General features: G+C 41.6%; 1 pseudogene; it reads left to right on the top strand.

The window, feature by feature from the left end:
- Positions 1-35,937: 35,937 nt before the first annotated feature.
- LOC122127591 lies at positions 35,938-36,940 on the top strand (annotated as a pseudogene).
- The last annotated feature ends 35,149 nt before the right edge of the window (positions 36,941-72,089 follow it).

The raw sequence follows: 72,089 nt of genomic DNA, 5'->3' as shown, positions 1-72,089 counted from the left end.
TTTTGAAGAACCTCCATACTGCCTTCCAGAGTGAACCAGCTTACATTCCTACCATCAGTGTAGTAGTGTTCCTATTTAGCCACATCTACCCTAGCATCTATTATTATTTGTTCTCTTGATAATAGCCATTCTAACTGGGGTGAGTGGAATCTAAATGTGATTTTGCTTTTGATTTGCATTTCTTTTATGACCAGTGATGCAGAGCATCCCCCTTCTCTTTCCGAGAGGCCACACTATTACAGGTTTCTAGTGTCTCAACAGAGGCAGAGAAACTTGTAATATTGTGTGCTTTTTCTTGTACATTCACTTCACTTGGAGCTTCCAATGACTCCTATAACTTACACTAAAGGCTTATACTACTTCCCTTACTGAAAAAAAAACACTGATTTTCAAAAAGCATAGAAAAAAACCTTTGTCAGGGGTCCCAGTGAATACTAAGGAAGATTCTTTACTGGGAAATTTTATTTGGTTGCTTGTTCATTTTAACACATGTTGAATTTGGGGCTCCCCACCAACTCTTCAAGAGACTAGAAACTATGTTGCCTCATTGGATTTTGCCTCAAAAGTTACAAAATATTTTGACATATTTTTGGTTTGATGTTTTGGGCTTTTGGAGTGTTAGTGGGCCAGTACTCAGGCTTGAACTGAGGGACTGGAGCTCTTGCTTATGTTATTTTACTCAATGCGGTCACTGTGACACTTCTGGCTTTTTGCTACTTAATTGAAGATAAGAATCTTGAGGACTTATTAGCTTGGGTTGGCATCAAACTGTAATCCTCAGATTCCACCCTCGTGAGCAGCTAAGATTACAAGAATGAGCCTGGATATATTGTGCTCCCTATGAAACCTAAACAAGGGCACATCATTCTGAAGCATGTGTGTATGGTTATATATTTCAAAATTAATTAGAAAAATGTAGCCCTTTATGTGTGTGTGTGCGTGTGTGTGTGTGTGTGTGTGTATACACACACATAATATAAATATACACACAATATAAATGTGCAGAGGGAAATGAGGGTATAGCTGCTGGTTTTGAGAAAAGATTTCACCTAGGGCTTTTCACACACTGAGCTATGCTGCACAGAATGCTTGAGATTAAAGGTGAGGTAAATGATGTCATCATCCCATTCATCTATATCCCTTGCTAACATATGCATATACTGTGGTGTTGACATGATTATTTTGTGTATGAGAGCCAGTACTGGGGCTTGAATTCAGGACCTACATACTGTCCCTTAGCTTTTGTATGTGATGCTAGCACTCTACCATTTGAAGCACAGCTCAGCTTTCTTTTAATTTAATCTTACAGGAGGTAAGAGTCTTTTTTGCTCAGTTGTCTTTGAACTGAGTTCCTCATATCTCAGCGTTCTGAGTAGCTAGTTTTACAGGCCTGAACTTCCAGTGCCTAGCTTTTCATGACTACTTTCACAAGCTACATTCTCACACACATTTCATTCAAAAATCTCACTGTTTAACCCCTGCTTTCACTATATTTGATGTCGGTATAATTTTTGGAGGAGATGGGGAAAAACAAGTCATTTAAGAATACAGGTGGGCCTGTTGCTACAATGAGAAGTACAAATTGTCATGTCGAAAACGAACTTTACAACTTTGGTGTGTGTGGGGGGGATTGGGGGGGTGGGGGAAGACTGGGAAGGGATGTGAAGGGTAAACAAAGGAGGAGGCTACAATGCTTGATAAGAAATGTACTCATTATCTTGCCCATGTAATTGTAACCCCTCTGTACAGTATGTTCACAAAAAATAAAAACAAAAAACCAAAAATCTCACTGTTCAGGCTGACTGACAAATTGTGAGGAAAGATGGTTGAATGAATTAGTTACCAAATAGGCCTCTAGCCCTATTAACATCATTCTAGTCAGTGACTTAGCTTTCAGTGAGTGAGTACATATTTCCACTTTCACTCTGCCTTTTTTAACTGGAACTCAGTGAAATGTTTTTGATGCATCTTTTAAATGTTATCTCCCAAACAGAAGATATTATTTGAATGTATTTGATAATATTTTAGATGCGGGTGGTCTTGTGTGTCTGGATGTCTGTGGGCAGAGGCCATCCAGCTGGGCTTCAGGCCCAGAGCTGATGCTTCCTGTCTGCTGGTTGCAGAGAGGAAGGTTTTCTTCCTGGCCAGTCTTTGAATTGAGATCCATTCATTTTAGATTTCTAAGTATCTAGGATAAAAAGCATGAACCACCACCAACTGGCTTGTTTTAGAAGCATTGCTTTTCATTCATCCTTTTTTTCCTGGAAGTTTGATCTAGACAGGCTGCTTGTGCCTCATGATAAGGTGATTTGAATAATACCCTTTGCCTCTGGCATTTCTGAAACTCATTTCCTCAGTTCCAGGCTAATGAATTTGTTCTAAAGTCAATAGCATTTTCCTTCTGAGATGTTAGGTAGCTTAATTAAATCTCTTATCCTTTGCTTTGGCAATGCAATCAGGATGTTTCTGTAAAACCCTACTTCTTGAGAGTATTTTAGTTAGAAGGTATCATGTGTACACTTTCATATACTCTCTAGTTTTATAAACTTATGTTACAAGATTGGGTGGAAGAATGATGACTGTTGAATTAATTTGATAACCACTCTAGAGTTTTTAAGCCTTAATGGTAATTAACTCAAAGGGGGATTAAAAATATTCAGAGTAGTGGAATGTGGCTACTATTCATTTCATGTATGTGGATAGATGATAAGAATTCTTGTGATTAATAAAATAAATCTTCAAATTTCCAGTGGTAGACTGCTATGTTAACTGGGAGGAGACAGTGGTGATGCCAGGACTTTGAAAGCTGGTAATGAAGCAAAATATCCGGGAGAGCATTTGCTAAGGATATAATTCCAAGGCTCATACCAAAGATATTGAACTAGAATGCTAAATGATGAATGACAGCACCAAAATTTATTTGTTGGCTTCTTTGTTTTGTGAAGTCCTTGGATTTGGACCTGGGGCCTGGGTGCTGTCCCTTAGTTTTTTCCTCAAGGCCAGCGCTCTACCAGTTGAATCACAGCTTCATGTCCATATTTTTGGTGGTTAATTGGAGATCAGTCTTACCAAATTTCCTTTGGGCTTGCTTCAGTACAGCCCAAATATCTCAGACATCAGCCTCCTGAGTAACTAGGATTCCAGTTATGGGACACCAGAGACCCATATGTTTGACTACTGTTTTAGCACTTTGGTTCCAGTGGGTCACGTCAGATTTAAACTAAAATCATAACTTTTCTTCTTGTAACCCGCAGCATTCAATATATATCTAATTTATTCCTATCTTCATTTCTGATCTCTCTTTTCCTCATTGTACCCTTCCATTCTTATTTCACAAGCAAGCATGTCAGTGCTGTTTTCCTTTTCTGAAGCAAGTCAGGTCCATTCCCATCAATGGGGGATGTACTTACTGTTCTTTCTGCCTGGAAAACCTGCTCCTAGGGCTGGGAAGGTGGCTCAGTGGTAGAGCGCTTGCCTTGCATGCATGAGGCCCTGGGTTCGATTCCTCAGCACCACATGAGCAAAAAGAAAAAAGCTGGAAGTGGCACTGTGGCTCAAGTGGTAGAGCCTTGAGCTGAAGAGCTGAGGGACAGCGCCCAGGCTCAGAGTTCAGGCCCCATGACCGGACCCAAAAAAAGAAAGAAAGAAAGAAAACCTGCTCCTAGATAATTGCCTGGATGATGGCTCTCATATCAACTATCTCCTCTTTAGGGATGTCTCTCCCCATCCCCAATGTGAAGTTGTTGCCACAAAACCACCAATTTCATGTCTCTGATTTATAGAAAGTATCATTATGATTTCTGGTTTTCTTTTCAGCATGAAATTGTTGAGGAGAGAGCCACATTCACTTCTGTTTCTCCAATACCTGTAATAGTGCCTAGTCCTTAGTGCTCAGGAGCCTTACATGGAGATTAGCCTTCTCCAGCTCAATTTATCCTAGCTTCTGGTCAGGACAGCTTCTCAAGCTGAAGTCTGGTGGCTAGTAATCATTCCCTCTTATTCTTTGTGCCTTTTGGTGGTGTTGAGTCTACTTCAGGGAAAAATCAGTGTTTGACACTTATTTGCTGCTATGGCAAAGGTGACTGTGACATCATAGAAGTTATGGCTATTGTTTTGTAAAGCTGTGTGAGGACACCCAATCCCACACAATTTCCCCAATATATGTGACTCCTTTGCTCAGGAGTGCATTCAAAAATTCAGCAACCAAACTGTCACCCAGTTCCTGATACACTCAGAGTATGTTTCCATTTCCTTTAAAAAAGAAAAGAAAAGAAAAATTAAAGACATGCCTTTGACGATTTTCATTGAATTACTAAAACAGAGTATATAATATTATGTATTTGTAAATCTTTGCCCATCTCTCTTGAGCCCTTGCTATATTTCTATGTGTTTGCAGCTTGGGAAGGGAAATATGGTTTAATTCAGTATAGTCAGAGACTATAGTTCAGAAGGCTCTTTTTAGACCTTTTTTGAGGGAATGCCAACTTTCCATCTGATGTTCTACAGATGGCCATCTTGGTACAGGAACTGAGTAGACTGTCATAAGATAAGAGGCTTGTCCTGATTTCTACTGACTTTCCTCTGGGGTCAGGGAGTGTGATCCCACTGCATATGTGAGGAGGGCCCAGGCCTCCTCAGAAAATCTAAGGCCAAGGGGGTAAGAGAGATTAAAAGTCAGAACCCAGCTTCCCACATCACTGAGATTACAGGATTGAGTCTCATGGACTCAACACATAGCTGCTTTTTTATACATACTGTAGTCAGTTTCATTATATTCACCTCACAGACAGATATATACAAATATATGTATATAATTATTCATCTATTTATAATCAGTGTTATATCTAGAAATGCACAAATATATATTCATATAATTATAATCAAATTATATCCCTACTTTCCCCAATAATATTTTACATTAATGTTTTGTGATAAAAATACTAGACTAAAAATTTAAATGCCTTTGTAGTTTGAAAAATCATATTCAATCTTATATATTATATAATATACTATATATAATATAAAGAATATAACACATATTAACATATAACTAATTTAATTGTGTTTTTTTTCTTCCTGATTTTGTGTTTTTTCATCTATGTAAACTTTCTTTCTGGGGCTGGGAAGGTGGCTCAGTGGTAGAGTGCTTGCCTTGCATGCCTGAGGCCCTGGGTTCAATTCCTCAGCACCACATAAGCAAAAAGAAAAAAGCCAGAAGTGGTGCTGTGGCTCAAGTGGTAGAGTGCTAGCCTTGAGCTGAAGAGCTGAGGGACAACGCCCAGGCCCAGAGTTCAGGCCCCACAACAGGACCCCCCCCACCAAAAAAACAACTTTTTTTCTTCTACTGATGATGGCTTTTACTTTCCAGTATACATATTTTCTATATATTTTGTCAAATATTTTCAGCCCTAAGTAGGTTTTTTATATTACTTGAGTCAAATTTTTCTTCCATATTTACCCAAAGCACAATGAAGATGTATACAGATTTGAACTCACTGTTGGAAGAGCGTCCCACATACCACTATAAGTATTGTGGCATTTGTCCCAATTGACAGATTTCTAGGACATCTGATCTGCTGTCCTAGACCTTTTGCAGCCACCATATCACCCCATGCAGTCATGACCTGCTTCCTTGCCACTCCCCGTGCATTTAACAGTTCCCATTATATGCAGTAGGCTCTCTTGTACAGCCCCCTGTCACTCTGTTTCCCCCCCACACAGAACATGTATGCACGATGTTTCAGATTGTAGGTTTAAAAAGAAACATATTTAGGATTCATGAATTTTAGGATATATCAAAAATATTGACATTTTAAGCCGGGCGCTGGTGGCTCACACCTGTAATCCTAGCTACTCAGGAGGCTGAGATCTGAAGATCGTGGTTCAAAGCCAGCCCGGGCAGGAGATACCGTGAGACTCCTATCTCCAATAAACCACCAGAGAACTGGAAGTGGCACTGTAGCTCAAGTGGTAGAGCGCTCGCCTTGAGCTGAAGAGCTGAGGGACAGCGTTCAAGCCCCACAACCGACAAAAAAAAAATTGACATTTTAATAAAGTTAGAAAAATAAATAGAATGAACCTTTTACAACAATCAGGACAAAGAGAAAAATAAAGATTTTCCCAGGAAGGGGGAAAGGAATCTCTAAATCTAGATTGGCCTCTAAGTTGCCTTCAGGCAGAAATTCTGCCTCAGAGTCCTCAAAGTGATCTACTTCCTCATTAAAGACAGAATTTTCTTCCTGAGTCCAGGGAGGGACAGATTCTAATTTCTCAATTGGAAATTGGATCCCTTGCAGGAGGACAGATTGGTCTGGGTATTCTTTGAGGAAAGATTACTTTTCCTCAACTGAATCTAGATTTTGGACCTCACTTATTGGTTTCACTGAACATAGACTGGGGTAATTTTCCATTAGCACACATTTACCCTGCACACCAAGATGTGTTTTTTTGGCTGGTTTGGAGCTGATCTAGCTGGATTGTGAACATCAATGGAAGACATTCTGGATCATCTTCTTCCTTGGTGGTATGTGCAGGTATACCTGCATCACATGTGGAATTCAGAACCAGTGGGATGTCCATAGGACTCAAAACCTGCTTGGGCCTTTCTACAAATTGAAAAAAAAAACTCTATGTTCACATGCTTTCTGGAGATCAGTGATGGCTTCTGATCTCCATCAGTCCCCATAGACTACATCACTGAAGGGTTATTTATCTGTAGTTCTGCAGGAGCTGCTCTACGCTGATGCAAACCTGAGAATGGAAATAGGTACAGGATGCTTAGAGTAGACTCTAGAAGTTAAGGTGTGACTAAACTTCCATGAGGATCTAATGGGGGAAGTTGTAGAACTTGAGTTTGGACTGAACACTGATGGGAAGGTAGGGTGTTTCTGAGTGGATACTTCCAAGTTCTTTCAAAAAGAGAACATATTACCTGCAAAGAATATCCATAAAAGGACATTTTGCCAAGCTGGAGAGTACTAAGGGCTGTTGGCCAATCAGGCCCATCTCTAGAGACCCAGGTTCCATCCCTACTCACAAGCTCTGAAGCATTGAAACAAGGACTTCTTCCTCTTTTTCTGGGTCTCATGGGTCATGTGCTCCTCCAGATGGTCCAGAAGAATATATAAGCGGAAGAGCAGGTCTGAAGAGGGCATGTTGAGCTTGACATACTGTGTAAGTTCTTTTAGGGTGTCATGGTTCTTGGGTTCATAGAAGTCATCAGGGTAGAAGTCCATCCACATAAGGAGGATGGAATAAACGATGCTGTGGGCAGATTGGTGACAAGGAAAATGAGAGTCCACCCTCCCCATCCTGAGCCTTGTACTAGAGCTTCTTTCTGCAAGACTTGCAGGTTGGGAAATGGGAAGAGACTTCTGCAAGCAGGATGCTCCTCAAAACATACTTCTAGAAATTTCTTAAATATAATCCTCTAAAATTCTCCCTGTGATAGGAAGAGAAAGTTGTTTCCCCGCTGAATCTGACTTGCTATACACAGCCCTCCCTGTCTTCCATGAGAGTCCAAAACCACAACCACATCCACAACTGTGTAATCTGCTATGCACTGAAGTGCCAAGACTCAGCCCCCTGGTGAAAATCACAACTTCTGTGCAAAGAAGAAAGTTGGCTTTGATTCAGAAACCTCAAAGATACCCAGTTTTCAAGGACAGAATTTCTCTTTGTGCCAACATCCACTTACTTCTTCGCTTGTTCATCTTCCAGTTATCGTAGTAGGATCTGTACCAATGGGAGGAGAGAAGGAAGTTAGCTCTATGCTTCTCCTTTTCTGAACTAACAGGACACACATGGGACTGGCTAAGACCCACATGGTAATGTAAACATGACAGACAAAAAGTGGAGATATGTTTACACAATTTCATGCAAATTCTGTGAGCATGCTTATATGCATCTGTCCAAATAAATGCACAATGACTCATGCCTCTAATCCGACTAATCACAGTTTGAACGCAGTCTAGTTTGTAAAATTCCAAAGACACTAATCTTCAATTAATCAGCCAAAGGCCAGAACTGGACCTGGGGCTCAAATGGTAGAGTGTTACAAATGGGACAGCACTCAAGCCCCCTATTCAAGTTTAAGTTGCATCCTTTCTTCTGTCTATATTCCTTCAAAGGCCTCCAAGATAGTGATTTTCTAGGTGAGGGTGGACGTTGGATGCCACGGGCTCATTCCTTTAATGCTGGTCTCTCAGCAAGCAAATTGCTAAGGCTCCACTAGCTTCTGAGGCAAATGAAATGCTCTGGCAGCCCAGTCCTAAGGAATTAGCCAGAGAGTGTACTTCTTTGTCTCAAGCCAAGCTCCTTGATCAGACTCCAGTGAAACAGTCTCAGAAAGGTGCCAAGTATTCCAATACTCTGCTAGGGGGTCTCATCAACCCTGAGTTTGAAAGAGGAACACTCACTTTTTTTTTGTTGGTTGTGGGGCTTGAACTCTGACCTTGGGTGATATCCTTTAGCTCTTCAGTTAAAGACTATCACTCACCCACTTGAGCCACAGCACCACTTCCGGTTTTCTAGTGGTTTATTGGACATAAGAGTCTCATGGACTTTCCTGTCCAGGCTGGCTTTGAACTATGATCCTCAGATCTCAGCCTCCTGAGTAGCTAGGATTACAGGCATGAGCCACTGGCACCTGGCTTAAGAACATTCACTTTTTAAACAGACTATCCAGCAACTGCTCCATTGTCCTCCACTCTCGGTAGTGGTATAGGAAGTTTCCAACATAGAAGGGATCACCTTTCTGGTAGTCAGGGACCAGGTCCATTACCAGCATTTCCAGCAAGCCTGAGTCCAGGATCCATATGTTATAAGGCACATTCAGGGTTTGGGCTGATTCATTGTCACACTGAGGTGGTAAAAAGAATGGATCTTTGAAACGTGGAAGTGGGAGTACCCTTCAAATTGAGTAATGGTAATAGAGTGGATTGAAAAGTACACAGTAAATATTTTTTCAGTATACACATATAAAAGCACACAAGAAGAAGGTTCTAATATGGGCTGGATGAGATTAGATAGGTTTCCTGTCATAGTTATACTTGCCTGAGTTGCCTTGTGATTCCCTTGGTTTCTTCTTATAAAAAAGGCCTGAGACATTGGATTGGTGATTTGGCACTGATCCAAAGTCTGCAGCATTGAGTGAGGCACTCATACCTCTCATGCCTGAGAGCTGAGTCTCTTGAACTTTGAAAACAACACAAGAACATCTTTCTTGTTCCTGCACCACAGGCTAAGTGAGCTGGCTTGAGCTGAATGTCAGTTACAGTTGCTTGGCTCTCATAGTTCTATATTCTATTCTATTGTGAGGTAGGTAGTGTCATTTCTCAGAGCCCAATGATCTAAGCTGTTTGGTCACATAAGACCATCCCAAAGACAAACTGGAGACTGAAATCTCCCCTCTCACATCACTATATCCACATGTGGACATCGTCAATTCCCAACATCCTCAGCTAAGGCTAGATACAGGCATGATCTCAGCCTCAAGGAGCCCTTCCTAGGTCAGATCCAGGCCTTATTTGTCACTATTTCTCTCATAATGCACAAATCATTTTGCATCTCATGGCCCTCTCAGCCCGCCATGTGCTTCTTGCATCTATTTTTGATATCTACTTCCTAGGACACTGTAAGGTTTTTGTTTCCTAATCTTCTGTTTGCTCTTGATGCCCCTGTGTGCTGTCATCTGGAAAAAAGGCAAGTACTTAGAGGTGGGAAAATCAAACAAGTATTGAAAAACAAACATTACACATATAGTCAGACATTTTTACAAGTGTTCATTCTTGTAAGATAAAAGACTATTTTTGATAATTTTGTCATATTTTATGACAGAGGGGAAGGGGAGAAGGGAAGAGGTGCTGCATTGTATTCTCATAATTCAATGATTATTATTTTAAAATACTATAGTTAAAGGAATGTACTATTTAAAGATAAAAGCGGTGCTCCTGTTCTTTTTATAAGCTAGTCATTTATAAAGTATTCCTCACTAAAGTCTTGTCATCTGTGTCCCATGAACTATCCTCCTCCTTCAAAATAATCAAGGAAAACCTTCACAAATAAGTGGACTGCTGTCCAACCCCTGGATAAGAATTTAAGGTACAACATTGCCTGCAATTTTGTTCGTGTACATGTGAGAGTGTGTGTGTATGTGGGTGAATGTGTGTCTGTGCATATGTGTGTTTTAGGGCTTGTACTCAGGGGCTATATGACAATCCCGAGTGTTTTTCCCTTGAGTGTAGTGCCCTACCAATTGTGCTACAGTTTCACTGCAAGTTTTCTGTACTCAACTGGAGAGGAGAGACTCATAAAATTCCCTGTTCAGGCTGTCTGAAGTAAATCTCAGGTCTCAACCTCCTGTTAGCTAGAGTGATAAATTATGTGCTTCCAGATCCTAGTAAGAAAGCACTGTTATTGGAGGCAGTGGGGTTGCAAGTTTCAGTCCACCTTCACCACACTCTATATTATTAAACAGCAACAATAAAACCCTATATCAAAATACAATAATAAGAGGTAATTAGAATAAAATTTAGTGATATAGTCTGCTGGCATCACTTTCAGGAAACCTTGGTCTTAATGATTTAGCATTACAAAACCAAACAAAATGAGATAATTACAGTAGACTCAATGAATTTTAATTCCATCTTAAAATAATTTCAAAACATTATAAGAAACAAGAAAGCATTCATACTTATAAGAAGAATGTAAAAAAGATAAAAGATGGCAGATTATGAAATGGAAAATTCTACACTGCAAGAAAATTATTGTCATGGTGAATATATGGTGGTATTGTCACAGTGAATATATGATAATGTTCTTCAGAGCAGCAATGGATAAATATATATTTACTACACATAGTCTAGCTTGTCTCAATCTCTATAAACTTTCAATCTTCTAGTACACATTATCAATGTATTCATGTTTATGGTATATTCTAAAATAACTAGCACAGTCAGGAGGTTACCAAAATACATTAGCTTCAATGTTTTAGGAGATTAACCTGCTAATTGTATTGACTTCTATATATTAAACATGTAGTGTGTTATCATTGTACTCCCTAAGTATGTACAAACACTACTTCAAAGTGAAACAGAATACAACAAGGTTTTGAAGGCATATGCCTGTAAAGCTAGCTATTTGGGACATCAGTTCAAGACCAGTGTAGTTTTTCCTGCAATGCTCCCCAACCACTGGCTCTGCGTGATGGAATATATCTATCATCCCAGGTTCATTGGGAGCTGAGAGCTGGAGGATTTCAATTTCATGCCATAGGCAAGAACTTCCACATGGCTCCATCTCAACCAAAGAAGGTTCAACACTGGCTAGCACCTATCACCCCCACCTAGGTGAAAATAAAAATAAGAGCAATGTAGTATAAGAAACAAACAATATCAAAACATGTCAATATAAACCATCATGAACTACACACACCTAGTGTTTGTTTCTCATACCTGTAATCCTAACTATAGCTAGGATTATATATGTGAGCCAGAGGCACCAAGCAGTTCATCATTTTAAAAATGACTATTGAAGCCAGGTGCCAGTGGCTCATTCTTGTAATCCCATCTACTCAGGATGCTGAGATCTGAGGATCACAGTTCTAAGTCAGCTCAGGAAGAAAAAAACCCATAAGACTCTTACCTCCAATTAACAACTCAGAAGTCAGAAGTGGCTCTGTGGCTCAATTGGTAGAGTGCTAACTATGTTGAGCACAGAGTCTCACAGACAGTGCCCAGGCACTGAGTTCAAGCCCCACAACTGACAAAAAATAGATAAATAAACATTTAAATGTCTGAATTTTTGTGAATTAAAATGATGGCGTTCATACACAATTCTACAGACAACTACATATTTCATTATTTTTGTGGTTAGAAAAAGTAGCAGCACTTGAATAATGGATATTTTTTCATAAACTAGGGCATACTGATCTCTAATTAGAGGAAATTGCTGGACTCAGAGGTAGTATTTTTTGGTTGGTTTTTGTTTTGTTTATAGAACAGGATGAGAAACCTTATTTCTGCCAATGACCATTTGGATATGTATAACATCATCCACAGGCCATGCAGAATTAACAGTAAAGACATGACACAGTCAACTGGCAATAAACTTATTTGTCTTTATGCCATGTTCCCAATGATTTGTTTAGTTTATATGTCCCCATGGCCTACAGTTTCCTATTCCTGCCTTCCTCAAAATACAGCATGTTCCACCGATTCAGATTTGAGCCAAGCAATATGTAGTATTAGTGCCAAGAGTTAAGGAAAGTTGTAACACAAACAGGGAAGCATGAAGCCAACACTTGAGTAGCTGGACACTGGGGACTCAGGCCTAGAATCCTAGCTACTCAGGAGGCTGATGATCACAGTTCAAAGCCAGATGGAGTGAGAAAATCTCTGAGACTCTTCTCTCCAATTAACAACCAAAAAGCCATAAAAGGAGCTGGGGCTCCAGAGGTAGAGTAACCTTGATTACAAAAAACTCAGGGGCAACACCCAATCCTGAGTTCAAGCTGAAGGTCAGGAACAAAAACAAAAACAATCAACAACAACAAAAAAAAAACAGAAACTGGGAAAAAGCTCAGGAAAGGATGGCATTGTCTATAAGACAAATGTACACATTACATGAATTGTGAAATCACTGTACACACCTTAGTAACAATTACATTTTAAAAAGAGTGTGAGAAATCCCAAAGCCATGGGGCCTTATGATGTGCATCTGCTTTCCAGAATCTCAAAGTCCCATCATCTAAGCTGGTAGCACACAAGTTGTAGCTCAGGGTGATGAGAAAATAAGAAGCCAGAGATCCTTTCAGATCCTTTCTTCTATTACTTTAAGCAAAAAAACAAAAAGCAAAACAAATAAATTAGACTTTAAGGTTAAACTAAGCTGCTATTAAAGATTCCAGGCAGAATTATACGGTGCCTGCTTCAAGGCGAGAGTGAGGCCAAGCCCACAGCAGAGCTGGCCCTCACTCACTTCCAAGGGCCTCCAGAGAGGCATGACTACAACTTGTCCAACACTGCTGCCCTCCCCGCCCCCAGAGTTTACCTATAAGTCCCAAGTCCCTGCCTTTCTTCTTGAAATTCTTCAGCCAATGGTTGTCTCATTTCTCATTGTCTGTTTAGGTGGGATTTGAGACTCCTTCCTCTCCTCACCCAGCCACCAGACCCCAGGGGCCAAACTCCGCACCTCACAGACACTCCCCAGAACCCAGCTGCCTTTGCAGCTGCTGCTTCCTGAGCCACTGGGCTACTGCCTCCTTCCTCCCTTCACCAGCCTCTGCCAGGGCCTCCCATCCTCTTCCTACCACCACCACCCCCAATCCCAGCTTGGCCTCCCCCATGGCCACCCCTCCTCTCCACAAATCTCCCAGCCCCAACCCCAGCAGGATCACTGCTCTGGGGATACAACTGTGGGCTAGGCCCAGCAGAATCAAAGGTGCCACAGTGTGCAGCTGGCTGAGAACTGGAGACAGCATAAGTCTCTGATCAGTGTCTTTCACTTCACTTACACAATTATTAATTGTATTGATTTGGTATTTAAGTTTAGATTTCGTAACTTCTTATTAAGCCTTTGCAGAAGAGCTGGTAGAAATATAGTCCCCAAATTCAGATTGTCTCTAGTTTAATTCTTTCGAGATTCGGAGATGTTTAAGTAGTTATAACCATCATGAACTCTCATTTTCATAGCAGATGCTATTCAGAAAATAATTGCTTATGCATCTGTTATCAATTATTTACAAGACTTGAAACTTTTAAAGTTTCAAATATTACAGGAAGATCTTTGATTCATGTTGAATGGATGTGAGTAGGTTGAGCTGTTGCATACATTCTTGTGTGTGTGTGTGTGTGTGTGTGTGTGTGTGTGTGTGTGTGTGTGAGTGTTTCTGTGTGTGTGTAGGGGGGGTGTATGTGTATCATTGAAATCAAGGTTAAGGATGTTGAGCCCTGGTCTGAACTTGTTTCCTTTTTCTGAGATATACATTATGGTGTTTCTTTGTTGGTGGTAGGGTCTGATTGCTTGCCTTTGCCTGATGCGCACATTCCAGCTGAATTTTTCAATTAAAGCTTTTTATTTAGTATTGAGCATATAGGGCTCTGATATTGCTTTGTCTTTAGTCTGCCATCTAGGATCTTCTTTTCCTCTTTAAAAATTTACATTCAATATAAATTTTACCTCCTGACTGATTTTCCCTTTAATTTGCATTTTGAAAAAAGTATTATAAGAACTTTGATCTCTGTATTCATGAAGAAAAACCATTTTGAATTCTCTGTTTAATGTAACAACACCTGGACACATTTGTTAACACCAAGATCTTAAAATTTATTTTGTAGTTTTAGTTTAAAATGCCTCCTCCATGTTTACAGCATGAGGAGACAAACAATTCCTGGTAACAATGATAACAGTTTTATTCATTAAAATATCAGATAATTCATAATTTTGAATATGTATAGTGGCAAATGAATACATTTGGTAAATAGATTTGCTTGATAGATCCGTGCACAAAAATACCACTCCTAAGGGCTGAAAAGGTGGATCGGTGGTAGACAGCTTATCTTGAATGCATGAGACCCTGGGTTTGATTCTGCAGCATCACCTAAGCAGAAAAGCTAGAAGAGGTACTGTGGCTCAAGTGGTAGAGCACTAGTCTTGAGCTGAAGGTCTGAAGGACAGCGACCAGGCCCAGAGTTCACCACCAAAAACAAATTAAATAAATAAATAAAACTCATATCAAGTACATTAATTTCAAAGGTTGATTACCATTTTAGTTAGGGGCAGGGTGCCAAGATATAGCAGACCTCTGTTGCAAAGCTTTAAGAAGGATTTCAACACCTGACAAGTACTAAAGACAAGAAGGGAAAAAATTAGCTCTGCCAACAACATATAGAATCACCATTCAAAGAGAAACCAGTACTAAGAATGAAATGCTTTTCATAAAATTTCTTAAGAGAGTCTGGCTCTATATTAATTATCATATAAGTTAACCTTCAAAATCTCCATCGATGGGCCTTAAGGGCACCTACAAAAACTGGAGGAGAGAATCATCAACCCAGATTTTTAATTTTGTAAATCAGGTAATGAGTTCATTTCTGGTTTGACAATCTCATCCCTTCCTTTGCTCTCTGTCTCTGATTTTCCCTCCTGTCCCTGTCCACAGTGGTATAGTTCATTGTGCATAATATCTACAGAGTACAACTACTGCATTTGTTTCCCTGTTCTCCTTGAATATCTCTGGCTCCCTCAATGCCCATAAATGGATAAACTAGAACAGAAAAATCCCTCTTGTTTCCAATTCCTGGAATTCATTTCAATATAAACATCAATAGTTTTATGAGAGTGTCAGGCTCTGTACACACATCCTTAACACTTATACTTCCTGCACCCAGTCATAACTTCCACCAGATTCTAAGGTCCACAAAGTAATTCTCTTCACTTTCCACACATGAAGAAGCTGAGATTCAGAAAGATTAAGTAACTTACTGGAAATACTGGGCTGAGCATCATGGCTCACTCTTAAACCTTACCTACTCCAGAGAGTAAGATCTGAAGATCATAGTCTGAAACCAACCCAGGTTGACATATCCATTACATGTTTATCTGCAGTTAATCAGAAGAAATTGAGAATTGTGTGTTTCAACTGGTAGAGCTAGAACACCGGCAGACTTCAATTGGAAACCTAAAGGACAGCATCAATATTGTGATTTTTAAGAACCAATGCTGTCCCATACATAATCTCAGACACCACACACACACACACACACACACACACACACACATCTTAAAATAGATGTTAGTACTGAAATCCAAATAGTTTTTTTTTTATTTTTATGTTTTATTTTTAGCTTTAATGAGGTTTGACTTGATAGTTTCTACTGATGAGCCACAACTTAGAACTTCGTTATAATTTTACCCTGTCTGTATTCAGAGAAACATTCTCTGAATTTCTCCATTTCCAGCAATGATAAGTTTTCTCTTCTTGGTCCAGTTTCTTCTTTTGAGACTCAGTCTCTTAGACTTTTCTGTCTTGCATGGTCTGTAAGTTCATTGATCCAGTAGATCTCAGCCATCCTAACACCTGGACAGAACCTGCCTTGGGAAAAGTGTTCTAAGCTCACCATGCAGTGGAAGTTGTTAGTACTCACCCATAATCATTTTTTCTTCAGAAATGAGAAATTGTTAGGTCCAGGAATTCAGGGGACGCACTCACTGTGTGTTATTTCATACTTTTTTGGGGAAGGGCGTGGTCCGGTCGTGGGGCCTGAACTCTGGGCCTGGGCGCTGTCCCTCAGCTCTTCAGCTCAAGGCTAGCACTCTACCACTTGAGCCACAGCGCCACTTCCGGCTTTTTTCTTTTTGCTTATGTGGTGCTGAGGAATTGAACCCAGGGCCTCATGCATGCAAGGCAAGCACTCTACCACTGAGCCATCTTCCCAGCCTGATTTCTTACATTTTTTTATTTAATGACAGCTTCCACCTATTGTCTACTTTAAGCATTGTGTGAAGAGAAAGATTGCCCCTAAGAGACAGAAGTACTGTACTAACTGTTGCTCTCAAAACACAGGAGGAGGGAAAGAATTTCTGAAGGAGCCATGTAGCCTAGAAACTGAGTTCTTAGAAACTCAAACTGCCTTTTATCTTACCTTCAACATAGAAAGTCAGAGATTGCAGTGGCTTGTAAGCTCCATTTATATTCCTGTGCAGGGGCTCCCTTCCCCTTTGCCCTTCTGACTGTTTACATCAGCAGCAGGTGTGAAGACGTAACAAGAACACCTAAAGTTTGGGCCTGGGATTAAAAACTCCATTTTGTGATTATAAACATTGCACCACTTCCTGAATTGAATCTGAGGGGCAGAAGAAAGTTAGGTTAGGAATTCATATAATTACTTCTAAGTTTGCTATCTAAAATCATCCCTTCCCACCCCTCAGAATCCTATTTCCCAACTGTGTAGACACCCTTATACTCTGTTCTCCTGGAGCATTTGAGTGTGGGCCATCATCTGCTTCTTATGTGTACTGCTTTTCAAATGGAGAGTTTTTCCTAGGCTCAAAATGATTTCATTGATGAGGACACTGTGCAGTAAGCTAAACTGGGTTTGTTCATGTGCTCATACCCGAGGGAGAACTAGTAAGGGCTAAGTAGTAGTCAGGGCTCACTTGCTGCCAGTGGTATTGCTCTGAGGAATTACTGTCAATGTTGCCCACAGTACCTAGTCCAAGGCCTCTCAGAAAGGCTACAGACACAAACTTCTTGAGTCTCTGTGTGAGCTAATCATCATTGGCCAACTATGTTCCATGGTTTGTGAGACATTCACTTCTGTGAGCATATGCATATAAGGGCCCAAGAATAGACTTACTAAGAAGGAAGATCCTAGAATGCAAAACTTCTACTAGGACAATGGAAACCCATGGTTTGGCATGCTTAATGTTTTAACCTGTGCACTGAACTAACAGGAGAAAGTGGAACACTAAGAAACTTGCCAATTATGCCAAATAAAGAACTATGGTGAAAGTCAGAGAAAGGACATTGATTTCATGGTAGTCATGACAAGACAACACCTTAGCACACCTTCAGAATACTAATCCATACTCACCTACTGTTTTATTTACCCATGTCATTAAGTCTGAGTTGTATGTAGGAGTCCTCAGGGCCTTCAGAACAGGAAGATCTAGGCAAGAGCCTAAGATTGGTCTGCCATTTTGGACATAACATAACTAGTCAGATGAAAGCCCTTAGTAGTGTCCTATAAATATGTGCATTCATCCTACTACATTTGATATGTATCCCCTCACAAAATTATCTTTGGTTGGGTCACTTTCTTACATAGCAGCTGTCTGGTAGCTCCACTGTGACTTCACTTTATTCTGCTGAGCCAGAAATGGAGAAGGAGAGACTGACCACAACACATTTGCATCTTTCTCAATGAGCAGTGAATGGCATGGGAGTAGTTAAGATGCTTCCCATGTTCTCAGTGAGCTAGTACCACCTTGGATTCCAGCTCAAATCTTGGTAAACAGATACAGAAGTTACATATAGCTTGTTGTGCCAGATTCGCAGCTACAGAGATAAATGAGAAAGTGGAAGGCCTTGGTGTGATATGAAGCAGAATTCAAAGGATGTGGGGATGAAGTGAGCTACCTGGAGGGAAAAGGAGAGGCAGCTGAAGCTGAAGCTGAAGAGCACCTAGAGAGAGAAGATAGAGCAAGTTTGAGGCCACCTGGACATCAAAGTAACCCATCTGAGGTACAAGAGTCTGGCTGTCCAGAGCCACAGAGAGAAGTTGGAAAAGCCGCAGCAAGTGCTCTTTCCCATTGCTAGGGAGCTACCAGAATGCCAGAGTAAGAATTGGTAGCTTCCCAGAGCACTGCTGCTGAGCACATCTCAGATCCCTTGCTATCATAATTGACATTGGAGAGGAGCAGCAAGAGTTGTATGAGGTGATTGCAGCTCACTATGTGGAGCCTGTTCTGCAGCATTGTGGAGTGTGGTCTCTCAGGATGCTTAGAGCAAAGATCCTATAACTGGTGTCAAAGAATGCAATCTACTTGGAGTAGACATTTATAGATGGCACATGCCTGAACACAACAAGCTGATAATAGCTGCTAGAGGTAGTTTCCCTAAAGATCTAACAGCCAAAACTGGAGAGGCAAACCCAGAGCTCTGCACCACATCAGTCCACCATGAAAACTGCTTCTACCATAGTACTGGCTACCCAGTTTGCACACTCATGACCTTTTTACCCTGATTGTGCCCCACAATCCCTCACAACTTTTGCTCTTTCACTTTGTCTATGCTTCCTTGTCCCTGCTAAACAGTTCTGGATGCCTGTATTAGCTACCCCAACCCCTGCAAAGCTGTTGCTGCTACCCAATTTCCTGACACTGCAACTCAGCAATTACAGTCACAGTTACCCTTTCCCTGGTATCCTAGTCTCTACTACTCTTTTCTGCTACCCATAATTCATAACACCATGGTTCCAGCTACCTGATCCCTGACACCCCTCTCTCTGATACCCCATTCCCAAACAAAGGGTAGATTGGGCATAGACAGTCAACTTGGGTACTCCTCTTGCAGGCACATTGGGCCAAGTTATTCCTCAGGTATTTAACACGAGGGACTAACTGGTGGTGGAAAGAAAAGAGGTTACTCAGAGGTCACTAAAATCCAAGGACATCACATAACTTCTTGCTAGGAAAAGAAGGCCCTAAGGTGAAAGTTTATGAGAAAAGAAAATTTTACAAAGAATATTGATGATGATGCAAAAGGTTTAGCTTAGTCTCTTCTACTAATGGTCTGAATTATTTTTTGACATATATATGTAACTACTTTGCATTTTAAAAATTATATGAAAATGCACATTTATGTGGTACTTATATTAATTTATGGAATAATTGTATAGGATCACGTTAATGATATTCAAGATTTTATGCTCTATGATATGCTCATGAGGCTGCCTTTGGAAATATAAATTGAGCTCTCTAACAACAAATGAAATCTCATTGTCAAATACTATAAGGAGATTAAGGATGCTAGTACCAAAATGAAAGCTGTAACAATAAAACTGAATAAAGCTGCAAGTTTGAAGGGAGGGAGTCAGTGGTAAGGGCAATTATAAAAGAGAAATTCTTCACCATGGAATCGTGGAAGGATAGAATGTGTTTGTTGAATTACTAGCTTTTAAAACCTTCTTAGAAAGCAAAACATTGGTTTTTATTATTGCTATTTGGAACCTCTTTAACGAATGGTTTAACAAAAAATTATCAAAACAACTTTGAAAATTCAATGATGTGAATTATCAGATTAACATTATACTCAAAGTTGCCTTCACATGCAGGCAGGCTGCATTCCTTTTCTATTAAATTAATGGACTAAGCTTTCTTTTGAATGGTTGGACAGTCCATGACACTTGTTCCAAAACAAGAAAAGATACTGGTGAGAAAAAAAAAGAGGAAGGAGATTCAAGACTGCTGAAATTAGCATATTTCCCATTTGGACTTTAATGGGATTTTTCTACAAAGAATAAGATTTTCATCTTACCATAATAATGTCAAAATTGATGTGCTATAGGATAGCTTCTAAATGTAATATTTAATGCTGTTGGATTACTTGAAGACAAAGGTTTATAGAAAACTTTAAATTTCAGAAAAACTGTAATGTTCCAATAAACACGTAGAAGAAATATAATTTAAAAATTCACTGCTCAAAGCAAACCCTGGCAGGAAAGTCTGAGAGATGCTTGTCTAGAAACAGGAAGTGGCACTGTGGCTCAAGCGGTCAGGGCTCTCCTTGATCTGAAGAAATTAGGGATATATTGACACCCAGGTCCTGAGTTCAAACCCCATGACTGACAAGAAGAAATTTTAAAGAATTAAAGCATTAGGCCTGGGAAGGAGACTCAGTGGTAGAGTGTTTGTCTTGCATGCATGAGGTCCTGGGTTCAATTCCTCAACACCACACAAGCAGAAAAAAGTGGAAATGGCACTATGGCTCAAGTGATAGAGCACTAGCCTTGAGCTGAACAGCTCAGGAACAGCACCCAGACCCAGAGTTCAGGTCCTCCTACCACCACCAACAACAAAAAATTAAAGCATCCAACAACCTGAAGATGTTGTCCAGAATAATGAATGGGGCATTATCTGTTTACATGACTTAGTGACTTAAGACCTAGTTTACCAGGGGAGGTGGTGGGCAATTTGTGTGTTTTCTAAAACCTGCAAAATTATTTTGTATTTTCCCAAGGAGGGAGAAAGGAGGGGATGGGGTGAGGAGGGGAGGTGTTTGGTGACTTTGCCTTTTGGTTCAGTGATTTTTCTGGGGACAAATTCAGAGAAATACTGCTTTCAATCCTAGTTGCATGGGGAATGAAGAAGCCAGGCCCTGGAAGTGGTTTTGTCCTGTCCTTGGCCTGGTTCCAACAACCAATGGATAATCCAAGTCCACTTCAGGACCAAGATGCCTTGAAGACTACTGATCCACTGGACAGGCAGACCTAACCACAGCCAAAAAAGGCAAAAAATGCAATGCCGAGGGCAGCATTGGAAATCTACACCAGGCAGAGATTTTTTTATATTTTTTATTGTAAAAATCTGCACAGAGGGTTTACAGTTACATGAGTAGGGTAATGAGTACATTTCCTATCGAGCATTGTTACCTCCTCCTTTGTTTTTCCCCTAGCCCTTCCCTCCCCACCTCCCCAACTCCTCCCTCCTTGACCCCTGCCCGACACTGTAAATTCATTTTTGACACAGTGTCCTCTACATCTCATCATCACAATGGGTCAACCTGCATCCCCATTTAAGCATTCTGCTATATCCCTTCCACTCCCCAAATTACAAAAATGTATATACAAAATGCAGAACACTTGATCAAATACAGTGAAAACAGGGATTATACCATGGGGGGGGGGGGAGATGAACCTACAAAAGAATCACATAGTACATTATAAGTATATTAAAAACAAAAGCAAGAAAGAAAAAACCACTATGTCTCTGACTTGGGGTACATTTCGCTTAACATCATTTTATATGGTCATATGTACATAACCTTTGATCTTCTCTGCTTGTCCTAGACATGTACTAGTCCTTGCAAACAAGGGAAACCATGGGCCTATGTTTCTTTGGGCCTGGCTTACTTCACTTAATTTAATTTTTACCAAGTCTTTCCATTTCCTAACAAATGGGGTAATGTCATTCTTTCTAATGGAGGCATAGAATTCCATTGTGTGTGTATGTCTATATCTATATACATATATATAGATATATATCACATTTTCTTGATCCATTCATCTACTGAGGAGCATCAGAGTTGATTCCATATCATAGCTATGGTGACTAATTCTGCAATAAACATGGTTGCACTGGCAGCTTTGGTCTGACCTTGTTTGTGATCATTTGGGTAAATGCCCTAAAGTGAGATTGCTGGATCATAGGGGAGCTCTACACGGAGTCTTTTGAACAACTTCCATACTGCTTTCCAAAGTGGTTAAACAAGTTTACAATCCCACCAACAATGCAGTAGGGTTCCCTTTTAACCACATCCCCTCCAACATCTGTTGTTATTACATTTCTTGATTATTGCCATTCTAACTAGAGTGAGGTGCAATCTCAATGTTGTCTTGATTTGCATTTCTTTTATGGCCAGAAAAGTTGAGCATTTCTTTATGTGTCTAATGGCCATTTTTATTTCCTCTTCAGAGAAGTCTCTCTTTAAGTCTTTAGCACACTTAGTTATCGAGCAGTTGTTTCTTTGAAGATTTATTGTTGGGGGATTTATTTTTTTGAGTCCTAAGTATATTTTAGATATAAGACCTTGTGTCGAGAAGATCTTCTCCCAGTATGTGAGCTTTCTATTGATCTTGCTAGCTATGACCTTTGCCTTGCAGAAGATCTGATGTTTCATGCAATCCCATTTGTCCAAACTTTCTTTGATTTCTTTTGTTTCTGGCTCTCTATTAAGAAAATTTCTGTCTGTGCTAAAAAAAAAAAAAAAAAAAAAAAAAAGCCCTAGAGTTATTCCTATTCCTTCATGTAATGTTTTCTTGGTGTCTTCTTTTATTTTGAGGTCTTTGATCCATTCGGAGTTGATTCTCATGCAGGGTGATATTTACAGAATCTAGCTTTAGTTTTCTACAGGTGTTTAACCAATTTTTCCCACACCATTTACTCAAAAGGCTGTCTGTCTTCCATTCTGTTTTTTTAGCTCCCTTGTGAAAGAGTAAGTGGCTATAGGTCAGTGGATTCATTTCTGAGTCTTCAGTCCTATTCCATTGGTCCTCAGGTCCATTCTTGTGTCAGTACCAAGCTCTTCTTTTACTATGGCTTTTTAGTAGAGTTTGAAATTTGGAACTGATATTGTTCCAGTACTGTTCTTTCTGTTAAGGATTGACAAACCTACAGCCAGTATTATACTTAATGGTGAAAAGTTACAGCCATTTCTTATAAACACAGGAGTGAGATTAAAAATGTCTACTCTCTCCACTCCTCTTCAACTTAGTATTAGAATGCTAGCTGGGGCAGTAAGACAAGATGCCAACTGAAAGGGGATCCAAATAGAGAAAGATGAAGTAAAACTCTCCCTCTTTGCAGATGACATGATCTTGTATTTAAAGAACTCCATGACTCCACTCCCAAGTTAGTTGAGCTGATCAGAAATTTTGGCAAACTAGCAGAGTATAAAATTAACCCTCGGAAATCAAAGACTTTCCTGTATTCCAATAACAATAAGAGTGTGGCTGAAATTAGGAAAGCAACCCCTTTTTAATAGCCGCACGAAAAAATAAAATACCTAGGAGTTAACTTAAGAGGTGAAGGACCTCTGTGATGGAAACTTTAAAATCCTTAAAAAGAAAAAGAAAGCAGAACTAAGGAAGTGGGAAACCTCCCATGCTCATGAATTGGGAGGATTAACATCATGAAAATGGCAATACTGCCAAAAGCTATATCCAAATTCACTGTGATACCTATCAATATCCCAATCTCACTCTTAAATGAAATAGAAGAAGCAATCCAAAAATTATTATGGAAGAATAAAAGACCCCGAATAGCACAGAGGGTTTTTTTGTGATTCTTATTTTGTATTACCACTTTGATTCTACAAAGTCATCTATGGATTTTAACTTCCTTCCCTCCCTTTGGATAAAGCTCACAATAACCCTGCCTCTAGCTCCCAAAACACTTATATCTTAGGTCTGAAAAATTGTTCCTAGATAGTGAATTACTTAATTGTATTTTGAACGTATAAAACATGCATATAAAAATAGCACATTTTGATCTCATGATAAAAGAGCCTTTTCCCATCTCAAATTTATTTCCTGAAAGGCAGTTTTAGAGAGAATCTGTTTTCAGTTTTAGATGAAAGGCTTGTAGGAAACTATGTTCATAATCTGGCTCCTCTTCCTGCACCTCAAAACCTAAAACACAAATTTTACAACCCATTTACAAGAAACAACACAAAAACCAAACACTGAGAATGCTCAGATGCAGAACGTTTTACAAAACCCAGAATATAACTTTGCTGTCTGAGGGAGAGGCTCTCTGAATAAATTAACAAACAAACCCAAAAGAGCAGCCAGGAGTATCAGATGTGAGTGTTCCTGGCTACTACTCCATCGACCAGGAGCATGGAAGGGCTTCCTGAGCCTGCTGGAAAGTGCGTGGAGGAAAGTTTCCTTGCCAGCCTGAATACAAAAGTTGGCATCACCCCTCCTGGGCCTGTCTTTCTTGTCTTCTCCCCACAGCGGAGCAGAATCGTCCCCTGCTCCATGAAGGATAAATACTGTACAAGCTGATCCACAGAGTGGCTTCTATTCAGTCTGCACTCCTTCCTAGGTGGGCGGTCTCTGCCCTACGGTGTGTGTGTGCTCCCAGGGGCTGATCCTCAGAGCCCAGGCCCACGGGGCAGGCAGGTGCTAGATGTGAGTCAGTGGCACTGTGTCATTCACACAGAAGCTACTGGGTTGCTGCCCTAGCCCAACAGGAGGTGTACCCTGATCTTCTCCCACAGTCCCAGGCGAGGTGCCCACAAGGGCCCGATTTGGACAGACTGCCATTAGGATCCTACTTCACCAGAGGGATCAGCATGCCAGATGAAGTGGCTGCCACCTGAATTACTACTTATTTTATGGAGCAGTTTTAAACAAAGTGATACATAATACTGTATGATATATAATGCTATATCCTTGAGTCTATAGTCCAAAATCATTGAACTTGATACTAACAAAAATGGATTTTATTGTTTGTATTTATAAGGCCATAATGGCAAACTGAAATAAAAGTGCAACAAAACTCTTATCCATAACACATGATTAAATCTCAGAATTTGAAAAAAATTGTATGTAAGTAGTGCAAACGAAGTTATACTAGAATAGTAAAACACACACACAAAATATATTAGTTACATTCAAAAGTAAAATAAGTAATTACAGAAAGAATTACTACTGGATAAAAAATATTACAATGGTTTAACAGTTTGAAGTGATATAGGTTAAATATTTGGTTTTTATAAAAGTTACTTAAATCTCCCAGTTCTGTTTATCTTAGTGAAGGAAAATGTTAGAAAGTAGAAATTATATGTGGCACCTCTTGCTTCCAGTACCACAAAGGGGAGTGGCACTTAATAATGGGAGTCCTGGGATGACACCCACACCCAGCCCATGTAGACCCATCAGAGGTCCCTGTGGTGACCCTGAGGGGGCCCAGGACATTACATTGCTGCTGCAGCAGGTGAAGCACTTGTTGTGGTGGGCTGCGGCCAACAGGGCTCCATCAGTGACCAGATCAAGCAAACCAGCCTCAGGGGTCAAAGCCAGGAGGGAAGGCAAGGCAGACCCCAAGTCCTGCCTTCCATCTGTGTGGACTACACTGCCAAGACCAGACCCATTTCCCTGCTTTGGAGCACAACAAGGGTAGGTAGTGAGCCTCCAAACGGAGCATCCCCAGAAAGGCACCCAGATCTGGGCCCATGCGGACCAAAAGGACGAAGGAGGAGGCTACACAGCAAAGCCGAAGGGCTTCAGGCCCCTGGTGCTGCAGCTGGTGCATTGAAAGTCCAGACTCCTCTGGCACTGATGGGCATATGCAGGGATGGGCCCATACCCGAGTCCACAGGGACCAGAAAATGGAAGTCTGTGGGGATGCTGAAGGGGCTCCAGGGTGCTGAGCTGCGCAGCTGTCACAAGCCCGCTGGCAGAGGGGCCAGCACACAACTCCAGTCTCCAGACCACCTTAAAGACAGATGAGGTGAGAGCAGGGGTTATACCGTGGAGGAGGGACATAAAAAACAACAAAGAAATCATCTTATAAATATGTTAGAAATAATCGAGTGAAAGAAAAACATTTGAATACCCCTGCTCTCTCTGTATTTGCTGTTGGTATAATTTGTAGAGGGGAAGGGCAAAAACAAATCGTTTAAATAGGGATACAGGTGGACTCATTGCAACAATGAGATGTACAAGTCGTTATGTCTAAAATGAACTTTACAACTTTGGTGGTGGGGGGAGGAGGATGGGAAAGGGCTTGATAAGAAATGTACTCATTGCTCATGTAATTGTAACCCCTCTGTATGGTGTTTTCTCAATAAATAAATAAATAAATAAATGACTGATAAGGTGAACCACAGCTGGGCTGCCTGGCCTCAAAGGGGTGGACTGCCCGCCCAGCCTTCCTTCTCCAGTGGACTGTACAGTGTACAAACATGGTGTCCCCCCACCCCACATCCATGAGGGCAGGCAGTGACCTCGGAATGGAGTCTCCCTGGGATGGCACTCTCACCTAAGACCGCTGCAGACCAGTACCAGCACAGCTGGAGGAGGAGAAGGCAGCAGTGGATTCAACTCCAGCCCCATGGCTGCCAGATCCTGAGTTAAATGGAGCAACTGAGACTGGGAAGGGAGGTGGGAAGGATGTGCGGGGCTCATCTGGCAATGCTGGGGAGCATGCACACACATCCCCTCACTGCACATCCACCACAAGGAAGGGGACCCCACTTCTCAACGGGTGACCTGAGGAGGCACCCACACCCACAGGGACTACAGAAATTGAAGTTCATGTGGTGACTTCGAAAGGGCTCCAGGGTACAGCCTTGCTGCTGCACTGAACAACTGGCAAAAAGAAAAAGAAAAGGAAAAACATCCACTAAAACTTCTCATCAATGATAATGTATTATACTTTAAAAACAGTTTTAATTCCCTCTTGTCATATATTTTTGCATGGAGCCCTCTGAATTAACCAAAAATCTCCACGATTTCCTCATGCACAGTAATACTAATAAATATAGCTTCTATTCTTTTTTTAATTAAGGGAGGTTGCATATAGTTCCTTCTCATGTTTAATTCATGAAAAAGAAATCCTGAATATATCTGTCAAACACCAAACAGGATTTCTTCTGAACTCCTCACTGAAGAAAGAGAATAAAATGACCGAACAACAGGTATCACCCATATTGTCACCGTGCTAGCTTTCTCACTGATTAAAAATAATCCTTCCATGCACATGCAGATCACTTATGCAAAATTTTTTCCAACAATTCTTGTTGTTATATTACATTTATCTTTCTCCTTCTCTCTCCTCTCCTGCTTCTTTTCCCCAGGGTCCTGTTTCCCTGTTACATCCCTTTTCCCTTCAACTTTCTCCCTGTCCCCTCCTCTTCTTCCTCCTGCTATGCCTTTCCTCCTCTCTTACACCTTTCTCCTCCTTTCCTTTCCTCTTTCTCCTACACTTTCACTTTCTTCTACTTCTTCTTTATGATCCTGGGGGTTGGACTCAGTGCCTTGTGCTCACTATGCAGATGCTCTACTGCTCACTACAGGCCTCCAGTCTAGACTTCATCTCAATGACCATCTATTTCTGATTTGTTTTTAAATAGCAAAACCAACAAAGACTTTTGATTCAGGATTTAATTCATTGTACATATTCTGTGCCATAAATATGTGCTACTTCATACATTGTGGCTAATAGATTTTGCTTATGCCTTGGGGTTCAGATAAACTCATCAGAAACAATGTGTTTGAAGGCAATCTAATGTGATCCTGTGTTACTCCCAAATTAATGAACTGGTTACTTTGTATCTTGCACAAGTACTTCTATATTGTTCCCAGATTAATGAACTGTCACTTTGTGGTAGCACCCACAGTAACACTAATCCAAGGATTGCTGGGGATCATAAGATTAAGTCCAGACAGGAAAATCCATGTGATTTGTATCTCAAATTAACTGCTAAAAAGCCAGAAGAAGACTTGTGGCTAAGTGGTTTAGTGCCATCCTTGCACTGAATAAGATGATGACAGAACCCAGGCCTGAGTTGAAGACCTGTGGTGGGTGCACGCACACTCGCACATGCATGCATACATGCATGCACACACGCGCACACGCGCGCACACACACACACACACACACAATTTCCCAACTAGAGCAAGTAGAATATCTGTTTTTCTGATAAGATGTCTGAGTTTCTGTCCCATGTGTTTGTATATTTTTGAAAGCTGTATCATCAACTTACCTAATTTTAATAAATGACACCTTGTTCACTATTATTTACTCCTGGTTTGAAAATATTTTAAGACACATTTTCATGTAGAAAATTGAGTTTGTTCCCCAAATTGTGACTGTCTTGGTTTGTAAGAATGAAAGAATTGTGCCTTTAATTCATTAGTTCATAAATTAGAAAAGTAACCATAACCCTAGAACCAAATGCCTTTGGATTCTAAAAGCCACACAAATATATTAGTTTTTATTTATCCTATCTTTGATTCAACTCATCTTTCTCAAAATAGTTTTTAGTTTTACTTAAATATCCTGCCATTTTTCTTTTCTTTTTTTTTTTGTGGTCGTGGGGCTTGAACTCTGGGCCTGGGCACTGTCCCTCAGCTCTTCAGCTCAAGGCTAGCGCTCTACCACTTGAGCTACAGTGCCACTTCCGGTTTTCTCATGGTTTATTGGAGATAGGAGTCTCACGGTCTCTCCTGCCTGGGCTGGCTTTGAACCGCGATCCTCAGATCTCAGCCTCCTGAGTAGCTAGGATTACAGGCATGAGCCACCAGCGCCCGGCTATCCTGCCATTTTTCTAACCTGAACCCTAACTGGAACATTCAGGCTAACCCTCACACTAATCATACCCTAATCCTTCTATTATGAACAGTTTCCTATTTCACATTCATCCTAATTGTAACTTGACTTGTTTTTCAAAAATTTACTTTCAATTTGACCCTAAATTTTCCATTTCCCTAATGCTAACATTAAGCCCATCTAGAACGGAAACCTAACTTTCACCCTAATGATAGTCCAATTCTAATGTTTAAGAAAAATATTCTAGTTTTTATTCATTCTAGTGAATGCTCCAGTTTGCACTATGGAAATGAATTTCAATTTGCCCTAATTCCCACAAATTTCCTGACTCTACATCTGAAGTTATATTGTTCCCTAACATGAACCATTATATTATGTGTCCTCAAATTCTCACATCAGGAAAAATATGGTAGTTTCCCTTGATCTTACCTTTTCATGAACCCCTGTGCCCTAAAACAGTTTCAGATTTACTCATCATCTAGTCCATTACTTAACGCTAACTCTCAACTGAAACCTGGCTGGAAAACTCTCATTAATCATTACAAGAATGATCACTGAGAAATAAATATAATGATAATGCTCTAGTTTCTATTCAATCTCACATTTTTTGCTTCCACTTGTTAGTGAAAACTCAATTTCATACTTAAAATATTCCTATTCATAACACTAATCATAATCAGAACAAAATACTGACCCTAACCTTAATATAAATTATATGTCAATACTAACACAAGTAAACTAATTTTCACTCATCCTGACTTGATTCAAATAAGCCTTCCAAACATAGGTTACAATTTTTTCCCAATACCTTAGTCATTTTCTTTTCTTTTTTTTTTTTTTTGTCGGTCGTGGGGCTTGAACTCTGGGCCTGGGCGCTGTCCCTCAGCTCTTCAGCTCAAGGCGAGCACTCTACCACTTGAGCTACAGCGCCACTTCCGGTTTTCTGGTGGTTTATTGGAGATAGGAGTCTCACTGTCTCTCCTGCCCGGGCTGGCTTTGAACCGCGATCCTCAGCTCTCAGCCTCCTGAGTAGCTAGGATTACAGGCGTGAGCCACCAGCGCCCGGCACCTTAGTCATTTTCTAACCCTAAACTTAACCTTAACTGGAACATTGAGAATAACCATAAGCCTGATTGTAAGTAGATTCTAATATAGCAATACTCTAGTTCACATTCATTCTAACTCTTACCAGGCTTATTCTAAAATTTACCTTCAATTTGAGCCTCATTTTTTTTTCTCCTTCACTCTAAACCTAATCATGGCTGTAATCCTAACCATAAACTTGACCCTAATGGTATCCCAATTATAAAATGTATGAAAATCCCTCATTTTGTGTCATCCTAACTGAAATTGACTTGTAATTCTTGAAATAAATTGCAGGTTTTCCTAAACCCTACAGATTTTTTCACTCTTAACTCTGAATCTATCTTGTTCTATAACAGGAATCATAATACCCATTTGATCTCAAATCCTGATGGAAATAAAATGTATTTCCATTATTGTAACATTTCCTGAGTTCATAGAACCTAAAATAAGTTCAGATTTATTTAACATTTAACCCATTACTTTTTTTTTCTTTTTGTTGGTCGTGGGGCTTGATCTCTGGGCCTGGGCATGATCCCTGAGCTCTAGGCATGGGCACGATCCCTGAGTTCTTTTTTTTTTTTTTTTTTTAAATTTTATTTTATTTTATTTGAGAACATACTGTACAGAGGGGTTACAATTACATGGGCAGGATAATGCATACATTTCTTACCAAGCATTGCATCCTCCTCCTTTGTTTACCCTTCACCTCCCTTCCCAGCCTCCCTGAGTTCTTTAGCTCAAGGTGTGCACTTTACCACTTGAGCCACAGCACAACTTTTAGGTTTTCTGGTGGTTAATTGGAGATAAGAGTCTCACAGACGCTCCTGCCAGGACTGGCTTTGAACTGCAATCCTCAGAAATCACCTTCCAGGAATGGGAGTCCAGGGAAACCATAACCAATCAACTAAGTGACTTGAGAATAAACACTGAACACAAATTAAGGAAGTAAAGAAGTTCATACAAGATCTAAAACAAAGCCCCAACAAAGCCAACCAATTAGAAGGAAAAGAAATGAAAAACAAAGTAGAAAGTCTTGATAGTAGGTTAGACCATGCAGAAGATCAAATCTCAGGGATTGAAGACAGCCTAGATATTATAGAGAAAGAACATTCAACCATCCAAGACAAATCCAAGAAATATGGTAGATCTATTCAACATTTTGAAGACACCATCAGAAGGCCTAATCTGAGGATAATAGTTGTAGAGGAGCACCTAGAGACAGAAGTTAATGGTCTAGGAAATTTATTTAATAGGATCTCAGCAGAGAACTTCCCAAACATGCAAAAAGATAGGCCTATTCAGACACAAGAAGCTTTTAGAACTCCAAATAGACCAGACCAAAACAGGACATCCCACCATCATGTTGTTTTTTTGTTGTTTTTTTTTTTTGTATTTTTTTCCCACCATCATGTTGTAATCTGCACAGGATCAATTCAGACCAAGGAAAAGATCCTTAAAGCTGTCAAGGAGAAAAGATCAATCACCTATAAAGGGAAACTAATTAGAATCACCTCAGATTTCTCAGCAGAGACAATCAAAGCAAGAAGAGCCTGGAATGATGTATGCCATGCCCTAAAGACAAACAACTATCAACCAAGAATACTGTATCCAGCTAAACTCTCCTTCATAACCTCAGATCAAATAAAAACCTTCCATAGCAAAGAAAAACTGAAACAATACATCTCCACCAAACCAACCCTATAAAAGATTTTTAAACATGTCCTATACATAGAAGACCACAATAAAGGCCAAGAAACCTCACCCAAACTGAAAATCCAAGAACCATAGGAAGAACCTACTTGCCGCAGCCCCCAAGAAGGTGGATAAAATGGTAGGAACTCCCAAACACATTTTCAATGTAAAAGGCTGGAACAAAATCTACCAAGCAAACGGCCCCCATAAACAGGCGGGAGTTGCAATACTAATATCAGATAAAATAGACTTCAAATTAAAATTAGTGAGAAGAGATAAAGAAGGTCGCTACATACTAATTAAGGGATCGCTCCTTCAGGAGGATATTACAATTCTAAATCTCCATACGCCAAACAACAGAGCACACAAATTTATCCAAGAAACACTACTTTAACTCAAATCCCACATAGATCCAAAGACATTAATTGTTGGGGACTTTAACACACCACTCTCTCCACTAGATAGATCAATAGATAGATCAACTCTGCAAAAACTCAATAGAGAAACCGCAGATCTGAACAACTGCATAGATCAACCAGATTTAATAGACATCTACTGAATATTTCACCCAGCAGCATCAGAATACACCTGGGTTTACATGGGACTCAGTGTCAGGTGAGCCTAGACCACTTGGCTAACTTCCCCATGTACCATGCATATTGTATGCAGTGTGATGTCACTGGACCACATTTTCAGGGTGTGAAAAGTCTGACATTCTTAATGCATATTTGTAATGTAGTGCAGCAGAAACTAGGAAAATATTGCTTGGCATTCTGGTTTGGTTTGAGAATAAGACTTACAAAGCTAAGCATTGTGGTGCATGCCTATAATCTCAACACTCAAGAAACTGAAACAAGAAGATCACATGGAATATACAGAGACTCTGTGTTCAAACAAAAGGAGGGTAGACAATAATGGAAAGGGTAACAGTGATCAACATGCATTGTCCACATGAAATAAAACGAAAATCTCTTTAAAACTATTTAAAGAGATAGTGTATATTATTTATTTTACAATTATTATTTATTTTATTATTTGCTTATTTGTTACAAATAAACTGCTGATGGCTCACACTTGCAATCCAAGATAGTCAGGAAGCTGAGATATGATGATCCCAGTTGACTTTTGGGGGATGGTAACTTGAGGTAAGACTCTCATGGACTTTCTGGCCCAGGCGGTTTGAATCTTGACACTCAGATCTCAGACTTCTAAGTAATTAAGGTTACAGGGGTGAACCTCCAGCTCCAGGCTTCCAAGTGACTATTATCTCCAAATAACCCCAAAAATGCCAAATGTGGCTCAAGTGATTGAACTCCAGCCTTCAGTGAAAAAATCTCAAGGGACAGTACCCAGGCCTCAAGTTCAATTCCCATGAACAACAACAACAAAAACAAAGAATCATCAATAGAATATGCAATCACTGTTGTTGTTGGTACCTTGTGCTTACATGGTAAATATCAGTAATTGTTCAATGATCTCTTTGTGCACCAAACTATTAAAATCATCTTTGCCATACATCCTGACTCCACATGAAGCAAAAACATCTAACAAAGATGAAATAAAGATCCTGTGATCATTACTCAGACCAGTTCTCCCCACATTCTGGTGGCTGTTGGTGACTGTGGGAAGAGGCTTTTTTTCTGAACAGACAATGTCCACAGATGCACAGTGAGGTCCCTCAAAAGCTAGCAGAAGGGATGCAGCTATTCCCATCCTCAGTCACTGTAAGCATGGTGGGACTCATTTTCTGAGAAGCTTTCACACTACTGCTGTGTGTAGAATACAGTCATCAAACTGGAAATGAGTTAATATTGATACTAGAGCTAACTCTCAGCATCTATTATTGCATCCCAGAAGGAGGTGATGCACAGAGATATGTGCATGTGTGTGTAAGTACACACCTGTGTGAACAGCAGTATTGGGATTTAAACTCAGAGTCTCACACTCTCACTCAGCTTTTTCACTCAAGTATAGCACTTGGTGCTATACTTCTTAGGCCAAAGTTTCACTGACGTTTTTTTTGTTGTTGTTGTTAATTAACTGGAAATATGAGTCTCAGAACTTTTCTGCCCAGATTTTTCTGCAAACCCTAGATCTGAGCCTTCTGAGTATCTAGAATTATAGGTGTGAGACACTTGTTGCCAGCTCCAACTACTATCCAAGGAGACACATGGCTTTATTGATACAGCAGGTTGGCCTTGGTTTATGATTAGTGGAGATTGGAGTTGGAACTCCAGCCTTTCCTAGGGCCTGAGTTGGTAATTCTAGGCATCTTGTCACCATTCATCAGACAGAATTGCCTTTAGCCTACTTGTCACAGAATTGAGAGGTAACTGCCAAGTCTCCTGGAATTCAGGGCCAATGCAAGGGATATCTGTTGGTTCTGAGTAACCAGGGCTGCCGTTTCCATGGCCTTTCAGGCTTCCAGATTTGCCTGCTAGATCACTGTGCTTCCTATGCTTCCAGCACCTTTCACTCACAAGGACTAGGGCAGGCCCAGGACTCTGCTTTGAGGTGCCATGTTTGTTTATTGGGTGAAGAATATGAATGTAAGAATCAGCAAACTCACTCAATCCAGGGCATAGAAAGCTGTTCACAGGCTTTCAGGATTTCAACTTGACCATTCTGGGGTTGACTCCCACTGCCCCTACCTTGAAGCATCCTCTTCAGAACCTAGATCAAGAGGGTCCATAAGGGGTCTGCATTGCATCTCAACACTGCCTAGCTGCTTTCCTGCTAAGCTGCTCCTCCTGCACTCCTCCTGCTATGTGTGATGAAGGGGGCCAGAAAATCTATACCAAAATAATCCTGCTATAGCATGTGGGGTCAAAGTTCATAGGGCATAGAAACATTTTCTTGGGTTTTCATACTCAGGAAAAGAAGTGATTATTCTCTTTTTTGATTGGTTTTGTTTTTCATTATTTCTGGATGCTGTATATGTAAACACAGACTGGTTCAAATGTGCTCTTTGAACAATGTCTTAATTTGATAAGCAGATATCTCACAATAAGTCAAATACCCAATAGCCCCATTTGTCAAAGGTCTTCTCTTCTCCAACACCTTCAAGAAGATGCAAGAAAGAAAAGAAAATATTTTTGTAACCCTTCTCTTTGATCCATGTGTGAACACAAAGTGTGGATCCAAAGTGTGGATCAAAGTGTGATAGAGCAACAGTCTTGACCAAAAAAGCTCAGGGATAGCACCTAGACCCTGAGTTCAAGCCCTTGGAACAAAACAAAAGCAAAAGAAAACAATCCACAATATGTATGGGATATATGGATATACCTGTATTATACCATAACTATGCTGCAAAAATAAACCTATTAGAAAATTTAAATTTGTTTTCTTTTGTAGCTCAGTACCAGAAGTCAGGCCTATAATACTACTTACTCAAGAGACACTTCTCATCAATTCACCAGGAAAAATCTGGGAGTGAAAGTGTTGCTCAAGTGGCAGAGTGCCCGCCACAAAACTAAAAGCTAAAACAAAAAGCTTTAACCCTGTATTTAAACAGAATACTGGACCAAAATATTTCTTTTGTGTCCCTGTCTACCTTCTATCTTTCTAGAGTGAACTGAATCAATACTGTTTCATTTTTACCAGAGGAAAAATTGGATCTGAAAATGGTGCTGGGAAAACTAGATATTCACCTTGAGAAGATTGAAACTCAGTTGCTATCTCTTACACCATACCACCTACACACACACACACACACACACACACACACACACACACACATTAATTCAATGTAATCAAAAGATCAGTGCTAGAGAACCTGCTAGTGATTACATGTAACACTCAAATTAGCCCCTTCCAAGTCAAATCTCTGGGGCTAGGGAGTGAACTCCAGGCCAGACACACACTAGGCAATGCTCTAACATTTGAACTGTGCCTCTATCCCTTTTTTATTTAATATTTTTGAGAGGGTCTTACTATCTTGATTCAAGGTGCCATTGAATGTATAATATCCTTGCACTGTTCCCCAAAAGCACAAATTACAGCATCTGCCAACATTTCCAGTTTTTCTCATTTTTCTTCCTACCTTCCACACACATAATCTCACTTCAGAAGATACTTTTCTCAGGTATTTGTTCTGATGAAAAACTGACTACTTGCCGGGTGCTAGTGGCTCACGCCTGTAATCCTAGCTACTCAGGAGGCTGAGATCTAAGGATCACAGTTCAAAGCCAGCCCTGCAGAAAAGTCAGTGAGACTCTTATCTCAAATTAACCACTAGAATACCGGAAGTAGTGCTGTGGCTCAAGCAGTAGAATGTTCGCCTTGAGCTGAAGAGCACAGGGATAGTGCCCAAGTCCAGAGTTCAAGCCCCACGACTGACAAAAAACAAACAAAAAACCTGACTACATGCAACCCAATTAATATGCAGCAATCCCTTGTATTTGATGCACTGACATTTTATAATCTAAAAAGAAAACAAAAAAATCCACTTAAAGTTCTATGAGGGCAGAGTGAGAAAGGTAAGGGGCCCTGGGATTAGACATGTGGGAATCCAGACCTAAGTGGCAAAGTAAGCACCTTCCCCACATCAGGACCTTCATGACACCAAATCTGCACCTTTGTCCTCTGTCAGTGTCCACAATGACTACCCCACTCGTATCTGCCACCATTTTCAACTTGAGAGAAGCTTTATGCAAGCTTTGTTTGACAAGATGCTCAATGACAGAGCTTCCAGAGAAGGGGCTGCTTGCTGGACAGGAAGGCAGTGGTCTCTCCTGCTGCTGAAGTGTTTCCCTTGGAGGCACTTGGCCAACACCCTGCCCAGCACCAAGTTCCACCAGAGCTAGGTCATCAGCAACCTGAAGGATAAGCCAGTCCCAGTCTTGTACTCTAGGGACAGCAGCTTCAGAGACTGCTCTTTCTCACAGGTGCTGAGCAGCTGCTGCCCAATCAGAAGCAGACCAAAGGAGGCAGGTCAACTCCAGTCGCTATAAGACCTAGCTGTTCCACCAATTTGAAGAAAACACCTATAAATATAGAGACAAGTGTCACTTCATGCACAGCATCCACAAGCTCCACAGCCTAGCCTGCCATCCCAAGTGCAAGATCTAGCTGGGTTGCACCTTCCATGTCACCAACCTTTGCCTCTATGAGCCCTGCTGCCACTTCATCCACAAAGCCAAGGAACGCAGAGCCCTGGCCAGGACCTTTCTGCAGACCTTCCCTATCTCCAGCATAGCTTTAGCTTTGCTGGATTTTCCATTGCCAATGAGACTGCTGCCACCACTGAGCTGCTAGATAGCCCCACGTCCATCATCCCAACACCCATCCTGATTGCCGCTGACCTCCTGGGCTCACCCAACCTTCCTGATGGCACCAATAACCCCTTCACCTTCTAGAGCCAGGTATTTGTTCTTTACCTCTTTCATGGGGCTGCCTTTCATGTCTACCCCACCACCTTCCTATTCTGATTCATGTCTGAGTTCTCTCACATGTTTGATTCTCATGCCACCCCTCAGGATTCTCTCTTGGGTCAAGGCTACCTGTGCAGTGCAGCAGGAGCCATGCTGGGTCAGATTCCCGCATCTTGGACAATTCAGGAGACCTGCCCATTTTCAGCAAACTTTCCATTTCATATGACTAAAGCACCAGGGTAAGGAGGGACACCCCCAATCCATTCCTTCTACTCCCCTTCCTCCTGCACCACATCCTAGATCCAATTAAACACCAAAAAACCTGGAAGTGACCTGTATCTCAAGTGGTACAGTACTAGCTTCATGCTAAATGAAGCTCAAGGATAGCTCCTATCCTGAATTCAAGCACCAAGACCACCACAGAACATCAACAATAAAAAGATGAGTGATTTGGAAATGGAAAAAGGCCTTTAAAGTCAAGTAGATCCACTGAAATGGAAAAAAATAACCCTGTCCTAATACTAAAGGACTCAATATTGTACTTTATTTTACTTTTTATCAGTTGTGGAGCTTTAGTCATGGCCTGGGCAATGTCCCAGAACTTTTTTGCTCAAGACTAGCACTCTACTTCTTTAAGCAACAGCTACACATCTTGTTTTGGGGGTGGTTAATTAGAGTAAGAATATCACAGACTTTCTTGCTCAGGCTGGCTTTGAATTGTGATCCTCAGATCTCAGCCACCTAGAAGCTAGGATAACAAATGTGAGTCACCAGTACCCAGCTAGGACTTAATATTTTTTTTTCCTTGACCCCCCCCCCGCCCCTCCCCCTGCACCGACGTTGTAAAGCTCGTTTTGGACATGACAACTTGTACTTCTCATTGTTGCAACAGGTCCACCTGTATCCTTAAACAATTGGTTTTTCCCCATCTCCTCCACAAGTTATACTGACATCAAATATAGTGAAAGCAGGGGTTATACTGTGGAGGAGGGACATACAAAGCAACAAAGAGATAATCTTATAAATGCGTTAGAAACACATGCATGAAAAAAAACATTAAAACACATATCTAAGAGTTCATTTTCTTGACATCACATTATCTGACCTTTTCCGCTTGACTCATACATATACTAGATATTGCAAATAAGGGAAACCATGGGACCTATGTTTCTTTGGGCCTGGCTTACTTCACTTAATATAATTTTTTCCAAGTTTTTCCATTCCCTAACAAATGGGGCAATGTCATTCTTTCTGATGGAGGCATAGATAGGACTTAATATTTCTAAAAGAGGGCTGGGAAGTTGGCTCAGTGGTAGAGCACTTGCCTTGCATGCCTGAGGCCCTGGGTTCGATTCCTCAGCACCACATAAGCAAAAAGAAAAAAGCCGGAAGTGGCGCTGTGGCTCAAGTGGTAGAGCGCTAGCCTTGAGCTGAAGAGCTGAGGGACAGCGCCCAGGCCCAGAGTTCAGGCCCCACGACCGGACCCAAAAAAATAAAATATTTCTAAAAGAGCAGTACTTTTCAAATTGCATTTGCATTCAAAATGCCCCCTTACAAGATTGTGACCTGGGTTTAAATTAATTGCAAAATTCATTCTAAAATGTGTAAGGGACTATAAGAAATCCTAAACAAACTAATTGGATACTGCAAAAACAAGAGGAAGTTAAGTAGGGGAGGATGACTCACATCTGTGATCTTTGCTACTCAGAAAGAAGAGATCTGAGAATGGTAATTCAAAACCAACCTGAGGAAGAAAAACCTTTCCAAAAATTATTTCCAAAAAAAACCAACAAATATCTAAAATTGGAGCTATGGACATGAGAAAAAACTGTTCAAGTACAGTATTAACATGTACTTTTCCTTTTTCTTGTATATGTTTTTCCTTAGTTTAAAATTGCCATTGCCAAAATTTTGTTTCTCTGATATATTTATCTTTTGTGCCACCAGTGGAATTTGAACTCAGGACCTTGCTCTCTTGCTTATTTTCTGTTCAACGCTTGTACATAGAACTTTAGCTACACCTCCAGTTCCTGACTTTTACTGATTCATTGAATAAGGGTCTTTAAGATTTGTCTGCAGGTGCTGATTTGAACCTCCATCTTTAGAATATGCCATTTTAGAAGCTAGAATTAGTGAGATGGTTCATGACACCTGGCAAGTCATTTTCCATTTATGCAAGTCTTCTTTCTCCTATTTTCCATTTATGCAAGTCTTCTTTCTCCTATTTATGATGTATTTTATGTCAGTGTTCATATTTCTTATGTATCTTTTTTCCAAATTTTTTATTGTGATTGATTATATGTAATCATATAAAATTATGATTTCACAAATTTCAAAGTATTTTGGGATAGTGATGCTTAGTTAAAGTCACAAACACATTCTAACACTCATGGGACAAATTGTCTATCATGGTCCATAAAGTTTATGAGTTCTATGGGCTTTGACTATACAGTTATTTCTTCCATATTGAGTGATATTGCATAGTGTCAGCTGTTCTCTCTTTCCCACTCATTTCCTCCCTCCCATGGTTGCCTTTAAGTTGTTTGGTTTGTTTTTATCAATGTCCGGTGCAGCCGATGGGTCCCACTGTTGTATGTTTTCCCGTTTCCCTCTAGTTCTGTGCCCTCCTCCTAGTTTCCCTCCGATGTGCACATATATACCATATGTGGTCAGCGGCATGGGGTCAGTTAGTAATGATTGGACTAGATGAGTGGGGGTCTTTTGTTTCTCGAGTCTTGTTTACTTTGTTGTATTACCTTATGTTCTGGATTTAACATCTACTTATCAGGGAGACCATGTGTCATTTGTCTCTTTCCTCTTGGCTTACCTCACTCAACATGATTTCTTTAAGTTCCATCCATTTCTCTGTGAATGCCATTATTTTGTTCTTTCTAATGGCAGCATAATATTCCATTGGATATAAATACAATTTTTTGATCCATTCATCTGTAGTGAGAGCATCTGGGTTGTTTCCATATCCTGGCTATTGTGAACAGTGCTGCAATAAACATAGAGGTGCATGTGTCCTTGTATCCTGGTTCCTGTTGTTCAGGATAGATGCCTAGGAGTGGTTAGTGCATGGTGACAGGCTGGAGTCCACTTTTAGTTTTCTGCATGTGGCCACCCAGTTTTCCCAGCACCAGTAGTTGAAGAGGCTGTGCTTCTTCCACTGTATGTCTTTGGCTCCTTTGTCAATTATCAGCTGAATATAGGCATGTAGTTTTATTTCTGGATCTTCTATTCTATTCCCTTGGTCTTCGGGGGTCTGTTTCTTTTTGTTGGGGGGGGGGTCCGGTCGTGGAGCCTGAACTCTGGGCCTGGGTGCTGTCCCTCAGCTCTTCAACTCAAGGCTAGCGCTCTACCACTTGAGCCATAGCGCCACTTCCGGCTTTTTTCTTTTTGCTTATGTGGTGCTGAGGAATCAAACCCAGGGCCTCAGGCATGCAAGGCAAGTGCTCTACCACTGAGCCCTTCCCAGCCCCTCAGGGGTCTGTTTTTGTGCCAGTACCATGCTGTCTTTGTCATTATGGCTCTATAGTAGAGTTTGAAGTCTGGCATCGAGATCCCTCCCTTGTTTTCTTTTTTGCCTAGAATTATTTTGGCTATTCTAGTTCTTTTTATGTTCCATATGAATTTTTGGACTGTTTTCTGTATTTCAGCAATGTACGTCATTGGGATTTTAATAGGAATTGCATTAAATTTGTATATTAATTTTGGCTTTTTCACTACATTAAGTCTGCCTATCCAAGAACATGGAAGGTCTTTCCACTTTCTCTATAATTTCTTTCTTTAAGTTTTTATAGTTTTCATTAAATAGTTCTTTTGCATCTTTGGTTAGGCTAATTCCTAAATATTTTATTTGGGGGGAGGGTATTGTGAATGAGGCCGTTTCCTTGATTTCCCTTCCTGCTTGTACATTGTTTGTGTACAGGAAGGCAACTGATTTTTGTGGGTTGATTTTGTATCCTGCTACTTTGCTGAATTAGTTTATAAGTTCTAAGAGCTTGAGGACGAAGTTTTTGGGATCATGGAGGTATAGTATCCTGTCATCTGCCCAAAGAGATAATTTAACTTCTTCTTTCCATTTGTGGATCCCTTTAATGTCTTTTTCTTGCCTTTTTGCTCTGGCTAAGGTTTCCAGAAGTATATTGAAGAAGAGTGGAGAAAGTGGGAATCCTTGCCTGATTTTAGGAGAATTGGTTGTTTTTCCCATTAAGTATAATATTGGCTGTTGGTCTGTGGTATATGGCTTTTATTGTTTTAAGGAATGTTCCTTCTATTCCTATTTTTCCCAGAGCTTTTAACATGAATATTGTCTCTTATCAAAAGCTTTTTTTCTGCATCAATGGAGATAACCATGTGGCTCTTGACCTTGGGTCTGTTGATATGATGGATTACATTTATTAAATTATGTAGGTTAAACCATCCATGCATCTCTGAGATGAAGCCTACTTGGTCATGATGTATGTTTTTTTTTATATGTTTCTGGATTCTGTTGGATAGAATTTTGTTAATGATCTTTGTGTCTGTGTTAATCAAGAAGATTGGTCTGTAGTTTTTTGTTGTTGCTGTTGTTGTTGGGTCTTTGCTTGGGTTGGGGATGAGTGTGATATTGACATCGTAGAATGAGTTTTGGATAGCTCCCTCTTTTTCTAGTTCATGGAAGAGGCTGAGGAGTATGGGTGTTAGTTCCTTTTTAAAAGTCTTACAGAATTCCGTAGTGAATGCATCTTGTCCTGGGCTTTTCCTTGTTGGAAAACTTCTGATTGCTTCCTTTATCTCATTGTAAGATATTGGCTTTTTTAATTGATTGGTTCTTTGTTCAGTTTGGGTAACTTGTATTTCTCTAAAAATGCATCCATTTCTGATAGGTTTTCTTTCTTTAGAGAGTATGGATTCTGGATATAGTTCTTTAGAATTGCTTGGATGTCTTGGGTATTTGTTGTGATTTTTCCCGTGGCATCCCTGATCTTGTTAATTTGGGTTTCCTCTCTTAATTAATCTTGCCAAAGGTCCATCAATTTTATGTATTTTTTTTTAAAACAGCTTTTTGTTTTATTAATTTTATTTATAATTTTCTTAATCTCTATCTCGTTAATTTCAGCTCTTAATTTGGTAATCTGGTTCTGTCTAGTAACTTTAGGTTCCACTTTTTTCATGTTTTTCTAGTAGTTTACAACATGGGATTATTTACTTAGTCCATCTCTATTTTCTTGATGTGGACACTGAGGGCAATAAATTTGCCCCCTCAGGAATGCTTTTGCTGTGTCCCACAGGTTTCTTGATGTGTATTCATTTTCATTGAATTGTGGGATCCTATGTATCTTGTTAAATATTTTCTCCCCAAACTAGGTTTTTGGTGTTATTTAGGGTGAAATTTTCTTAGATGTTTGCATGAAGCACAATGGATGTGTAATGATACTTGAATTCACTGTTGGAAGAGAGTCCCATGTACCACTACATTTACTCTGGCATTTGTCCCAATTGACAGATTATGAGCTTGAGGATCAAGGAGGAACACCTTTCTAGGATGTCTGGTCTGCTATGTCCTAGAGCTAGTGTAGGGACCCTATCACCATATAGAGGCATGGCCTGGACTTTTGCCACTGCCTATGCATTTAATAGTTGCCTCTATATTCAGTAGATTCTCTTGTACAGCTACAGGTGTTTTTCAACCCACTCAGGACCCATGTGCCTGGGTCATCAGATTATAGGAAGAAAAAATCCACAGTATATAGGATTCAAGAATTGTACAACATAAATATTGATGTTTTAATAGAGTTAGAAGAGTAAATAAAATAAACATTTTACATCAATCATGACAAAAAGTAAAATAGATATTTTCCCAGGGAGGGGAGAAGGAACCTATAACACTAGATCATCCTATAAGTTGCCTATAAGCAGAAATGCTAGGTCAGGGTAGTCAAAGGGATCTACCACCTCATTACAGGAAGGCTTTTCTTCCTGAGTTAAGGGAGGGACATATTCTAATTTTTCCATTGGAGATTGGTTTTCCTGCAGCAGATATTCTGTGAGGACAGACTCCCTTTCCTCAACTGAATCAAGCTTTCAGACATCACTTATTGGTGCTTCTGAACACAGACTGGGGAAATTTTCCTCAAACCCCATAAGTGCTGGTTTATCCTGTATGCCAAGACATGTCCTGATTTGACTCACCTGGAGCTGATCTAGGCAGACTGTGAAAGTCAAGTGAATAAATTCTGGATCTTCTTCCACTGTAGTACCTGCAGGTTCATCTGCATCATGTGTAGGGTTCAGAACAAGTGGGACATCCACAGGACTCGAAATCTGCTTGGTCTTTTCTGCAAATGGCCTTATCTGCTCTACATTCACATTCTTTCTGGAGTCCAGTGATGACTCCAGATCTCCATCATCACCATTGGTGACATCACTGAGGGTTCTTTATTTCGAATTCAGGGAAAGCTGCTCTATGGTGATCGAAACCTGAGAATGGAAATAGGTAAAGGATTCTTAGAGTGGAGTCTATAAGTTCATGTGTAATTAAACTGCCATGAGGTTTTAATGAAGAAAGCTATTTAACTTGAGTTTGGACTGAACAGTGGTGAGAAGGTAGGGTGTTTCTAATCGGCACCGATGCCTGAATATTTTCAAAAAAGAACAGGCATTACCTGGCAGACAATATCCATAAAAGGACATTTTGTCTAGCTGGGTTGTACTAAGGGCTCCTGGCCAATCACCATCCTGAGAAGCCCATCCTTAGGGGCCTAGTTTCGATCACTACTCACAAAGTCTTGGCACCTATGCAAGGACTCCTCCTTTTTCTTGCTCTGATAAGTCATGTGTCACTCCAGCTGGTCAAGAAGGATGTGTAAGAGGAAGAGCAAGTCCAAGAGTGCAAGTTGAATATGACATAGTATATGAGTTTATTCAGGGTGTCATGGTTCCTGGGCTCATAGAAGTCATCAGGGGAAAAGTCCATCCGCAAAGTGAAGATGGAATAAAGGGTTCTGGGAGCAGATTGGTGGCAAGGTGAGAACCTGCCCTCCCCCTTCTCTGCCTCACATAGCCCCTTTCTTACAAACCCCATGCAGAGGCTGTCCATCCTCTATGCAGAGGTGCATTTATTAGGAAGTGGGAGGAGATTCCTGGGATTAGGATGCTTCTCACAACCCAGTTCTAGAAGCTGCTGCAAGACAATTCTCCAAATTTCTCACTGTGGGTTGTTTCCCCCAGGATATGATTCTCTGCACACAATATTCCCTGTCATCGATAAGAGACCACAACCACACCCACACCTGTGCCATCTGCCAACTACTAAAGTCCCAAGCCTTAACTCCCTGGTGGAAGTCATAAATAGTGTGCAAAGGAGAAATGTGTACTTTGAATCAGAAGCCTCAAAGATACCCAGTTTGCTAGGAGAGGCCTTCTCTTTGTGCCAGAGTTCACTTACTTCTTTACTTGTTCATCTTCCTCACAGTTAGGGCAGAGGGATCTGTACCTATGGGAGGACAGGAGAACGTCACTTTAATGGCTCCTCTTTTCAGAACTAACAGGAAACCTAAGGATCTGGCTAAGTCCCAGATGGGAATGTGAAACTGAGAGACAACAACAGTGAAGTATGTCTATTCAGTCCTGTGAAAATTCTGCTAAGAGGCTTAGAGAAGTCTGTTCAAAGTAAATGTGCCAATGGTTCACCTCCAATCTTAGCTAATCAGGAGGCAGAGATCTGAGAATCACCATTTGAAGCAAGTCTGGCAGAAAAATTTGAAGACATTTATCTTCAATTGACTAGCAAAAAGGCAGAAATGACCCTGTGACTCAAATGGTAGAGTGCCAGCTGTGAGCACCAAAGGATTGGTACTTAGACCCTGAGTTCAAGTAGCAAGACATAAAAAGTAAATGGTTCAGGGGCTGGGAAGGTGGCTCAGTGGTAGAGCACTTGCCTTGCATGCATGAGGCCCTGGGTTCAATTCCTCAGCACCACATAAGCAGAAAAAAAAGCGGGAAGTGGCACTGTGGCTCAAGTGGTAGAGCACTAGCCTTGAGCTGAAGAGCTGAGGGACAGCATCCAAGCCCAGAGTTTAGGCCAACAACCGGACCCCCCCCCCCCAAAAGTAAATGGTTCAGGGCTTACAAATGGAAGGCATCCCCGCTGGCTCAGAAGTCATTTAGCCACCTTTGACACCCTAGCCCTTTCTCTGATTACATTATTTCACAGGCCTCCAGGATTACTACTGAAAACTTATTTACAAATGGTAAATGTGATTTCCTGGAGCCTCAGCTAGGTGAGAGTTACTGGCTCATGCCTATAATCCTGATTTGTCAGTACAGATTTCTAAAGCTCCAGTAGCTTCTGAGGGAAATGAAATGTCCTGGCTGGCCAGTCCTAAGAAATTAGTCATGGTGTGGTCTTCTTTGTCTTATGCCAAGCTCTTGTGAGAAGACCCCAGTGAAACAAACAGTCTCAGATTGGAGCCAGTACTCACAAGACTCATCCATGAGGGCTGGCTGAGCAGCCCTGGATTGAAAGAGGAGCACTCACTTTTTAAACATAATAGCCAGCACTTGCTCCATTTTCCCACAGTCTATAGTTGTATAGGAAGTTTTGAATAAAGAAGAGATCTCCTTTCTGGTGGGCAAGGACTAGGTTCATCACAAGCATCTCCAGGCTTGCCTCCACGCTCCATAATTTACAGGGTATATCCCAGGTTGGAGCCAACTCCTTTTCACACTAAGGTGGTAAAAAGAATGGATCTTTCAAACATGGAATTGGGAGCACACTTCAAATTGAGTAACTGTAATAGAGTGGATTGAAAACTACATAGAAAGAATTATTTCAATATAGACACTTAAAAGCACACAAGAAGATGGTTCTAGTCTGAGTAGGATGAGATCAAATAGGTTTTCTATCATGATTACACCTCGCCTGAGTTGCTCTGTATTTCTCTTGGTTTCTACTTGGACAAAGGCCTGAGAAACTAGATTTGGTTCTTGGTACTGATCCCATGTCTGCAGTGTTGAGTGACGCACTCACACCTCTCTTGCCTGAGACCCGAGTCTCCTGACTTTTGGGGGTGGGAGGCGGGCTGTCGTGGGGCCTGAACTCTGGGCCTGGGAACAGTCCCTCAGCTTTTCAGCTCAAGGCTACTGCTCTACCATTTGAGCCACAGCACCACTTCCAGCTTTTTTCTTTTGCTTATGTGGTGCTGAAGAATTGAATCCAGGGCCTCACGCAGGCAAGGCAAGCACCCTACCACTGAGCCACCTTCCCAGCCCCAAGTCTCCTGACTTTTGAACACAGAATAAGAACATCTTTCTTGTTCCAGAGCCACAGGCCAAGTGAGCTGACTTGAACAAACTTTCACAGTTTGCTTTCACAGTTCCATGTTCTAATCCACTGTGAGGGAGTCAAGGTCACCTCTCAGGTTCCAATAATCTAAGCTGCTTGCTCATGTAAGACCTTCCCCAAAACAAACGAGTCTGAAATCACCACTTCCACATCACAATGTACACATATGGACATAGTAAACAGCATACCTTGTTTGTCAAATCCCCTAGGTATTGGCATGGTCTCAGCTTCAAGGAGCCATTCCTAGGTCAGATCCATGCCTTACTAGTCATTATTCCTATCACCCGGCACAAATCATTTTACATCTCAGGGCACTCTCAGCCTGCTCTGTGCTTCCTGCACATGTTTTTTTACATCTATATCTTAGGACCTTATTTTGTTTCTGTATCCTAATCTTCTGTTTGCCCTTAAGGGCAGTCATCAGCAAAATATGCAAGTACCTAGAGGTGGGAAGATCAAAGAAGGATTGGTAAACAAACATTACACACATAGATATTTTTACAGGTGTCCATTCTTGTAAGAAAAAAGACTTTTTTTATTCTGTTGTCAAATATTTTATGAAGTAGGGAAGGGGAGAAGGGAAAAGGTGCTGCATTTGTTTTTATTGTTATGATGACTATTATTTTAAGAATACTACAGCATTTAAGGAATGTTATATATAAAGCTAGATAGAAAACTGCTATTTGGTTTTTTTTTTACAAGCTATTTGTTTATACAGTACTTGCCTCTGAAGTCTTGGCTTCTGTGTGCCATGATCTATCCTTCTCCTTCAAGAAATACAAAAATTAATTTCACAAATTGCCGAGCTGTTGTCCAATCTCTGGATGTGAATGTAAGATACAATGTTGCTTTAGAGAGAGAGAGAGAGAGAGAGAGAGAGAGAGAGAGAGAGAGAGAGAGAGAGAGAGTGCATGCTCACACACTCACATGAATATTTTAGGCTTGTGCTCATGGTTACCTTGAGTATCTTCTGCTCAAAACTAGTGCTCTACTACCTGAGCCACAACTCCACTTCCAGCTTATTGTAATTAATTGGAGATGAGAGACTCACAGAGTTTCTTGCCAAGTCTGGATTGGAACTGAATCTTCAGTTTTCAATGTCCTGTGTAGCTGGGATTATAGGTAAGAGCCACCAGAATCTGCTGAGAGATCACGAAGGTTGCAAGTTTCAGTCCACCTTCACAAAACACTATATCCAGCAACTGTAAATCCCTACATGATGGAATATGATGGAATGAGGATAAATTAGGGGTATAGTATACTAGCATAACTTACATGATACCCTGGTCTCAATATCTACCATCACAAAACCAAGCAAAATGAGGCAATTTCAAAAAAAATCCATCTTATAATAATTTAATTGTGAAAATAATTAAAAAGGAAAACATTCTTATTTATAGGGGGTAGTGGATGGCAGAATAAGGAAAGGAAAATTGTATACTGCATGAAAATTATTCTCTGGTATTGTCATGGTGGATATATGTTAATGCTTTACAAAGCAGCAATAAATAAAGATATATCTACTACTTGTAATCTAACATGTCTCTATCCCTATCCACTTCCAATCCTTTAGTGAACATTATCAATTTATGGATGTTTATGGTATATTCCAAAATAACAAGTAGAGTCATGATGTTACCAAATTACATTGGTAATCAAAGTTTTAAGAGATGAAAGTGCTATCTCTGCAGTACTATTTTTTGTTGGTGGTTGTGGTGGTCACGGAGCCTGAACTCTTGACCTGGGCCTGTCCCTCAGTTCTTCAGTTCAAGGCTAGCACTCTACCACTTGAGCCATGGCTCCACTTCCAACTTTTTTTCTGCTTATGTGGTGCTGAGGAATTGAACCCGAGGACTCATGCATGCAAGGCAAGCACTCTAGCACTGAGCCACCTTCCCAGGCCCTGAAGGTGCTAATTATATCGAACTGATTATTATATACTCAACAAGGACTGTATTATCACTATACACCCTAAGTATGTACAATCACTACTTCAAATTTAAGCAGAACACATCAAGGTTTTGAAGACATATGCCTGTAAAGCTATCTACTTGGCAAGTTGACATTAGTTCAAGACCAGTCTAGTTATATCTACACAAAGCTCCTTCTCATTCACCTGCTGTGTGGTGGCACACATCTGTCATCTCAGGTACATGGGAGGCTGAGAGTAGGAGGATTTTAATCCCTGGCCAGCCCAGGAAAAAGTTCCTTGTGACTCCAACAAACTACTCAGACAAAGAAAGAAGTGGTGCTGTGGCTTAAGTGATATTTCCACAAAAAATTCTCATAAATGTGTATATATATTAAAAAGGTGGGACTGTAGAGGAGGCTCAGATAATGGTAGACAGAATGGTAGGCAGAAAAATCAAAGGCAAATAATTTCAAAGTACAGGACAACTATGTATAAGCAGGACATAAAGAACCTCAATGACAGCAGTTGACCAATAGTAGATTGTGGCTCTTTAGAGGAAAAGAAAACAGAAGAGAGGATTTTTCTACCAAAATATATGTATTTCGGAATCACTATAGTGAAACTCCTTGCTGGGTGCAGGTGGCTCACGCCTGTAATCCTAGCTACTCAGGAGGTTCAGATCTGAGGATCACGGTTCAAAGCCAGCCCAAATACTTCTTCAAATAGTTTGTTCCAAGCAGGAACATCCGTCAGACTCTTATCTCCAATAAAAAGATTAGAAAACTGGAAGTGGCGCTGTGGCTTAAGCAGTAGAGCACTTGCCATGAGCTGAAGAGCGTAGGGATAGACAGTGCCCAGGCCCAGAGTTCAAGCCCCACAACAAACCAAAAACAAAAACAAACAAACAACAACAACAAAAAAAAGATGTAGTGAAACTCCTTGGTACAGTTCATACATACACAGAAATGCCAGGAAAGAAAAACAGGCTCAGATATGAAGGTGGGCACAAGTGGGAAAGGTAGGGAATTGAATCTTATGGGAGAAGAATTATAGAGGGGCTGATGTTGATTGGGATATATTTTATATATGTGTGGAAATTTGACAGTGAAATCCTTTTGTGGCTAATGTTTGGTAATAAAAATTGAATTATTTAATCTAGCAGCAATAGCTCAATTCTAGCTACTTAGGAGGCTGAAGTTCTGCAGAAACAAGTTTCAAATCCAGACAGAAAATGTTATTGGAAACACAGTCTTTAAAATAATAGGCAAAATCTAGCTTGCATATGTGTTTCTATCATAGCTGGGTCAGCTGAGAAAGCAAGGTAAGAAAGAGCAAGGCTCTGATGTCAAAAACCAGTACTTGAAGGGGAAAAGAGGTATTTTATAAGTCATAAGAATTGTCTGTATTCAGTGGATATAAGTTCACATCAAATTCATAATTTAAATTTTTTATCCAGTATTATGAGCTCTATTTTATATTGTAGATACCACTTACAAAACAAAAATGTGATGTATGTATGTATCTCTCTCTATATATATTTATCTATCTATGTATCTATTTGTCTATCTATCTTCTATCTATATGACTGCCTGAGTGTCTTCTATTTTGCCAGTTCTTGAATTCAGGGCATGAACTCACATTCCTTAGGATTAGCTTGATTGCTCATGGCTGGAAAACAACTGAGCCAGACCTCCATTCTGTCTTTTGGTTAGTTTATTACAGATGGAGTCTGTGGACTTGTTTTTAGGGTAAGAGTGGCTTCAAACAATTATTCTCCATTTCTCAGGAGAAAACCAGCTAGGCTTATAGGCATGGGTGAATGGTGGAAGGCAAAAGGCTTTCTTTCAATGAGGTCTAGTTTGTTTATTATATTTGTCAATAATATTGTTGGTATGTTTTTTGAAAAAAGTAATTTCCTGATGCAATATCATAGTGGTGGAGCACTAGTCTTGAGCAGAAAGTTCAGGGAAAGACCTTGGCCCTTGGTTCAAGCCTCAGGACACACACACACACACACACACACACACACACACACACACACACACACACACACACACAGCCTAAAAGGTATAAAAACTATGCCAACTTTCTCAGGACACAAGGCTTTTTTTACATAGTTGCCAACTTTGGCTCAAATACACAGGCATCCAAAGAAAACTTGATTTTTATCTATTCTGCATTCGTGGTGATTTCTTCAAATAACCAATTCAAGGTTCTAAAACCCACAAAGATCTCATTGAGATAAACAGATGGACACACAACTGTAATCCCTTCACTCAGAAGGTTTTAGCAGGAGGATTGGAGTATGACTCAAATGTGGTTGACACACCAAGACCTAAGGTAAAACACATCAAAAATGAACACATGAATAAATAAAGTATCAGTCCCATGAACCCCTGCCTTATCTTCTTTACTCCCTAGGTTCAGGATTATGGTGTTCACTACATCACAACCTGTTTAGTTATTTTAAGAAACAGATGGATGCTGGGCGCTGGTGGCTCACGCCTGTAATCCTAGCTACTCAGGAGGCTGAGATCTGAGGATTGCGGTTCAAAGCCAGCCCGGGCAGGAGAGACCGTGAGACTCCTATCTCCAAGAAAAACCACCAGAAAACCGGAAGTGGAGCTGTAGCTCAAGTGGTAGAGCGCTCGCCTTGAGCTGAAGAGCTGAGGGACAGCGCCCAGGCCCAGAGGTCAAGCCCCATGACCGACAAAAAAAAAGAAAGAAAGAGACAGATGGTTTTCCCTGATGCAAAGGTCAGAAAAGGGTAAATGGTGTTCAGAGTCCTTTGGTGGAAACAAAGTCCTTAGCACAAAATGCAGAGATGTTCTTATTGGTCTGTTCCAATGTAAACACAGCAGATGGGCTCCTAACTCCAGGCCCCTGGACAGCAATGCCTCTGTGCAATACTAGGGTGAAGGCAGTTCCAGACACTAGAGGAAGAGCTGATTCTATGTGAGGATGAAATTCAGCAGGGTCAAGCTTGCTTCTCAATACACACACCACCACTACCCTTACCACCATTACCACTACCACCACCACACGAAAGAGTCTTTAGCATTCTGGCCATCTGCCTCTCCCCAAAACTTATGCTATTATACAAGTTATTCCAAGACAAACTCATCAGTGTTGAAAGGATTGAGTTGCCACTGTTCTTTCTACACCTTCCAGTGTTTCGTGTTTCAAACTAGAAAGCTCTAAGGTGACCACATAACTGTCTAAGTTGAAATGATGTTTGCATGGAGACCTAGCTATGTAATGGTGGACAAGTTGCATAACTTCAATCCTCATGTTTATTTGAATCTGCAAATGGGAATAGGGATTAGTATAGGGGTGCATGCCTGTTTACCTATTTATGGACAGAAGGAGAATAGCAGTCCACAGCCAAACCAATGTGAAAGAAAATGGGAAAAAGCAAAAGGACTGGAAGCATGGCTACAGTGGTAATGTGGAGGTGCTGCCCTAACTTGTGGAGAGCCCTGAACATAATACCACTGGAATTCACCAAAGCAAATTGAAATACCTTGGAATGCCTGATAAAATGTCTGTAAGAAATAATGAAAATACAAACATGTGTCACACATCCCCTCACCCCCTAGTCCCCATATCCTATGCAGGACAGAGCTGAAAGCTCAGTAAAGACTTGGTGCTAAGGATATAGGCCTGGGATGGGCCTAGTGTGGCCAGAGTTGCTCTGACAGGTACAAGTTACCAAGCAAGAATGCATAGGTTGTCCTTCCTCACACATGTGTTCATTGCCTTCTCCAGACTATGGGATGAACATGTCTGAAAGCACACTTAAAAACATGCTATGCAGCTATGGCTTAGTGATAGAATGCTTGCTTAGCATGCATGAAAGTCTTGGTTCGATTCCCCAGTACCATATAAACAAAACAAACAAAAGAAAGCTAGAAATTGCACTCTCGATCAAGTAGTAGAATGCTAGCCTTGAGCAAAAATAGACTCAGGAACAGTGCCCAGGCCCTGAATTCAAGCCCCAGGGTTGGCAAAACAAAAAACAATAATAAAAAAAAAAAACTTGGTACTGCCGTGTGTCAGTGCCTCACGCCTATAATCCTAGCTACTCAGGATGCTGAAATCTGAGGATTGTGGTTCAAAGCCAGCCTGGGAAGGAAAGTCTAGGGGACACTTATCTCCAATTAGCCACCAGAAAACTGGATGTGGCACTGTGGCTCAGATGGTAGAGTGTGTGCCTTGAGCTGAAGAGCTCAGGAACAGCACCCAGGCCCTGAATTCCAGCCCCAGAACTGACAAATTAATTAAGTAACATTTTTTTCCACACATATCCTGAGCTCCCAACCCCACAGGTACTGAACATAATATGACCAAAATGCAAGCTTTAAGTGCAGTGAAGACTCAGAGGCCTGGGTAGGAACCTAGAGTCACCAAAGTTGTTCTGGTTGGCACCAACGTACCAAGCAGGAAGGGACTGGAGGTCCTTTCTCACATACACCTTCACCTCCTTCTCCAGGCCGCAGAATGAACATGAAAGTATAGATGAAAATTTGATGCAGACTTGGAGAAAGGCGAGTGACCTGGGCAAGATATGAGTTTGCGAGAGCAAGTTCTGATGGGGTCTTTCTAGACCATCCCACATTGGGCCATATACCATGAACCTCTATTAAAGATACCAAGCTTCCATACTCTCCACAATTTATCCTACAGTCAGAAGAAGACAACATGCATCAAAATCTTGATGGCCAGGCTAAGAGTTGAGGTGCTTGCCTAGCTTATGAGAGGTCATGGGACACAATACCACTGGAATTTACCAAAAAGAAATAGAAATAAATTTGAATGACTAATAAAATGTGTATCAAACCTATATGATGAAAACAAAAATCTTTTTGTGTTGGTTCTGGGGCTTGAACTCAGCCTAGGTGCTTTTCTTGAGGTTTTGTTTCCCTTTTCTGGGGGGGGGGAAAGGAAGGGGTCGGTTGGTGATTATTGAAGAAAAAGGAATTTTCTACCTGGACTGGGTTCAAACTGCAATCTTCAGAGCTTTGCCTCTTGAGTAGCTAGGAAAGCAGATATGAACCACTAGCACCTGGCAGAAATGTTTTCCACAGATCCCCTTATGCCCTAACTCACTATCTTCTCCAAAGCAAGATTTGTTGAGGTCCAGCCAAATCATACTACATTAGGCCTTATACCCAGATCCTACACTCATAATTCCAGGCTTCTGAACCTTTTGCATTTTCTCATCACCTAGCACCTGAAGTTAAAGGAAGTCTCTGTAGAACAAGGCTTCACCATCCTGGAGCCTCTTTTATGCTGAGAGTGATCAGGAGTATGACTGAGAACAAAAAGAAAAAGCCATCTAGAGCACACTTTCTGCTCTCACCTTCTGATACCACCGCCCAGTTTCTAATGAGACAGATCTCAGGTCAGGCCTGACACAGTGATGGTAAGGGACATGACTCAGTGTAAAGGTGCCTACCTAGCTTGAAGGAGGCCATGGAACACAGTATCATTTTCATGGTCTTAATTCTAGACAAAATACTTTCATATGCCTAGTACAATGGGAATAAAACCTAGACAATGGAAAATGAATGTCTTATAGAATTTCCCCAACCCCTAGGCTTAGCTAAGGACATGAACACTCTGAACAGGCTGATAATAGATGCAGATTCTGAGTTAATCAGACTAGGAATTGGCCAGAACATGAAGCAGGCACGGACAATGAACATGGCCCAGACCTGAGCAGGTCCAGAGTTGAAGCAGGCCAGGTGCAGACCCAGACTCAAAGCAACCAGGACTCCAAGCAGCCAGGACTCAGAGCAGCTCAGACTCAGAGCAGGCATAGAAAAGATGTGAACATACTGGCTGGGAAGGTGGCTCAGTAGTAGAGTGCTTGCCTTGCATGCATGAAGCCCTGGGTTCAATTCCTCAGCACCAAATAAGCAAAAAGAAAAAAGTGGGAAGTTGTGCTGTGGCTCAAGTAGTAGAGTGCTAGCCTTGAGCTGAAGAGCTGAGGGACAGGGCCTAGGCCAAGAGTTCAGGTCCCACGACTGGACCCCCCCCCCAAAAAAAAGAAAAAAAAAGAAAAGATATGGGCTACAAGGAGGCCCAGGAACAGGTCTGGAATTGGAACCAGCATAGACTCAGAGTGGGCACAGAGTCTGAGGGGCCTAGACTAGGAACAGGCGTGGACTCAGACTCAAAGGACACCTGGACTCAGAGTAGGCACAAGAAACGGACTTTGACTTGGACTCTGTGCTCCAGACTTAAAGGAGGCCCAGTCTAGAAATATGCCTGTAACCAGAACTGGTGCAGATTTCAGAGCAGGCTCAGACTACAAAAGGCCTGGACTAGGACTCTAAGGAGGTTTAGATTCCAGGGAGGGCCAGACTCGGCACAGGGTTGTATGTACTAAAAACAAAATGAAATCACTTAGTAGGACTAATGAAATGCGTATATGTGTATAAGACCTATATGCTTGATATGTGCAATTAATAATTTAGAGGAATAATTTAGAAGTAACTTGTTTTGAAGCTCTTCTGCTTTCATCCTTGCTATGACCTCTTCCAAAGACAAAAATCTCTCCTCATATTCCCAGGCTCTGCAACCCCTTCTTAGCCCAGCCCTGAATTAGCTGTGTGTATCAAGCTGGACACCTACATCCCTTGAGCCTCAGTTTTTCTGAGAAAAAGGAAATGAGACCAGCTTCTACTCTGACATCAAATGCCCAATTCAAAAGGTCCCTCCTCTGAGAAGCTTCTCTGCTCCTCAGGAATGACAAGCATGGGGCCAGAGATTGTCTGCCTCTGGCTGTGTCTCTACACTGGGTAAGTCTAGAAGACCAAGGTGGACTCTTTTTCCTAACACTGGGTACGTGTCAGAGAATGTTTGCTGAATTTATGAAATTTTGCTACTATGCACATTCATCTTCACACCTTAGAAATCACCCCCAGATATTCTTTCCTCTGGGATCCCTCCAAGGGCAGGGAGTACCCTATTGGGGTATCACCTGCCTGAACACAGAGCATCCTAGAGGGGCATCACCTGCCTGAGTACAGAGTACCCTATGGGGATATCACCTGCCAGAACAATCTGTTACTACCCTCCAGACACATTTGTCTTCATGGGCAGCCTGGATACCAAGGGTACCACCTACAAGTACAAGATGGCACTGCTGGGAAGGCCTGGGAATTGCAGAACTGCCAGGTAAGATGTTGATTTACTGCTGCAATGACTGTCAGAGCCAAACCTAAAGCTGCAGGACCAGCAGAGGAATCCCTGTGTTTCCCAGGCTACTACCAAACCATCAACTGTAATTCTTGTTCTTCACTGTGTGGTTTAGGTCATCAAATTAAAATCTCAGACTCCCTAACCCAGAGAATTAGTAATCACTTTGTGTTGATTAGAACAATATCAACTGTAAAAGACAGAAAACACAAAACTGAGCAAAGGAAAAGGTAATGTACTTCTACCTGTGAAGGAGAAGCTGAGGTGCAGCTTCAGGCTCAGCTGTATCCAGGTGTGCAGGCAGCATTGTTGCAGTGCCCTGCATGTTCAGTGTCTAATGTCTTCTGCTTTCTCTCCAGTCCATGGAAGGGGGGATGGGCGCTGATGGAGCCACAAGCCCCAACCCAACCTGTCTAGGTCTTGTGGTCTCTTCTTGGGCCAGTCAAGATTCAGGACTCTGGGATGCTCTGTCCAAACCAGTATCCTTCCTGTCCCTGGAAGATGAAGAACTCTATAAAGAAATTGTTGCAGGTGCCTCCCAGAGGAGAAAGATAAAGCCCACTATTAGCCACCTTCAGAACAATGAGCTACCTTTTCTCAGCTTATCCTGAAATGAAAATAGCTTTGTTGCACACAGCTTTCCCTCCTTATGAGCACTTCTAGGGGTACCTAATGTGTCAGGTTCCTGTGTTAGATGCTCATCTCAGCCTGGTTATTATGATTCCCTTCCTTGCAAAAACACTACACTACACACACACACACACACACACACACACACACACATACACACACATGCCTTCCAAGTCCCAAATCTGTTGGGTTGAAGATGCACATGCATGGCTTCAGGACTAGTTTCACAGTCATAGATGCCATAATCATAGATGGAACAAATATCTCCTTCAGTCACCTACCTTGGTTTACTTCTCTCTCACTCTTCCTGCAAAATTCCTGCCAATTTAAAGTATGCTATATAAGGCCTTCCTTTTGTTTACATTAAGAAGCATCTTCTCTTATTCTTGGCCATGACTGGGTATTTGATAATTTGGGTTGCTAATTACTCAATCCTAGCAAAACAGTTTCATGAGGGGATCTTTAGGAACCTCTTCAGAAGATTATAGCCCTTACATGTCCTCTTAAGGCCTTGAAAGCCATGCTTCTATGAGCTTCATCCCTAGGCCTTCCCAACTATCCAAACTTCTTTCGCTCCCTCACCAGTTCCTAGGGACAAGCACTTAGGGGTCCTAGCACAAGAGGCAGGTGACTCTCTAGTCTCTACAAACGATTGGATTCGGTATGCCTGAGAAGACTGAGTCCTAGCCACAGGTACCCCTCATTCCAGAGGCACAAAACTAACATCTCACCAACTCTGACAAATTTCCTTACATTGGTGGGAGAGTCTCCTCAGTTTCTCTCTCTCCCCTCCTACACAGGTTCTTGCACACTCTGCTTCCATTTCTTTTCATGTATGTCCACACCTGAACCCCTGTAATTTTCTGTCAGCACAGGATGCCATCTGGGAAATTCACTCCTGTGTATGTCACCAGACAGAGGTAAGGTTTAGTGAAGCTCCCCTTTAAATATAGTAACTCTTCACTTAGGGTTCTTGACTTTGATCACAGAACTTCTGGACAAGTCAAAAAACTTGGCAGAGCTTTGTTAAGTAAACAACAAGGAAACAGACAGACAAAAAAGCAAACAGAAGGGTAGGGGCACACTCTAGCAAAGTGTGGGTGGTCTCATAGGGATACAAAGCACAGAGACACACACACAAGGAGACACTTAGAAAGACACACAGGTCCTTGAGCTGTTGAGTATTTATAAGGGAAAGGCAGGGGGTCTGGCTTTGAGTTATGCAAAGCTGGGTGCTTTGTCTTTGCTTTTACTACACCTGGTGTTGTACTCTGAGTTTCCAGGAAAGAATGCATCCTGCCATAAAGCAGATCCTTATCCTTGAAACAAGGAGACACCCTGCTGTCTGCATTTTGGGGCATCCTGTCAGGCAGTTGTGAATTCTTGGGTGAGAAATGCATCCCTCAGGAAAGAATGCATTCAGTTGCCTCTCTTTGAAGCAAAGATAGCATTTCTAAGATTTTAGGTGCCATATTTCAGAGTTGTCAACAAAAGGCCGCAGTTTCCATAAGTTATCCTGCTTCATGTAGACCTCTCTAAGTTCTCCCTGGCCACCTACCTTGGCAGCCCCTACCCACGTTGTCCAGCGCCTGGCCTCCTTTCCCCATGTCCTTTAGAAGCCCCACCCCTAAGAGAGGCTGCTACTGGGATGCAGGGGTGATATCGGGTTTGTGTGGATAAACCTGAATGGAATAGTCTCCCATAGGTCAGGTTGTTTTCGGGGAGGCCTGGCGCCACAGAGAGTTGGAGATGCCTCAGGTCCTGGAACTGCAAGTCCTTCTCCGTGGGGGAGTGCTGGCTTTATCTCTCCATAGTGTCTTGGTCCGATAAGGCACTGCAGTCCTCACAGGCCTCTGCCACCCTCTCCTACCACCACAGGGCCTCGGAGAGCTGAAGCAGGGAGCAGACTGCCCCCACTTTCTGGCACAGTGGCCCTGAGCAGGGAGGGAGAGGCGCAGGCCACCTTTCCTGCTGACACAGGGACTTGGAGCTGGGCACAGGCAGCCCTCACTTGCCAGCACAGCAGGCCAAAGTGGGGAGAGGACGTGGGCCATCCTTGCCTCCCTGCACAGAGGCCCGAAAACAGGGAGCAGGGCAGAGAGACTTGCACTACAGAGCTTATTCTATAGCAGAAGGACATGCAAATATCAGCTCCCTCTAAAAAAAATAGAATGGTAGAAAGACAGCCTCTTCAGTAAATGGTGCTGGCAAAATTGGTTAACTACTTGTAGAAAACTAAAGCTAGATCCTTATATATCACCCTGCACCAGAATCAACTCCAAATGGATCAAAGACCTCAGAGTCAAAGCAGACACTCTGAAAACATTACAGGATGGATAGGAGAAACCCTAGGTCTCCTTGGCACAGGCTGAAATTTTCTTAATAGAGACCCAGAAACACAACAAATCAAAGAAAGGTTGGACAAATGGGATTGCATGAAATTGCGGAGCTTCTGCATGGCAAAGTACATAGCTAGTAAGATCAATAGAAAGCCCACAGATTGGGAGAAGATCTTCACTAGCCATACAACGGACAAGGGTCTCATATCTAAAATATACCTTGAACTCAAAAAATTAAATCCCCCAACAACAAATCTTCAATGAAACAACTGTCCAATAAATAAGTGGGTTGAAGAATTAAAGAGAAACTTCTCTGAAGAGGAAAGAAGGATGGCCAATAGACACATGAAGAAATGCTCAACCTCCCTAGCCATAAAAGAAATGCAAATCAAAACAACATTGAGATACCACCTCACTCCAGTTAGAATGGCTAAAATCAAGAACTCTAATAACAACAGCTGCTGGAGGGGATGTGGACAGAAGGGAACCTTACTGCATTGTTGGTGGAAGTGTAAATTTGTTCAACCACTTTGGAAAGCCGTATGGAGGTTCTTCAAAAGACTCCACATAGGGCTGGGAAGGAGGCTCAGTGATATAGCGCTTGCCTTGCATGCATGAGCCCCTGGGTTCGATTCCTCAGAACCACATACCCAAAAAGAAAAAAGCCGAAAGTGGTGCTGTGGCTCAAGCAGTAGAGTGCTAGCCTTGAGCTGGAGAGCTGAGGGACAGCGCCCAGGCCCAGAGTTCAGGATCCACCACCGGACCCAAAAAAGAAAAAAGGTTCCACATAGAGCTCATCTATGACCCAGCAATTCCACTTCTGGGCATTTATCCAAATGTTTACAAACAAGACCACAGTAAAGCTACCAGCACGACTATGTTTATTGCAGCATTATTTACTATAGCTAAGATATGGAACCAACCCAGATGCCCCTCAGTAGATGAATGGATCAAGAAAATGTGGTATATATACACAATGGAATTCTATGCCTCCATCAGACAGAATGACATTGCCCCATTTGTTAGGAAATGGAAAGACTTGGAAAAAATTATATTAAGTGAAGTAAGCCAGGCCCAAAGAAACATAGGTCCCATGGTTTCCCTTATTTGCAATATCTATTATATGTCTGAGCCAAGCAGAAAAGGTCAGATAAGGTGATGTTAGGGAAATGAACCCTAAGATATGTATTCAGATGTTTTTTTTTCTTTCATGCGATTGTTTCTAACACATTTATAAGATTATTTCTTTGTTGCTATGTATGTCCCTCCCCTACAGTATAACCCCTGCTTTCACTGTATTTGATGTCGGTATATTTTGTGAAGGGGAAGGGGAAAAACAAATCATTTAAGTAGGGAGACAGATGGACCCATTGCAACAATGAGATGTACAAGTCATTATGTTGAAAACGAACTTTACAACTTTGGTGGTGGGGGAGGGGGGTAGGGAGGATTGGGTGTGGAGCAGGGGAAGGATGGGAAGGGATGGGAAGGGGAAACAAAGGAGGAGGCTACAATGCTTGATAAGAAATGTACTCATTATCTTGCCCATGTAATTGTAGCCCCTCTGTACAGTATTTTTACAATAAAAAAAGTATCAGCTCCTTCTGCTGATAAAAACTCCATTTAGTGTTCAGGACTGTAATCTGAGAAATGTCTATGGGGTTTGTGTTAAGATGGACTTTCCTTATGGCAGCATTACAAGGTAATTTATGAAAACTAAGAGATACTAAATATACAACTGGGTGTGAGTGAGGAGACAGTAGGTCTTTGTGAAATTTCCTGGCCAGGATGCTCTGTGTTTGCAAGTGTACAGTGTGAAGTGCAGCTGGTGGGATCTGGAGGAGGCTTGGTTTGGCCTGAGTGGTCCCTGAGACTCTCCTGTGCAGCCTCTGGATTTGGCTTCAGTAGTTACTACATGAACTGGCTCTACCAGCATCCAGGAAAGAGGTCTGAGTGGCTCTTATACATTAGTGGTGATAGCAGTGACAAAAACTATGTTGACTCTGTGAAAGGTCAATTCACCATCTCCAGAGACAATTCAAGGAGCACACTGTTTCTGCAGATGGACAGTCTGAGAAGATAGGACATAGCTTTATACTACTGTATGAGACACAGGGGACCCAAGTGTGACCTCAGACATTAACCTCCCTGATGGTTGCTCAAGAGCAGCAAGTGTACTCAGCACCAGCATGGGATGCTCTGTGCCACCACGGGGATGCTGATCACACATTGATTTTCAGGATCTGCAGGTACAGAGAGAGGAGAAGCTATGGCCATCTGTCAGCATCTGGTGCTTCCTCTCTGTGTATCATTTTCCCACAGGAGATTGTCACAGCAGATTCTGATGTTCTGTTTTTGTGCTTACTGTGGATGCCTCTTTATTAAAAAGGAATTTGTTTGCCTTTATGTTTGTTACAGTACTAGAGTTGAGTACTGCCCCTTAGATTTTTAACTCGAGTCTGGCACTCTACCATTGTAGTCACAACTCACCTCTATCTTTTTGCTAGTTAAGTGGAGATTAGGTTCTTGGATTTATCTGCCCAGGGATAGATTCAAACTGATTCTCAGACGTCAGCCTCCTGAGCAGCTAGTGTTACAAGTATGAGCCACAGGAACACAGCTAAAAAGGCTATTTTTTAAAAATCTTCATACTTTCATAGTAAGAGAAATAATGAGATGCAGAAAAAAAATGCCTGTTACCCAACTAGAATCCAAAGGAAATAAATTTTTTAAATAAAGAGAAGATGAAGATGACAAAGGGAAAGATAGGGAAGGTGAAAACCCTGGGGACTCAATATGGCCAAATCATATATTACAAGCATCCAGGCACCAGTGGCTCATGCCTGTAATCCTAGCTACTCAGGAGGCTGAGATCTGAGGATCATGGTTCAAAGCCAGCCTAGGCAGGAAAGTCCAGGAGACTCTTATCTCCAGTAAACCACTAGAAAACTGGACATGGTGTTCTGACTCAGAAAACCAAGTACCTCTCCATCCCTCCTTGCCTCCCTCCCTCCCTTTCCCTCCTCTCTCCAACCCTCTCTCAACCCCTCCCTCCCACTCTCTCTCCTCTCTCTCCTCTTTCAGTTTCATTTTTCTCTATTTTGGATGTTCGTGGGGCATGAACTTGGGGCCTGGACACCATCCCTGAGCTCTTAAGTTCAAGGCTAGCACTTTGCTGCTTTAAGCCTCAACCCCACTTCTGCTTTTCATTTAGTCAATTGAAGAAAAGAGTTTTAGGGACTTTCCTGCCTGGGCTGGCTTTGAACCACAATCCTCAGATCTCGGCTTCCTAAGTAGTTAGAATTGCAGGCATGAGCCTCCTGTGCTTGGCTCCCTTTCTCTTATTAGCACTGAGAAACAAACAATTCTAAACTCCAGCATGTTAGCAGCAAAAGAGAAGCAGAAACCATGGGACCTATGTTTCTCTTGGCCTGGCTTACTTCACTGAATATAATTTTTTTCCAAGTCTTTCCATTTCCTAATGAGTGGTGAGATTCCATTCTTTCTGATGGAGGCATAGAATTCCATGATACACACACACACACACACACACACACACACACACAGAGCACATTTTCCAATCCATTCATCTACTGAGCATCTGGGTTGGTTCCATATCTTGACTCTGGTAAATAATGCTGCCATAAACATAGTTGCTTAGAAAGCTGAGATCTGAGGATGGTTGTTCAAAGCCAGCCCTGGCAGGAAAGTCTGTGAAACTGTTATTGTCTATTAACCAGCAAAAGCAGAGCAGTGGCTCAGGTGGTATATTGCTAGCGTTGAGCAATAAAGCTTCAGTAATGAGTTCAAGCTTAAAATGGTACAAGTAAAGTACAAGTGAAGGAGAAGTGGAAGGATGAGAGGAAGGGAGAGAAAAGTGAAGAGGAGGAGGTAAATGCAAACAATTGCACTAAAAATATAGCTCAATAATGATACAATAATAAAACGATGATACAAATTTTTATAGCATAATATGAAAAGGAAAGGCAAACTGATGCTGGTTTCTCCTGCCTGTAATCCTAGCAACTGAGGAGCTTGAGATAAGAGGATCATGGTTTAAAGCCACCCTGGGCAGAAAAATCAGTGAATTTTTTTATCAGTTGTGGGGCTTTAACTCAGGGCCTTGTGCTCTTTTGAAATGTATTTCAAAGTACTTAATTAGAGATGCTGTCATGGCGGCATCACACCTCACCTCCAAATATTTCCTTCCTTCAGAAGCCTAGCAACTCATCTGCAGCTGACCCTTGAGAATTATCTAGGTTCCACCTGTATTCTATGCATGCCATCCTGGCATCACAGAGGCACCTCCAGAGCCACCAACAGCAACTTACTTCAGGAAATAAGGCCATGGTTCTATCCCCACACTTGCTGCAAATTATAGAGCTCCTCATTTTTGTAATAAATTTCATATGAAAAGGATTGCAGCAGATAAAGTAAGATTGAACAGCATTAGACAGTTCATGTGAACATGGCTTTTGTGCCACAGCATCCCAGTGCTATAGCCTTAGGTAGTGCGACAGATAACACTTTCCCAAGACAGTTCCTGTCCCTCCAGAGTGGCTACTGATTTTAGCAAGGCCTTAGTCGCACTGCCTTTGTTTTCCCTAGACTTCTAACGTGATTTCCTAGATTCTTGCTGAATAATTGAAGAATTTACAAAGTAAATATCTGTCTTCAATAGGGATTGGCACATTAAGAGACACTCAAGCTGTTATTGACACCTGAAATCCTGTTTTATTTTTGTCTCCCCCATGAAGTAGTTGAAAGTAAAATCACAGTACCAGCTTTGGCTTGCATTAAAATTGAACAATCGACAAGGAATAATAGAGTGTTCCATCATATTGCAATTTAAGTAAAAGTATATACAATTTAAAGTCAGCCTTCAGTTATCCTAAACCATATTTCACATGTTTAATACACAGATATAAGTACCAGCTATACACATATAGACAATAGAAATATAGACTAAAGTTCCATCATCACTGAAATCCTACTTGATGACCTTTGTACAGGGTTTCATAAAGTATCTGCTAAAGAATACCAGCCTGGGCTGAGAAATTGGCTCAGTGGTAGAGTGCTTGCCTTGCATGCATGAGGCCCTGGGTTCAATTCCTCAGCACCACATAAGCAGAAAAAAGCTGGAAGTGGTGCTGTGGCTCAAGTGGTAAGGTGCTTACCTTTTGGTGAAGAGCTGAGGGAGAGTGCTCAGGCCCAGAGTTCAGGACAACCAAAAAAAAAAAGAAGAAGAAGAAGAACAGCAGCCTGATACCATGATCAGGATACCACTATCCAAACCAAGTTTAACTACATTTCTGTGTTCTAAGTCTCCTTCCTTAAAGACTAATGCTGTAAATCTTCACATAATCTCTAGCATTGGTAGATCCTTGTTTTTTTTTTTTCATTTGGTTTTGATGTTTTGCGACAGTGTTACTATGCAGCCTAGACTGGCAACGTGCTGACAATATCCTGCCTCTGCTTCTAGCAGCTGAGATAACAGTCACACCATCATGCACAGCTAAATCTATTCAATTTTAAACTCTAGCTTTTTTAGCAATGTGATCTTGAGTTTCTTAACTTTGAACTTCAGTTCCTTCACTTAATAACCAGGAATGACAGAATTTGGTATTGGCATAAGAATGAAATAAGACAATGGGTGAACAAATGCAGCAATGGTACTCAATAGACACTATGCTGAAGATGCAGTATTCAACTTGCGGGTGGGGATTGGAAGGGAAAATTGGGAGTAGGGCAAAGGATGACATTGTCCAAAAAGAAATGTATGCTTAACTTATGTAACTGTAATCCCTCTCTATATCAACTGTATAATGAAAAATTTAAAATAAAAATATATTAAAATGAAACAATATAAAGTTTAAGAAGGTGCTTCAAAAACAAAGTCTCAATTAACGTTAAGCTCTAGTAAGTATTCTTCATGAAGTATAGAGATGTCCTATTTAAATTTGTTTAGTCCATGTAAGGCACAGTGAGACACAAGGATTGGGAAGCTCTAAGTGTCAAGCAGAACTTGGGGAAAGTATGTGGGATCCTCTCCTATCTGAAAAAAATATAACATTAACCAATGGGACTGGAGGGATGCCTTCAGTGCTAGATTGCTCCCTGATTTTCAAATCCAAGAATATAAAATATGGTAATAGACAAAAAAATTGCAAGTTAATGACTAAACAAACTTAATTCTATGTGAAAGACAGAAAATAGTGTCTCTGTGAGCTCAAGCAATGCAGATTTCTAGTTCTTTTCTCATGCCATGAAGAAATCAAGCTAACCTTGGATTTCTGAACACTGTGCTTTCCCAGATAATCTAGTCCTGATGCACTGGAGACTTGTGAACCTGGCTTTGTTAGTCATGACAACAGCTCAAGTGTAGGCACAGTACATGATAAGCATACTGGATACTCAGGAAAGATATAATAAGATGAGAAAAGGGAATTGTAGAATGATAGCTAAAAGAAGCTCAAAGTCCAGGAGACTGTTATCTCCAATAAACTACTTAGAAATAGCTGGAGGTGACACTGTGTGACCTGCAGCTATGACAAGATCATACTAGAGAAGCACATTGTTGGCAGGTTTGGGGCCATGGAGCAGCTCAGCAAGAATGCTGGGTGGGTTGGGAGGCCTTAGAGCAGCAAGAATGGTCTGTCCCTTGGGTGTGTTCAGAGAGCCTGAGGTCTGTAGCTGTGCCACTGTAGCACTACATAGGGCATGGTGAAGGCTGGCCACTGGAGTCTGAATCAGGCAGATTCTGCGAGGGGCCCAAGCATGGTACTTATTCATCTTGGACAGCCCTTGTCTTAACTGTGACCTGTCATGTACACCGGAGTTCTGGACCCAAACTAATAGTAAAGGCTTTCAACCAAAGAAGCACATAGGCAGTGTGAATGACTGGAAGGAGTATGCATGTGGACCAGAAGTGAGACGTGGGAGCAAGATGGGGGATTCTTTTTTTTTTGTCGGTCATGGGGCTTGAACTCTGGGCCTGGGCGCTGTCCCTCAGCTCTTCAACTCAAGGCGAGCGCTCTACCACTTGAGCTACAGCCCCACTTCCGGTTTTCTGGTGGTTTTTATTGGAGATAGGAGTCTCACGGTCTCTCCTGCCCGGGCTGGCTTTGAACCACGATCCTCAGATCTCAGCCTCCTGAGTAGCTAGGATTACAGGCGTGAGCCACGAGCGCCCAGCTAAGATGGGGGATTCTAAGATATCCTTACTGAGCAACACATCTAGTCAGCCATCAGGCTCATAGCACTGACCCGAGTACCACTGGCAGCTTGATGCAGCTGTAATAGGACAGGCTATGGGGAACATCAATTCTGTTTCAACCCTACAACTTGCCACTTAGGCTTGGTGAAATGATGGGAAACATTGGTGTGGCTACGAGCCTCAGTGACATACTGTCAACTGACCAGAGCAAGTCTATTCATGGCCAAGCTTCTTCTCATGGAGAAAGGGTTCCCAGTAAATGGCAGAGTGGCAGTGTCTTAATGAGTTCCCATTGTTGTGACAGAAGATCTGATACAGACAACGGAAAGCAGGACAGGCTTATTTTGCCTATAATGTCATGATTTTTCAGTACACGTAAGTTTTTCTAAGAGAAAAGCTTCTCACATACTGAGTGATTCCTTGGAAGTAGATGGAGGAGAGAATGAGAATGAAATCATACCGCTGTACCTGGCATTCTCCTTTTAGGATAGTTATTCTCTCAGGCTCCCAGAATGGGATAGTAATGTTCATCTACATTGAGTGAAGATCTATTCATACTATTAATCCTCCTTGCAATAACACAACATAACCCAAGGAGTGCTTTCCTAATCTTCTAGCTACTTCTTAATCCACTCATGCTAATACTCAACATATCCATCACAAGTCCACCTTTATTAACCTGGAACCCAAATAGTTCTTCATAACCCTAAGATTCCACCTTTGCTCTTGTAGGCTTTTGTCCATCCATTTCCCAGAATTCCCCATGGCTGTAAACAATCTAAAACTCTTCAAAATTTTAGGACTAAATTTTCTTCTGAGATTCTAAGAGAACTCTTAGGCATGAATCACTATGAAGTGAAAAACAACTCATGTACACTAGAGGTAAAATGGCACAGATTATAGATTTCCACTCAATCAGAAAGGAAAATTCTTACCTTATGGTATTTTTACTTGCAGGCCACAGGACATTTCCCCTTTTTTTTTTTTTTTTTTTTTTGGTCAGTCGTGGGGCCTGAACTCTGGGCCTGGGCACTGTCCTCAGCTCTTCAGCTCAAGGCTAGCACTCTAACACTTGAGCCACAGCTTCATTTCTGGCTTTTTCTGCTTAAGTAGTACTGAGAAATCAAACCCAGGGCCTCATGCATGCAAAGCAAGCACTGTACCACTGAGCCACCTTCCCAGCCCCACGCATTCTCCTTACCAGGCATTTCATATTCCTGACAGGACCAATACCCTGAGGGCTCCACTACAGGTTAGATTTCATCCTCACAGCATCACACATCACCCTCTGAGGAGCAGCATTTGGGGATTTCATCCAGGACACATGGACTCTGTTTTTTGTCTTGGAGATGGGGACAACACTTTTCTGCCTTAGTAGGCTTTGATCCAGCTCCCAGTAATATGATAAGGTGGGATTACAAGCATGTGCCACTGCTGCCAAGCTCTCAAATTCATCTTAAAACCACTACTTTCTAGGGTGTTTTTTGTTCAGTTTAATGTATAAATTTATTTTTTATTTTTTGCAGTTTATAAAATTTTATTATAGTACACACTCTATTAGTGAATACACCAGATTTCATTTTCTCAAATGGTGAATGGAGTGCATGATTGTCATGGCATGTTTCCTCATTACTAAGCACAGGATCTGATTGAGGGATGGCTTTAATGTATTCCTATTGAGTGACCACAGAAGTGTGGAAGCCTACTATTGTCCTGTCATCAGATGTCAAAGGAAGGTCCACTTTAGATTGGAAGTAAATGTTTCAAGATAGTTCTCTTTGCTCTTATCCACTTCTGCTGCTGTAATAGTGTATCAGGATGCTTATCAAGCAGGAAAAGAAAGATATTTCAAAGGAAATTGTTTTTAAAGTCCACTTCTAGGCACACAGATTTTCATTCCATGGAGCCTGTCATCTTGCTTAAATCTGGGTCCTACAGGTGCCACCTACATGTATTTTTAAATGTTTGTCTACAAATGCTTTTTCCAGGGTGTTACAAGTTAACATTATGTGCAAAGTGCACATAATTGCTCTCATGAAATAGCCTCTATTATACACCAAGAGTTGTGCATTTCTTAGCCTTTTCTAGTTGACAATTGATAGTAACCACAACCATGACGTAGTGGGTCACACCTGTAAACCTAGGAAGTAGATTTGTGGTTTGAACCCATCCTGGGCAAAAAGTTTGTGAGACACCAACTCATCCAATATCAAATGATGAGTGCCACTTTCAGCTTTTTCTGCTTATGTGGTTTGTGCTGAGGAATCGAATCTAGGGCCTCATGCATGCAAGTCAAGCACTTACCACTGAGCCACCTTCCCCACCGAGTTTAATTTATTTTTTAATTTCCAAAATAGCTCCAGAAGTGGAGCTATGGATCCAATGGCAGAATGGTACTCCTCAACAAAAAGAGCTCAGGAACACAGCTTATTAAGTAAAAAATAAAAAGTTTTCAGCTTCCTTAGAAACAGAGCAGAGTTTATAGAAAAATTAAATGCAATAAGTTGTTTTTCGGAAAGCAGACAGTCAGGATGAATTTGCTACTTCTCCTCTGACTCCATCTCAGCTAAAATCTTGACTAAGACACTGAGGACTAACCTTTAACAAAAGTTTTATGCCCATGGTTCTGTAATGCTAGCTGCTGAGATCTGAGCACCATGGTTCAAACTCAGCCCAGGAAAGTTCATGAGGCTGTTACCTCCAATTAATCACCAAAATGCAGAAAGTGATGTTATGACTCAAGTGGCAGAGCACTATCCTTGAACCAAATTGCTCAGGGACAGTGCCCAGCCCTGAGTTTCATCACTATGATCAGTAAATAAAACATAGAGAATATAGGGAATTATACAAAAAGCCAGATTCTACCAAATAAGTAAAGAAGAAATGAACTCCCTGTCCTGCTGCCCAGAAGCTAGAAACTGTAGTGTTCCCAGGCAGGATGCACATGTGCACACCTTTGATTGCATAATTACAATAGCAGAGCATGAGGTATTCTAACTCCTGAAAAATGCCTTTGGCACTCATGATCTAAAGTATGGAAATTAAAACCCTTTGTACATCAACTTCATAAAATACTAATTGTAAGTGTAATGACACATTGCACTCACAAACTGATATGTTGAATTGAAATTCTTTGTACAATTACTTAAGTATTTCTATAACAAATTCCTTATTAAGCTGGGCATTGGTGTTTCATGCCTGTAATGGTAGCTACTCTGCATGTTGAGCTCTGATGTTTCCGGTCTCACATTCTTCCTCTCTGCTTTGACAGTATAATATCATCATTATTTATGATAGCCTACTTTAAAAATCTTATTTTGTTTTGGTCCTGGGGCTTGAACTCTGTGCTTAGGCACTGTCCTTGTGCTCTTCAGCTCAAGGTGAGCACTCTACTGCTTGAGCCACAGCACCACTTCCGGTTTTCTAGTGGTTTATTGGAGATCAAGAGTCTCACGGACTTTCCTGCCAGGGCTGGTTTGAACAATGATCCTCAGACCTCGGTCTCCTGAGTAGCTAGGATTACAAGCATGAGCCACTGGCTCCTGGCTCACCGTAATAATCTTGAACACACATTTTACTCCGTGTCTTACATTGCCTAATAATATTCTCACATTGATAGCCTGTGAAGCTGCTGTGGGTTTGGGATTATTCCTGCAGTGTAAAATAACTGCACTCATTACCTGCAAAGCCTTAATCTCTGATAATGCTGAAAATTATTCCCCCCAGAACTATATTCATCTCTATACCTTGATATTCCTAAAGTCACATGAATGATCTGAATTAATTCAACCATCCATCACCTACTTGTTAGCATGGAATGTCTGTTCATATTTACTCGCTATCATGAAAATTACTTTCACTACTTTTCATTTTTCTCTTTACCCCATTCTAACCCTATCCCCCTGACTTTTCCTACATTAGTTCACCTCACCTATCCAAGCAGCCTTTAACATACAGAAAACAGGTCAATACTAATTGTTTTTCAAGTCCTATCATTATAATACATGCATGGAACTTATTTCATTTTAGGTTTTATTTGAAGCAAGCCTAATTGGGACTCTGCTAATCATTATCTGAGAGGGGAGTCTGACAGAACCTAGCATGTGCACGCTCCCAGTGCATCCTCTAGCGGGAAGCGGCGCTCACTATACCCTGGGCCCCATGATACCCACGCGCTGAGCGCGCCCTCTGGCGGGAAGCAGCTCTCACTGCACCCAGGCTCTGAGCACCACAGTAGTTTCAGCTCCAGCCCGTGGAATGGCCTGGCCCTGGAGACCTGGGCTGCTCTCAGGACAGTCCTTCTCCACTAAGACTCATCCTCATCATCCCTTAATAAAAGGGCAAAGGAGAGAAGGAGGGTGCAGGGGAAGGAGGTGGCCAGGAGGGACGTAGAAGCTGCGTGCACCGCAGTGCGGTGCGGGGTGCGGTGGCCCAGCCCCTGCCTCCGATTTCATCTATGCAGCTTTTCCCATGACGGTTAACGAGATACCGAATCGGTTACTTCTTGAAAGACTGTCTGCCTCTCCCTGCCTTTCCCTCAACGAGGGCGGCTTGACGATGTGCGGGTGCCCAGCACACTTGGGGGCCATTCCATCTCCTGATACTGTTCGCTGTCCCGCTCTGCTGCTAGGTGCTGCGGTCTGAACCCTGGTGCCCTTGACCTATGAACGCCCACGGCGCTGGTCCACCCGGAGCCCCGGAAGGACCCAGTTCTCTGCCCGGCGGCTCCCCCTGCGGGTCCTGTCGACCACACCCTGCACCGGCCACTGACAACCCTGACTAGGGGACGGATCCGGACCCTGACCTCCGGCAACGCGGGGGGGGGGGGGGGGGGGGGGGGGAGGGCGGGGGGGGGGCGGGGGCAGGGCTGCGCATGTGCAGTGGGGCTTACGGGGCAGTGGAGGATCCGCCACCTCCCACCAGGTGTTTCCATAAGGCATGGCGTGGTGGACTCACCGGATCCAGCTCCTGGGACGGTGCCGCCAAGGCCTTGGCCAGAGTGTGCCTGCTGCTCAGCGCTTGATTCTCTACCACAAGTTTAGACCAGGATCCATGCCCAGACATGAGCCAGCCACGTTCACGACCCCGCTACCCCGAGCCCGGAGGCCACCCTTCCCGCGAGCACCAGGCCGGGCTCCGCACCCCTGTGCCGCAGTGTGCAAGCGAGAGCACGATGGCGTGAGGCTTTATCACTACAGGTCCATGCAACCTGCGGGAGCCGAGGCTTTTCAAGCGAAAACGGCTTCTCCTTGGGTCAGTAGGATGAGGCTTGGTCGCACAGATTGCCTCACCGGGAATGCAGACCAGATGTAAGGGAATGCAGGGCCCAATCACCATGGAGACCAGGAACCCGCGGGCATTACCATTGAATGGAATCCCTGGGCTTCAGGAACTAGTGTGGAAGGAAATGCACAAAAGCCCCACCAGGGCCTCAGTTTATGTATAGCCAGCTTGTTATTCATGCAGCATTTATACCACCTACTGAAGTTTGGAAAAATTGTAAGGTAATTTTTAATGTGATTCTGTGTTTCAGAGAAAATCTAAGCTTTTGTGGTGGTGGTGCTGGTGGTGCAATCTAACTTCCTGGTAGATTTAAGTTTGGGATATATAGGAAATAAAAATTAGGTTGCCTAGTGCCCGGTCAGATAGTACATGTTGTCATTCTTCACGCTGACAAATAGATTCGTTTGTGGACAGGAATATGAAAGGGTACATGTTAAAATACGTATTTTTCATAAATCTGCATGGATTATGTAGAACATCAAAGCTGTTTTTAAAAGAGAGATTCGTGGATGTATTTGTGCTGTGCTTTCATTTCTTTGTAAATGAAGTAACGATTGATAATATGCTTGTTGACCTTTTCATGCCTTCATATATATGTACACATATATAGAAATAGATGTCTGGTTTTTTGGTTTTCCAGTGTTTGGAAAGGAACTGATGGCAAAATTAATATTAAGTATACTTTGCCAGATAACCATGCAGACAGCAAGGTACAGAGAACAAAGAAAGGTTTATTGGTGGGGAAAGAGTGCCTGCAAGACTCCTTCTCCCAAGGGAGGAATGAGAAGCAGCACCGGTTATTTTTTGGGGTGACCTATATAACCTAGGAGGTATAGGAGGTGCTAGAAGGTGCTAGGAGTTGGAGACCCTGGTGTCCACATGTGGGCCAGGGGCTTCATCATGTCAGACTAGGATTTATGCCTCCTATCCACTTAGTAGATAAGGGTCCTGCAACTGCCCAAACCTGAAGGTCACCCTAAGGGGTTCTTGTTGCCTTATATGGTGGTATCGGTCCCAGAGAAGTGCCATCCCAAGGGAAAAGGGGGTTGGAAGTTGATTATGTACTGCCTTTACTACGTGGGCCTAGTGTTGCTTAGGAAGGGAGCATGTTAAACTGTGGAGAAGGGAGGGAATGGACTAAAGCTATGGGAAGGGACTCATTTTGCTAACAGAAACTTAGTTAGATTCTCTACTGATGAGCTATACCTCCACCTTAAAAACAATTATAATTTTAGACATCCCATACTTCAAGGTCAACCTAAAGCATGAGTGGCAAAGCCAAACATAAGCATGTCAATTAAACAAAAACAGATTTTGGTTTGCTTTGTCATAAGTCATGAACTACTAAGTATTGTATCACTATATTTAGAAATTCTTTACTATCTTATTGGCACTTTAAATTTATCTAAGTAGTCATTGATTTTGAAAATCACAGCATGCTTAGTAGGGGTCAATTAATGGT

Source organism: Dipodomys spectabilis, unplaced genomic scaffold, assembly GCF_019054845.1.
Source record: "Dipodomys spectabilis isolate Male_0828 unplaced genomic scaffold, ASM1905484v1 ptg000304l, whole genome shotgun sequence".
Taxonomy (NCBI): Eukaryota; Metazoa; Chordata; class Mammalia; order Rodentia; family Heteromyidae; genus Dipodomys; species Dipodomys spectabilis.
Note: the sequence above shows the minus strand (reverse complement) of the source record. Positions and strands in the feature narration are given on the sequence as shown.